The sequence below is a fragment of the Erinaceus europaeus genome, chromosome 8, assembly GCF_950295315.1.
Source record: "Erinaceus europaeus chromosome 8, mEriEur2.1, whole genome shotgun sequence".
NCBI lineage: Eukaryota > Metazoa > Chordata > Mammalia > Eulipotyphla > Erinaceidae > Erinaceus > Erinaceus europaeus.
The window spans coordinates 107,806,985-107,879,073 of record NC_080169.1 but is presented as its reverse complement, the minus strand read 5'-3'; the positions used below and the strand labels follow the sequence as shown (position 1 = coordinate 107,879,073).

Sequence of the window (72,089 nt, the reverse complement as noted above, 5' to 3'; positions counted from 1 at the left end):
GAGAGGAATCTGTCAGAGGTCCAAGACCAGAGTACCTATGGGAAAATCCAAGGATACCTCAACTAGGACTACAGGTCGAGAGGTGGCCTGGTACTGGCCAAAACAGCCATCACTAAGTGAGTCAGTCTCTGCTTTCCCCCCAGAATTTGTAGTCCCTTCTTTTTTTGATGAGTTTAGATTTTTCTCCCATTTGTTAAAGTGGTGTGTGTCATTTGTTGTATCCAAATTGATACTAGGTTTGTGAAGTCTGGTCTCAAGTTAGGGAAGAAATAAACCTAGGATTTTAGTGGGGTCTAGATTAACCTCGAGTGTTTTTGTTGTTACTGCTGCTGCTTGTTTACATTTACTTGTTTGGTGATTCTAATAGCAATTAGTCTAAACCCTATAAAGCAGAGGTACCTCAGCAGCTCTAGGATCATATTCCATCTCTCCCATTGTGTTCCCAGACAGGAAACCAGGGCTTCTCAACCCCCAACTCCCTTGCATATGGACACACAGCATGGACTATACGCTGCCCTTCTGACCTAACTCTGCTCTCAGACTCTCTCTCACCTCCAACTTGGAACTTAGTATTTACACCATGCATAGCTATTACAGAGCATTATCAGGGCACAATAAAGAGTAGAGCTCCTTTTAGAAGCCTCGCGTGACGTCAACTAACTCCTAGCTTCACCTGTTCATGACACTGAATCTACCCCAGGACACATAATCTAAAGGAGAACTTGAGAGACAAAAGAAGAGACATGGGATTGCTGAATCTTCTACTCAGCAGTAGGCTTTGTGTGGTGTCAATAGCATTTAGCATTGCATTGTCCTTACCCTACTTGAAAAATGTGTCAGGGACCAGAGGCTCCTGCACCCCCGTAGGGCCTGTGCCTTGTCATGCATACAAGCAGGTTTGAAACCTGGAACGACAAGGAGATATTATGGTACCAGAAAAAGCTCTGATGATGGGCTATCTTTCCTTCTCTTTGTAGAGTAGGAAAATCACGCACGGATGAGACCACTGTAATTGCTATTTCTGCCCCCCACCCCCCAACCTGGAATACTTTTCCCCACTTCTTCTTATCCATGCCTCAACTCAAAATATTCCAATCTCAGAAGACTTCCTTTGACTTCTGTGGAATGTACTTTAACTCAGATGTATTCTAACTTGTCTTTATCAACCATGGTAAGAATTCTGAGTGAGGTGGGTGTTGGGCGGTAGGTAACACAGTGGGTTAAGCGCACATGGCACTAAGCACAAGGACCAGTGGAAGGATCCTGGTTCGAGCTCCTGGCTCCCCACGTACAAGAGTCACTTCACAGACGGTGAAGCAGGTCTGCAGATGTCTATCTTTTTCTCCCCCCTCTGTCTTCCCCACCTCTCTCCATTTCTCTCTGTCCTAACAACGATAACATCAATAACAACAACAATAATAAATACAACAACAATAAAAAACAAGGGCAACAAAAGTAAAAATAAAGAAAATATATTAAAAACAAAGAATTCTGACTGAGCTGCTGAGTGCCACCTGACTCTGCAATCAGTGACTATATAAAAACCAGGATGTCATCTGCTATTTTTATGAAGCAAACATTGGCCCCAGCCAGGTGCCACAGAAAATCAAACACAGGGACCAGGGACTAGCTCACCTGGTAGGGCACATGTCTTGGGATGTATGCAAAGCCATGGAAAAGAATCCTCTTTCAATATGGGATGATCTCATAGGCAGAAGTTGAAAAACAAGATCAGAAGAGAAAACACTAAGCAGAACTTGGAATGGAGTTGGTGTATTGCACCAAAGTAAAAGACTGTGGAGTGGGGGGGGGGGGGCAGTTTCAGGTCCTGGAACATAATGGCAGAGACCTGGTTATGTTATGTGGAAAACTGAGAAATGTTATTTATGTACAAACTATTGTATTTACTGTCAACTGTAAAACATTAATTCCCCAGAAATAAATAAATAAATAAATAAATAAATAAATAAATAAATAAATAATCTTTCTCAAAAAGAGAAAGACTTCTATCGTCTTTTGAATGTGCAATGGGGGGGGGGGGGTGCACCCGGTAGTTAAGTGCACGACCCGCACAAAGACCCATGCAAGGATTCAGGTTGGAGCCCCTGCTCCCAACCCTCAGGGTGCTGGCCTCATGAGTGGTGAAGTAGGCCTGCAGGTGTCCATTTCTCTTTCTCCCTCTCTATCTCCCTCTCCACCCTCAGTTTTCCTCTGTCCCATTCAATAAAATGGAAAAAATGATCACCAGGAACAGTGGATTCTTAGTGCCTGCATCAAGCCCCAGCAATAACCCTGGAGGCCTAAATAAATAAATAAACAGTAATGGAGGATGGAGCAGTGCTCAAGAATCAACTCCATTCCCTTCTTTCAGGAGCTGTTTCCTTTGTAACAAAACACTACTCAGCTCTGACTTATGGTGGTGCTGGGGGTTGAGCTTGGGACCTGGATGCCTCAGGCCTGAAAGTATTTTGCATAACCATTATACTATATCCCATGCCCTCAGGGACGTTTATCTAGATAGAAGATGGATAATGGAACTGGATCCAAGAAGGAAGTTTTGAGGCATGCAAATTGGGGGCCTCAGGCTGTCAGTCATCTCTTCCCACCTCCTGAACCACAGTCTCCATTATCATGCTGATGAATCTTCTGTGAATTTCTTTTAATCTCATTATTTCTCTTTGTTTTATTTTATTTTATTTTATTATTTTATTTTGCTAGGGACTGATGGCTTATGGTACAGTTATTGACATATGGATACAGTCCTCATTTCCCTTGACAGGTGTCAGAAAAACACTTTCAACCCCACTTACTCCTTTCCCTCCATTATTTTAAAGGCCAAGGCAAGCAGGAACTGAATAGCATGTATGAATATTTGATTATTGTCTTTTTAAAAAATGACTTTTATTTTTTTAATATTTTATTTTTCTTATATTTGATCTGGCAGAGAGAAATTGAGAGGGAAGAGGGAAGGGGGGGGGGCTGAGAATTTCAACATGAAGCTAACCTTCTGTAGGTGGGGACCAAGGGCTTGAACTTGAATCCTTGTGCACGGTAGCATGTACACTCACCCAATGTGACACATCCTGGTCCTGACTGTCTTTTTAGCTTCCAAGTTCTGTTTTAGCATATTAACTTTTCTTTACAAAATAGCCTCATAAGCTGAGAGTTAGTATTATAATTTTACTATTATTATCATTTTAGGTCACCTCCTATATCTGGTGGTCCTATCCCACTGGGGTCATGGCTTTGGTTCCTAAAGACCCCATCCTGCAGCCTTCTGTCTAAAATCTTTGTCAGTTGGCTGGTAGATATTTTGGAAGCCATCCCAAATCTTAAGTCATCTCCTTCAACATTTGATTTAAGTCAGCTCCCCCGTAACATAGTCACAGTTACTATACTTTCTAAGAACAAATTTTTCTTATATTTCTGTCTTATAGATACCTATCAGTATTTTTTTTCTTTTTTAACTTTATTATTTTTTTATTTATAAAAAGGAACACTGACAAAACCATAGGATAAGAGGGCTACAACTCCACACAATTCCCACCATCAAAACTCCATGTCCCATCTCCTCCCTTGATAGCTTTCCTAGTCTTTAACCCTCTATGTAGGAGTACGGACCCAGGATCATTGTGGGATGCAGAAAGTGGAAGGTCTGGCTTCTGTAATTGCTTCCCTGCTGAACATGGGCCTTGACAGGTTGATTCATACGCCCAGCCTGCCTCTCTCTTTCCCTAGTGGGGCAAGGTTGTTCTGGGGAATCAGAGCTCCAGGACACATTGATGGGGTTGTCTGTCTAGGAAAGTCTGGTTGGCATCATGGTAGAATCTGGAACCTGATGGCTGAAAAGAGAGTTAACATAGAAAACCAAACAAATTATTGATTAATCATGAACCTAAAGGCTGGAATAGTGCAGATGAATAGTTGGGGGGGGGGGTTTTCCTTTCTATAGATAGCTAGTAGGCATATTTCAGTTATATTTCAAAGGGCCTGTGGCTATACTAGTTTTTGTTTGTTTGTTTTCTTTTTTTTTTTTTTCTGAGCCTGAAATCTGATATGCAGGTGGATCCAAGTTATTGCCTGGGGAGATGATGTCATGGCTGGAAAAAAGACCAGAAAGCTGGATCAGGGAAAAGAGTAGCTCCCAAATATGGGAATGGTGTATAAATATTGTTGACTGTATTTTTTTTATATTGTTATATTATATTACAGAATTAAATGTCGACAGGGGTTTGAATCCACAGCATTCCCACCACCAGAGTTCTGAATCTTCACTCTCCCCACTGCAATCTACCACTGTCCCCCTAAAGTTTTAGACATGGGCCAACCATCTTCTCTACAACTATATGTCCACATTTATACACAGTTACCCCTCCTTTTTCTGATTCACTCCTCTCTTTCCCTCTAAGCCACTTAAGACATCATAACTACCTCCATATGTCCCTCTCCTTTTCCTTCTCTCTCTGGGTGCTGATGGAGCTGGAGTTCAAAGTCCTCTTATCTTCATCCTATCACTTCTCCCCCGCTGGCAGTATGGATCAAGGTTGGTTATGGGAAGCAGAAGGCAGGAGCTCTGGATTCTGTAGCTGCTTTTCCACTGAGCATAGGGGTTGACAGGTTGATCCATACCCCCAGAGTGTTTCTATCTTTCCCTAGTGGACCAGAGCTCTGGAGCTTCGAGGGCCCAGGATACATGGGTGAGGTTGTCTGCCCAGAGAAGTTGGGGTGGAGTCGTGGTAGCATCTGTAACTTGGTGTGTGGAAGGTGGCATGACCTAAGCTGAGACAAGATGGTTAATGTACAGGAACCAGAAAGTAGGATCATAGTAGATGAGATTAGGGATTTTAGGATAGAAAAAAGCTAGGAGAACCATTTTAGGCATGTTCCTGGGGGCATACATCTATAGTAGTTTTGCTTGAGTTTGGTAGTTATCCTGAGGTTAGATAAGAATATTGTGTCTGAGAGACTGGTATCAGAGTGGAGGAAAGGGCCAGAAAGTTGGATTAGGGAAGGAATAGTTCCCATTCTTATATAAAAAAAAAATTCTGTGGCTAAAGTTAACTATTACCTCCAGCCAGCCACCTGCTCCAGGGCCCATATGTAAATGCATATTTAATTTTAGTGCCAGATCCTGTGTAACCTCTAAGTCCCTATTGGTTTGAGCTTATAGCTCATGGTCACATCTGAGGAACACTGCAGGCTACACTCATTTCAGAACCAGTCTTTTTCAAGTGGCAGGGTAGGATACCCCCACCCTCCCTTCAGAGACTGGGGCTATCGCTACCATCATAAAGATGGTAGAGCCAAGGTCCTGAAAGGGCCCACAAGACGCTGTTCCTTATGGAAGTGACCAGTGGTAGTGGAGAGAGGGACCCTTCAGAGGTCATCATATGGGTATGGGAGTCCAAGGATTCCCTAACTAGGGCCCCAGATGATCAGACACTGATTTGCAGATGCTGCAATGATTCCATCCTGAATTCTATAGCAGATGACCTCATCAGTGTATCCTGGAACCTCACCTCTCCAGAGCCCTAACCCACTAGGGAAAGATAGAAATAAGCTAGGGCTATGGATTGACCTGCCAATGCCCATGTCCAGCAGAGAAGCAATCATAGAAGTTAAAACTCCTACCTTTTGCACTTCAAAAAAATTTTTGGTCCATACCCCCAGAGCAGGAGAATATTAGGGAAGGTGACTGGGATCTGAATTCCAATTCTATCAGGACCCAGAGAGAGAAGAGGAAAAAAAAGAAACACATTTGAAATTAGTAACAGGTATAGGTGTGATTTAAAAAGAAAGAAAAGGCAGGACTATAGAAAAAATGGACAAAAATATAGATAGATAGATAGATAGATAGATAAGATAGATTAGATTGATCGATAGATTAGATAGATAATAGATAAATAAGATAGATTAGATAGGTAGATAGATAGATAGATAGATAGATAGATATAGAAATAATAGTTAACTCATATCTGTGACCTTGGGAGAACCACCACAGATTCCAATGGAGGGAATGGGGACACAGGACTCTGGTCATTCTGCTATTTTTTAATTTTGCAAGTTACTAATAAAAAATAGAAAAAATAAAAATAAAATAAAAAATGAAGTAGATACTGATTTGTTATATAGCTCTTTCTTCAGTTTGTACATGTTCCAATTACCTCCTACCATACACATTTTAGCATACCTGAATCCAAAAGCCAGGGATGAGGAAGATTAACCTTATCTAATCTTTATCTACATATATCTATATATCACCCTTTTCTACACTTTAAAATTACACAGTATGTGTCAGCTACAGAAATCTGGAAACAAATAATTAAAACCCTTCTCTGAAAATCCACTTACCAATGCATGCCTACAGCTTTCTACTTTCCAGCCTCTTTGATTAGAACAACAAATTTACAGGGTACCTTATCTGCCTTCCATATGTCATTATGATATCACATGAGACCATTTTGCTAAATGATTCATTCCTATGAATATGAATCACTAACCTTATGTCTTCTTCTATCACTTCCTTTACTAAGTAGTCCTAGTCTCTAAACCAATGGCATCTATTTAAAGCTTTTATTCTAGTAATCTCTTTTTTCTGACAGCAATGTCTGTATTAGTTAAGATTGGCTCAGTGTACCCCTCCTACCCTATGGTTTTGTTAATTAATCCTTTCTTTAATAATAAATAAAAATAAAAAAATAAAAAAAAAAAACAGGTCAGATCTGAAAGGTGACTTGGCATTTCAACAAGCCTCACAGCACACCAGAGCCTGCCCTTGAGGGGACTTCAGACAAAGACCACGACAGGACATATTGTCTCAGCAACCCGCACACCAAAGTGGGCAGGAAAAAAAAAAAAAAAAAAAAAAAAAAGATTGGCTCAGTGTTGCTGCAGTAATAAACATTGAAATCTCAGTGGCTTAAAAGAAGAAAACCTTAATTTTTATTCCTACTACATAATCATTATGGAATGGTAGCGAGCTCTGCTCATTCTAGTCATTAAGGAACACAGGCTGACTGTGTAGCAACCGTCTTGCTGGCTGCTAGAGCAGAGGGAACAAATTACTCGGAAGGGTCTTGCGTTGGCAAGCTTAGCAGTGACTCATATTACTTCTGCTCATAACTAATAGGCCAAACTTAGTTACATGACATTATTCAACCACAGGGAAGCCAGGAAGAGCAACTCTCTCTTGCCTGTAGGATGGCAGACACAAGGAAATATTCATTGAACATCATGAATACCTATCAAAATGGGTAAATGAAAAAATAAAGAAAATATTTGTGATAATCCATGTGTTGAGAGAGAAATATGGACTCTGTGATAGACACAGCCAAAGGAAATATTTAAAGCTGATGGTCTTGGATGCCTCTCTGAAGAGGTGGCATTTGCATGGAGACCTCAAAGCTCAGAAGAAGTGAAAAAGAATTAAAAGAACATTCTAGACAGTTAACAACAAGCATAATACCCTAGGATAGAGTGGACTAGCTTTTTTTCCTAAAACTGACAGCAGGAGGTCTATGAAACCAAAAAGCAATAGAGTTGGAGGGTTGGGTCTTGGGAAAAGTTGGGAGATAGGAGACACTATTAAGGTCAAAGGGTACTGAAGGCCAGAGAAAATAATTAATATTTTACCCTATGTGCAACAGGTAGGCATAAAAGAAATTAGGAAAGGAAGTGCATGCTTGATTTATATATTTGTCAATTATTTTTTAAAAATAACTCTGGCTACATGGGAAAGGAGTGAGAATGGACAGAGTAGCTGAAGCAACACATGTACAGTGACAGTGTCCAGGAAAGGATGGAGCTGAATATGTATGGGAGGGAGGGGAAGATAATCAGTAATACAAAAAAGCAAGGAGAGAGAGAGAGAGAGAAAACACTTTTTAATAACCAGAGCACTGCTCAGATCTGGTTTATGGTGGTGATGGAGGCTGAACCTGGGGCTTTGGAGATTCAGGCATGACAATCTCTTTGCATAACCATTATGCTATCTCCTCTGCCCTGTGTGGAGAGGGAGAGAGAGAGAGAGAGACTGAGACTACAGCATGGAAGCTTCTTCAATATGATGGGACCATGAGAGCCAGGTTTAAACCTGGGCCACATACATTGATGTGTGAACCTCTAACAAAATAACAGAAGGTTATTGGTAAGTGAAAATGTGTCCATTAAGGGCTAATAGAGAATTGAAAGTTGAGAAGAGGAAGTTCATTTTAGAAACTCAAAACATATTACAAGGAAGGATCCAGATATGGATTTCTCTTCCCTCCGCTTCTCTTCTCTTCCCTTCAGGCAAGCTAAGTTTCACACATACATTATTTCACAGCTTCTGGATGATTTTTTCATTCATTGAGAGAGAGAGAGGCCATAGCAGGCAGCCATGTACCTCCCAAGTGATGCAGTGATGCCAGGGCTGGAACATGACCCCAATCACATTGTAAAGCAGGTGACTTACCCAGTGATGTATGTTTCCAGTCTCTCAAGGAATTCTTGTAGATATAAAAAGAATAAAGTGAGATAATAGTTCGATGAAGGATTCACAAGATAAAAAATGGTCAGGTTGAGTATTCACATGCTGAAAGCAGGTAAAAGTTCTCTGTTGTTTTTTTTTTTTCAAGCACAGTATTTTCATTCTTGTTGGCTTCTTAAAAACTTGGTGGTGCAAAAGCCAAATGAAATCATCTTCAACATGAACTCATCTTCACCTATACAATCACAGAATAACTAAATGTGACATATATGCAAGCTGAGAGTGTTGGTTCTGTGAAGAGGTGGTATGTGGAATTTCCTTGCACTTTGTGCAAAAGAACTCGAACATGGTGAACTGTGACACAGTAACTGCTGACCTCCAAAGGTACACAGAAGAATAAACTATTCCTGAGTTCCCAGAAGAATAGAATTAAGGGGTAGATAAGGGAAAGAAAAATCTCCTTGTATGTCTCAATGTATACAAAACTACATACCAGAAGATATACCATCAGGTTTAAAAAAAAAAAAAAGTATGTGTAATAGCTTCCCCTCAAGAGCATTTGACAATGTATAAAATCTCAACACCCGGACTCCAGAGCTGTGCTCTCAAAGCAATTGTGTCCCTAGGCTTCAGTGCTCAGCTTGATTCTTTACTAAACCCTTTTTTCTCCATTTTTTTCCCCTTTTGTTGCCCTTGTTGTAGCTTCGTTGTGGTTATTATTATTGCCCTTGTTGACGCAATTCGTTGTTGGATAGGACAGAGAGAAATGGAGAGAGGAGGGGAAGACAGAGAAGGGGAGAGAAAGATAGACACCTGCAGATCTGCTTCACCGCCTGTGAAGCGACTCCCCTGCAGGTGGGGAGCTGGGGGCTCAAACCGGGATCCTTACACCGGTCCCTGCGCTTTGCGCCACATGCGCTTAACCCATTGCGCCACTGCCCGACCCCCACTAAACTCTTATAAATTCTGAGTTTGTCTATTTTTCAATTGATCATGGTTTGGTATCATCTAAGGAGTCAGATCTAGTTTAAAGAGGGTGGTTATATGACTGTTCCCTGTGGTAATTTTCTTCAACTATATTTCAGAATGACTGCATGGTATTGTAAATGACATCTAATTAAAATTACTTGTCAAGGCAAATGATAAGGAGTCGAAGCAAGGCGTTTATTCTTTTGCAAAATGGTGTGCAGTCAACAGTGGCAGTCAGGTAGCGGGGCGCCCTCATTCTTCTCCCTTCTTTATACCTGATGCAGACCTGTCTTCTCCACTTTGGGGCTGGGCTTCAAAGTTCACAATCTCCCGCTGTCTAAATAAGAAAAGGAAGAGTCTGGGGTCTCCATTGGAAGATTAGTGAGCACTGCAAATAACTATTATCTGACCTAAAGAGTACATAACTCCTGACTACAGGTGGCTATAGATATTTAAAAATAGTTTTTTGTATTGAACGGTTGTTCCACTCATTTTCCTTTGAAGAGAAGACCTAACCACCTCTTACAGTATCATATTTCTTTTATTCTTTTTTATTTTTACATATTTATTTTCCCTTTTATTGCCCTTGTTTTTTTATTGTTGTTATAGTTAATATTGTTATTACTGATGTCGTCATCGTTGGATAGGACAGAGAGACATGGAGAAAGGAGGGGAAGACGGGGGGGGGGGGGGGGAGAGAAAGATAGACACCTGCAGACCTACTTCACTGCTTGTGAAGCGACTCCCCTGCAGGTGGGGAGGGAGCCGGGGGCTCGAACAGGGATCCTTATGCTGGTCCTTGCACTTTGCGCCATGTGCACTTAACCTGCTGCGCTACAACCCGACTCCCCAGTATCATATTTCACAAAGAACTTCCTGTTGGGTTGACTCAGAGAGGCTGGTAAAAGCAGAATTAGTTATGACTGCTGTTCTCAAAGATAAACAAAATGACACAATAATTAAAGTGGTCAGGGCAGGTTTGCTTTTTTTTAAATTTTATCAGTAATGACTACTGAAATAGGGTAAAAAGTCCAGCAGTGAACTGAGCTCAACTTCCATTCAAACAGAGATAGATGAGAGTTTTTTTTCTTTTTTTGGGGGGTGAGCATATAGGGTGGGAGAAAATGGGGTCTCAAGAGAATCAGGGAAGCAAAGATTTAAGAAAGGGTTAATCAGAAGAAATGTAATTTGACTAACTTTATCTGCTGGCTGGTAGTGATCTTAATTAGGATTCCTCCTTCCCACAGAGATGTGAAGATAGAGGCCTGATCTCTTGGGCCTTAGCTAAAACAAAGGGGGGGGGAGCAGGGGGAGGCAGCCTTGAGTTTTCTCAAGCAAGTACATGAGACTGGGGTTTATTTTGGAGATAATTGTTGAAGGGCAGCTTAAGGAAAGCAACACCCCTCCTCCTGCATTCTGCAGGAACCCAGGAAAAGGGACCAGAGGCAGGAACCAGAAGCATGTCTGTGCCAGCACTCCCTCCCTACCTGATGGTAAAGGCCATACAATGCAGATGGAAGCAAGTGCAAGCATCTGAAGACAAAGTGAAGCACATCCTCTGAGGGTCCCACCTTTCCTCTGAAGGAACTATAAAGCTTGGAGTGTTGTTTTCGACGGGTTATGTTGTTTTCGCCGGGCTGGCTTCACAGGCGGGCAACAGACGACCAGGGACTCATGGCTGGGTTGTATGCAGTATCTCTTTATTCATGCAGGACACAGCACAATCTAAGCCGAGCTAAACTAAACTCAAGGTAAAGTACTACTAAAACTCACAATGCTGTCTTTATATATACTTGCCAAGTAAGGTGGAAACAGGATGTGACATAGAGAGGGTGGAGAGAAAAGTGACTGGTGAAAATCAGAGTGTGACAAAGAGGGGGCAGATTAGGCGAGAATCATATCACTGAACCACAAATGCCCTGGAGGGAGGGTCGAACTTGTTAACAGTAGTTATGTAAATAGAATGAAGTGGTTATGTAAATAGAATAGTGTTAAGCAGGGGGGATTTAAACCAAATGAAACAGAAGGGGTCTCATGCATACCAACATTGGAGGACCAGGGTGCATGAAGACTTCGTTCATGTCTCTTCGTTGACATGCCTACATGGCTTGTATTTTTTTCTGTTCTTTCCTTACTTGCTCCCTGAAAAAATGGCTGCTTCTCTTGTGATTCTTCCATGTAGAAATTAGTCTAGAATCCCACAGGATGGAACCAGGGAACGACCCCAATCAACTGCTCTATCTTCCTCTTTCATTATGATCTTCATTAGTTAGGAACTCGTTAGCATTTTGCCAAGTCTTTGTAGACCCAGTTGAGGCCTAGCTGAGACAAAGACTCTGAGGAGCCTGAATAAGTTTCATCAAGGAGAGAATAATTGTTACTATGTTTCAGGATTTAAAGATGAAGTGAGTGTTAATATCATTCACAGAGATTAGAGAGTTTAGGTAACTCCTAGACTCTAGTTTTAGAATCTATAGGAAAGAACATTCTACTTACACATGATAATTTTGAGACATTTAAATGGGTAAGGAGTTAAATATAATAATGATACATGGAGGGGAAGCTGAGCCACAACTACATATCAAGAACTGCAGCACAATATCACTCAAGGCTCATACAAGTGAAAGTAGAAGTTAAAGAGCTATTAATTCTGGCTCCAGGTTTTACATTATAAATTCCTGCTTGAGATATTTCTGCACAGATATCTTCCTTTGGAATTCAGATTTGCACTTTTAATTGTTTGAATGTAAAATTAGCAGAATATCAATGTAACTCAAATATTTTTTATTTAAATAAAATAGGAGTTTTTTTTCCACCTACTCATTTATTTACTAATGAAAGGTGGGCACCAGAATGTCACTCTGGCACGTGCAATGCTGGGGATCAAACTCAGGGCCTCAGGTTTTAAAATTCAATGCTTTAACTGGTGTTCACCACAACAGATTTTTATTTTTAAATGTAAACCATCTCCATTCACTATTTCCAAATGATAGCATTTACGTATTTTGAATTAAATTTCTTGATTTAACTATTGTTAACTATTAGCACACAGAAAAGTGAATAGAGATGTTAAGTAACTTAGCCAAACTATTAGAAAACCAGTAAAGGTCAAGTCCTGTATTCAAAATTCAGCAATCTAGTTCTAGTGTATGAGTTATGAACACTCTACATGGCAGAGATAGTAAATTAGTTTGGATTATTTGTGTAATGAGTAATGAATAATAAACTATATACAATTATTTCAAAAAGAGTTTTTTTAATTGAATCTATGTTTGTGAGTGTATGTACATGTCATTAAGGTTAAACCACAACTCAGTTGGAGGCTTGGCCCAAGGATTTATGGTCAAATCCTACAAAGAAAGGAACTGGTTTCACTAGAATGATTCTGAAGCTTCCAAAAAATAAATAAACATAAAATTCCAAAAACACAAATCTTATGGGACAATTAAATTTGCTCTGCCCCATCGCATCAAACTGAACTTCTAGTTCTGGGCATCATTCACGAGTCAGAGAGATGAGTAAACATTTCTCCATTACAAACGTTTGTCCTCCACAGAGCATTAAATTAACACTAAGAGGGCAGTTTGCTTTTGTCCATCTTTTCCCCCTATATTAGTTCACAGTATTCTGGCATGTGTTAGCCCTAGAGATGCTTATGCTTGTTTGTGGGGATGTCAAGTAAAGAGGGAGAAACGGAAGCTCAAAAAAGTTAAAAAAAAAAAAAAAAAGGGAAAAGGAAGGAGTGAAAGGAGAATGAGGAAGAAGGGTGGAGGTAAGAAATTCATATTAAACACTTCTACTAAGCATTTTTTTCTCCAAGCATCTCGATAGTTTTAAAATTCAACTATCACTGTATTATAACATCACACAGGCTTCAGGTAGGAATCACTGAAAATTAGCACATGTGTTCCCTCTGCCTGCTTAGACACTTTCTAGAAGACGAACTTTTCAAGTTTTGACTTTTTAAGGATTTTTATTCTTCCACTGATAGTATGCAGAAATGTCCTGCTAGCACTTGAAATGCTCTCTTTTAAATTTTTATTTTATGGGGGGGGGGGGCTTGGAGTGATGGTTCACAGAGTTGTTGACACAGAGATACAATGTCTCCTCTCCTATGGCAAGTGTCTATAGAACACTCTCACCCCCAACTTTGGTCCTGTCCCTCCATCATGCACCAGGACCCTGATCAGGTTCTCTTCACCCCCTCCCACCCCTTCCCCGCCTAGATATCTTTGTTGTGAGGCCGTACACCACAACTAACCCAAGTTTCACCCTGAATTCTCACTAACTCACCTTCCACTCTCTGGAGTGTGAGAACCAAACCCCATCACTCATCCCCCCCACCCCGGCCCCACCCCGGCCCCACCCACTTCCTTCCCCAACCCCGCGGGCCAGGGGTGCTGCGCCTGCGCACTCAGGACTCTCGCGCAGCGGACAGCAGGGAGTGGGGGCGAACGCAAAGCGGAGTGCCAAAGGGAAGAGGAAGAGGAAGTTGGGGGCGGGCCTTCACGGGGCGTGAACCGGAAGTGCAAGCCGTCCAGCTTCTCTTCTCGGCTAGGCTGAATCTGTTCTGCTGGGCCCGCTAGAGAACTTTTTAAAAAATTTTTTTCTTCCCCTCCCGCCCCAACGGTCGCCGTGGCCAACAATTGCCTCGCCCGCCTGGCAGCCTCCCCCGCGTCGCCTTCTCCTCCTCCCCGGCTGCGCGCGGCCTGTCTGTCCTCTCCCTCCGGCCCGGCGGGATTCGCTTGCTGCCTCCGCCGCCACCGCCTCCTCTTCTCCAGCCCGGCCGACCTCGCCGCCCCGCTGCAGTGATGTGCGACAAGGAGTTCATGTGGGCCCTGAAGAACGGGGACCTGGACGAGGTGAAGGACTACGTGGCCAAGGTGAGCAGGGCTGAGCGGAGGTGGGATGGAGAGGAGGCGCTGGGGGCTGGTGGGTGCTGGGCTAGTGGGTGCTAGGTTGATGGGGTGCTGGGCTAGTGCGTGTTGGGCTGATGGGGTGCTGGGCTGGTGGGTGCGAGTCTGATGGGTGCTGGGCTGGTGGGTGCGAGTCTGATGGGTGCTGGGCTGGTGGGTGCGAGACTGATGGGTGCTGGGCTGGTGGGTGCTGGGCTGGTGCTGGGCTGGCAGGGGCTGGGTGGAGGTGGGCGATCGAGAAACCTGGGGGACGGAGGGGGATGGGAGCCTCTGAACAGAGACCCTCAGGTCCAGGCCAGAGGGTCGCCATGTGTGGTCAGATCACTGCTTGGTTATAATCTTCCTGATCTCTTGGGAGAGAGGAGGAGTGGTCCCTGTTTTACGAGGACTGACTTAAATCTGTCTTTGATTCATTTATCTCCCTTCCCACTTGCCCACTGTTGAATGAAGTAACCCTGATTGATTAACATCAGAAGAATGGGCGCATTTGACTTTGGGTCTGGTGTGGATGGTTAACCGTGGGATCACCCCCCCCCCACACACACACACACACACACGCCAAACAAAAAAGAGTACTGAAAATAGCAGTGGTTGAAATTCTGAAACTTGGTATCACTTCACTGAGAGGTCTCGACTTTGGGTGTGGCCCCTTCCCCGCCCCCCAGTAGCAACAAATACATATTTTGTTTCAAGTTGGTGAGGTTGTCAGTTTTAGCATCTGGCAGCAGGTTTTTTGTTTTTTTTTTTCCTTGAGATAACAAGCCTGTTATCTTTAGTTGACTTCAAGTTTTGCCTTTGATTCCATCAGATGTGCATGTGTTTTAAATAGTAATGCAATTGAGTTACCATCTCTATTTTTTTTGGGGGGCGGAGGGAGTAAAATGATGATGAAGAAAGTTCGTCTCAAACCTAAACCCAGTTGTAAAACCGAATCCACACAGTGGTGGAATGGAAAACTTAGCACTACAAGCTGGTCTGCTTTTGGACCCTGACACTGTGCCTTTTTGTACTTATGTTCTTTAAATATGGTGATGACCTATATAAAAAAATGTTTTACCCCCCAAACGAAAGTATCAATTTATGACAGCCCTGGCGCCTGTCTTGCCTCTAAAAAGTTTTACTTTATGACATAAATATGGACAGCATCTTGCTGTCCACATAAATGTGGACATCATCTTCTCAAAGTTGGAAGGCCCAATCTGGGTTTTAGTTCTTCAAAGGACATAGAACTTATGGTTTGTGTTCTCTCTCTCTCTCTCTGTCTGTCTGTCTGTCTCTGTCTCTCTCCCCTCTTCCCTCTCTCTTTAATCTGTGTTGGCAGAAGCAGAGTTTCTTAAAACTTGCAAACTTGTGTAAAGCAAGTTGCTAATTCTTTTTATTCTGACACTTGAGGATTTTTGCTTGCAGACTGTCTGTTCAGTTGTTGCTTGCAGTGGACTTTAGGACACCATTTATTATCTGCTCAGCTAGTAGTAGCTTGGATCCTAACTGACTGGATGTGTCACTGTGAGATTAAAAGAAAGACAGTACTTGGGCCACTTCATTCTGCTACGCTTTCCACTGGTGGGACACTGAAGTACTCTGAAAGTGTGATTTTTTTTTTTTCCTTCTGTCTTGGTTGAACGTAGGTTATTTAATATGTTTATAGCACAAAAAGTTGATTAAAGTACTAACTGAACTTACAACTACATAAACACAAATTAGTCCTTTGTTAGCTCCATTTTATAGATTATTAAGATAATAGGCTCTTAAAAGAAATCCAGTTACAGACATAGTAAATGGTGAAGCCATCCTTGTGTTTAGTTTGATTTTGTTTTTTCTTTATTACTACCAGACAACCTACTCATTAATAACTATTAAAAGACACAGGAGAGGAAGACACTAGACTTTTGAAGAAAAGGAAATATTGAGAACTCTAGTGTATCCAAAAAAAAAAAAAGTTTAACTATCATGTAACTCTGTGAGCAATTGACTGAACTTTTTCCTTCTCAGTTGTTTATTGAACAGCTTGAATATCTTAGAATAACTTTTGCTTATTAATAAAAATGAACAAAAGCCAAAGCAGCCAAAATACTAGCATGCCAGTTTTCACTGACTGAGCTCCTTTGTTAAGCCTACTCACACCATCAAGTCCTTACAGCACTTTCTTTTATTCAGCAACCATTTTTCTTGCTTACTCATGGACTCACCTTATCCATCCTCCAGTTTATGCACACTCATAACTTTCTGACTTTATGTAATGGACATTTATCTGAGTAAATATGTACAAAGAAAGTACATAAGGAAGCATTTGAGTTTCTCTAGTTTCCCTTCTATAGGATAAATCTTTAAAATAGTCTTCTCTATAGTCTTGTGAAGATCTCACATGTTGTTACATACAAGAATGTGCCTGTAAGGTGAAATAGTTTAGTATAAAAAAGTTACTACTTAAAGATGTATTTGTATTTTTCTACCTGCTTCTAATCCCTCTATGAAAATCAGAAGTTTGGACAAATAAGAATTATGGGTCTGTGGCAAGTTCTTGAATTCCCAAAAGTTAGTTCCAAAGTCTCCAACCAATGAAAATTATATGTTTCTAAGTGGAAAATGCAGCATATGAAGAAAACATTAAGTTTTTCTGTATTCAAGGTTTATAACATAAAAACATAAGAAACAGTTTGACTTCCTGACTCACCTAAGATCATTTTTAAAATTTTTTATTTTTTAATTTTATTTATTTATTTTGGGTAGAGACAAATTGAGAGGAAGGGGGAGCTGAAGAGGGATAGAGAAAGAGGGACACTTGCAAGCACTGCTGCACCATTCATGTCGCTTCCCCCTTTGCAAGTGAGAACCTGAGGCTTGGCCCCAGATCCTTGCAGTTGTGATAGACACACTCAACTATGTGCACCACCACCTGGCCCCCAAAACCATATTTTAAAGATTTATTTGAGAAAGAGAGTCAGAGCATTGCTCTGACATGGTGTTGCCAGGGTTTTAACTAAGTACTTCATGCCTCTAAGTGCTGTACTCTGCTATTGAACTACTTACTTCCCAGACCACAACGGCAGGTTTAATTAATTCATCCATTTTTAGTGGATATTTTCAGGTACCCAGCACTGTAATTGCCCTGGCTGTCATGACAGTAAGTTGGGTGCAATGTTCAGGAAACTCAGTCATCTATATTATTAAGCAGGCCTATGTGAAAATGCTTTCATATTTTTAATTCCTGTTGAAAACAAGTGAAAACCACAAAGTAAGCTGTTCATGAGATACTAGTTATTCTTAGCCCCATTCTCAATCTGTCTGCTTCCTCTAGGTGACATGATGTTTACCTGCATCTTCCATTTCTGCCTGTATGTTAATTGCTTCAAATTGAAGTTAATTTAGCCTCACCAGACTGCCTAAGGGATTGTTCTGTTCTGATAATTTCAAGTTGAGTTCATTGTTTTCTTCTTCTCAAAAACTGTTTCTATTCCTGGTGTCTGCAGTTTGACCTAATGACCCAACCATTTGCTCAAAGTAGACATAAGGATGACGTGTTTTTCATATTTCTGAGTGTTATCAAGACTATCTTTTTGGTCTTTCATTCATTTATCCCTTAGTCTCCATTCTACTACTATAGATGATTTACTGGTTAGTTTTTCAGCTTTAACTGTCTCTCGCTTCTTGGACAGCTTATTCACCTTAGTTGGAGGGATCCCCAAAATGTGAATCAGAGTATGTTCTCTTTTTCCAACCAACTTCCTTTATTGCTCTTAAAAGTATAAACTAATGTTTTAATTTGTCATTATGAATTTAAAGTTCATCTTTGGTTTGGCCTACCCTAGGCCATTGGGCATCTGGTTCGTGCCTATCATTCCAAACTCATCACTCTACAATATTCTGCTTCTGACGACCCTGCTCAGTTACTTTTCCAAAGGGGGAAAACTGTTCATTTATTAATGAGGATAAGAGAGTCATGACTCCAGCATATGTAGTGCTGGGGGTGAGACCGGACTGCACACGTGTAGGGCCCAAACACCATCACTGCCACCTTTCTGGCCCAGTACTGCCATACTGTTGCTTGAAACTCTTTACATGTCGTGTTGGAAAGGATTTGCTCACATCAGTCCCTAACCCCCAGCTGCCTATTTATCCTCTTAGATTAAATATCACTTCTTTCAGGGGAAAAAAAAAAAAACCAAAACATTGTGACTTGAAGGGAAGTGCTGCTGCTTTTAATTTTCTACTTAGCAGATTGCTGTGATTTCGTTTACATGCCTGCCATTAATTTGACTCTGTACCTCTGAAGGGTAGATACTGACTTCTTTTTCATCTTTGTATCTCTTAGTATAGTATTAAGAAATTCCATAAATCCTTTTTGAAAATTATTTTATTTATTCAGTGATAGAGATACAGAGAGAGAGAGGGAGAGGGTGAGCACACGAGTATGAGTGAGATACCAGAATACTGCTCAGCTCTGGCTTGTGGTATTGAGGGTTGAACCTGAGACCTCATAGCTTCAGGCATGGAAAAGTAAGAAACTCTTCATTGGTTATCTAGTAATAATCACTGACAGGATATTATATTGTCAAGTACTGGAAAATACTACCTAAGCTTTTTAGCTAAGTTTTCATTTGCTTTTACTGCAGGGTTTCAGTAGATATTACTTCGATTTTAATGATTAGGCAGTTTAAGCTTAGAGGAGTTAAATAATTTAACAAAAGAAAATTAGGCCCATGGGGATATAACCCAGAGCTTTCTCAGTTTACAGCCATTTTTTTTTTTTTTTTCTTTTTTCTGTATCTGCCTGAAATGGCTCTGTTTTTTTGGTTTTTTTTTTTTAGTCACTATAAGGGCCTGGTGGTGGCACACCTAGGAGAGCACATAGGTTACCATGTTTAAAGACCCAGGTTTAAGCAGGGGCAGGAGTGTTTTCATAAGCAGTAGAGCAGTATAGCAGGTATCTTTCCTTTTTCTGCCTCACCCTCTACCAAAAAGAAAAATGGTGGGGGTGGGGAGCCCTCCAGGAGCAGTGGAGTCAGTGTGCAGGCACTGAGCCCTGCCAGTAACCCTGCTGGCAAAAACTAAAATAAAGATAAGTGATTTAAAAGAAGAGGAATCAGCATGATAAGAAAGTAAGAAAGGGTTTTGCAAAAGACAGGCACAGTAGGTTAGCTCTAAATAAAGACATACAAAAATGGGTGCTTGTTGATGAGATGGCTCTCCTTATAGAGGCAAACACATTAACTACCATGCTCAGGACCACGACTGGAGCCCCCAGCCACCATAAGGGAGCGAGCACCTCCCACCCAGTTTCAATGTCCCTAAAGGGACTGACATGATAGTTTTTGGATTATTAGATTCAGTTTATAATTAGGATCTCATATGATACCTCTCCAAAAGCCAAAATGTCTTAGGACATTTGCTTTAGGAAGAAACGGAAATAATTATGAAGTTTTGAGATTTCTACTTCCTCCTTCAAAATGACTGAAATGGTATATACAGGTATAATTTAGTTTACATGTAGTAATAGCTCCCGAGCTGTAGTGAATCCCATTTTAGATCTTAGACAGAAGGACTGAGACAAACATTAAAGTAACTTTCCCAAAGTCATAAAACTTGAGTGGTGAAGAAACCAATTCTAACTCTTGGACTTCAAAGCTCCTAGCCATAAGTGCAGTTCAGCACCCCATTGATTTCATTTCTTGGTAGTGTTAGAAAAACTCGGGTACCATATTCATTATGCAGGTGGTGAAAATAATTACAGCAGAATGTTTGTTGTTCATTGAGAAAATGCCGACTTGAACTCTTCAGTTGACTTTGAGGATTCACCTTAGGAAAGAGTATATACAAGTTGTCATCAATTAAGTGGCCCCATATACTCTCAACAGGACTGGTAATATGTACTCTCTTGTTTACATGTGCTTCTGTTTCACCTACTGTGAAATACTATACATCAGGTCTCCAACTTCTCTTTCTCTGTGGTTTCCTTTCCCTCTCCAGCCCCATTCTAATTACACCTGCCTCTGGCAGTCCCATAGGCTTGAGAAGCAGCAGTGGTGCACCCTGACAGAAGATAGAATCTCTCAAGCCACAAAAAAACATCAGCATCTAGTATTTGGAAATTGCAAGGCCTATTGCTAGTTGAGATCAATTTTCACATTCCTAAGAAACAGTTGAGGAGAGGTTCAATACATTCAATACATCTTATATTTACTGGTTTTATTTTCTTTTTAAAAACTGTGACTTAATTTTTAGAACATCAGTTTTATTTCATACAAGATAGAAAGTTTCATGTGAGAGAAGGAAAGAAGCCAGGACACTATTCAAGAACATGTGTTGCTGGGGATTGAACCAAGAACCTCATTCATGCAAGTGTAAACCATCTGATTCTTTTTTTTTTTTTTTATTCCCTTTTGTTGCCCTTGTTGTTTTATTGCTGTAGTTATTATTGATGTCGTTGTTGTTGGATAGGACAGAGAGAAATGGAGAGAGGAGGGAAAGACAGAGAGGGGGAGAGAAAGACAGACACCTGCAGACCTGCTTCACCGCCTGTGAAGGGACCTGCCTGCAGGTGGGGAGCCGGGGGCTCAAACCGGGATCCTGACGCCGGTCCTTGAGCTTAGCGCCACCTGCGCTTAACCCGCTGCGCTACAGCCCGACTCCCTTTTTTTTTTTTTTTTTTTAATTATCTTTATTTACTGGATAGAGACAGCCAGAAATCAAGAGGGGAGAGGTGATAGAAGGGGGGGGAATGGGAGTCGGTGGTAGTGCAGCGGATTAAGGGCATGTGGCGCAAAGCTCAAGGGCCGGCTTAAGAATCCTGTTTCAAGCCCCCAGCTCCCCACCTGTAGGAGAGTAGTTTCACAGGTAGTGAAGCAGGTCTGCAGATGTTTGTCTTTCTCTCCCCCTCTGTCTTCCCCTCCTCTCTCCATTTCTCTCTGTCCTAACAACGACATCAGTAACAATGAAAAACAACAAGGGCAACGAAAGGAAAAATAAATAAATAAATATTTAAAAAAAAAGAAAGGGGGAGAGAGAGAAGAGAGAGAACACAGACCCTTGTGCATTGTAACATGTGTGCTCAACCAGACCTACCACTTTACCCCCTGATCTGATCCTTAAAAAAATAAAATGACGGGGAAGCAATTACAGAAGCCAGACCTCCCACCTTCTGCAACCCACAACGACCTTGGGTCCATGCTCCCAGAGGGATAGAGAATGGGAAAGCTATTGGGGAGGGGGTGGGAGATGGAGATTGGGAAGCGGGAAGTGTGTGGAGTTGTAACCCCCCCATCCTATGATTTTTGTTAATGTCTCCTTTCTTAAATAAATTAATTAAAAATGAAATAAAATGACACTGTTATGCTTTTTCTCTAGCAGGACTGATGACCCAGTCAGAAAGTAAAATTATCAACTTATATGAGATATTGGTCCCTTCTAAAAAATGCCCCCCTCCCCATGGTGTGTCCGCTTAACCAGGTGGTGGCACATCTGGTTAAGCGGACACATTAAGTGCACAAGAACCCAGGTCCAAGTCCTTGGTCTCCACCTGTAGGTCTGCAGATACTCTCTGTTTCCTTCTCTGTCTCCTTCCCTTTCAATTTCTCTCTGCCTCTATCCAATAATATATGTGTGTGTATATATATCTATATACACATATATAGATATATACATATATACATCTCTATATATAGATATACATATATATAATATATATATGTTAAAGATTTTATTTATTTGTGAAGAATGATAGGAAGAGAAAAAGAACCAGATATCATTCTGATACATGTGCTGCCAGGGATTGAACTCAGGACCTTGGGCTTGAGAGTCCAAAGCTTGATCACTGTGCCACCTCCTGGACTACAATAAATAAATGTATTTTTAAATGCTCGGTAGGAATCATAGACTCAGGCATGAAATCCCACCAAAACCCTTGGTAGCACACACACACACAAAGATTATTTTTTATCATAATAAAGTAATGATTTTAATTATAAGAATAATGTATATCATTTTTTAAATTATCTTTATTAATTTATTGGATAGAGACAGTCAGAAATCAAGAGGGAAGGGGAAGATAAGAGAGGGAGAGAGATGCCTGCTGCACTACTTCACCACTTACAAAGCTTTCCCCCTGCAGGTGGGGACCAGGGGCTCAAGCCTGGGTCCTTGCACATTGTAACATGTGTGCTCAACCAGGTGCACCACCACCTGTCCCCGTTTATCATTTAAAAGATAAAGCTGTATTGAAAAATAATAAGGTCAAACAAATTTCCTGATGGCTTTTTCCTTTAAGTATGAAATTTAATAGGTTTCTTTCACAGTTCCCCTTTCTAAATTGTACAGTTTTCCACTTTACTGATGACAATAATTTGTGTTCTGTGATAAAGTTTGTCCCCAGCTTTCTTTTTTCTTTCTGTTTTGTTGTTGCTTTTGCTTTTCTTTATTTAATAGGACTGAGAGAAATTGAGAGTCAACACTACTTTACCACTTAGGAAGCTTCTTTAACTTGATAGGACAGAGATAAATTGAGAGGAAAGTGGGGGATAGAAAAGGAGAGAGAAAAAGAAAGCACTGCTTCAATAGTTGTGAAGCTTCCTACCTCAGGCGGGGATGAGGACTTGAACCCTGGTATTTGTACATGAGAATGTGTGTACACAGCAGAGTGTGCCAATGCCCAGCCCCTCTCCACTTCTTCTAGCGTTTGCCCTTCTTCCGTGGCCAGTCAATAGCGTCAGGTTGAAAGCTGTCAGGAGCTGCTTGTTCCTGGCTTTGAAAGTGACTGGGATCCATGTGGATTCAGTCGGCTAGGAAGGATCGTCAGTTTCCCCAATGAATGGGTACTCACGGGATGCACCACGAGGAGGTCGATCCAATGCATCCCCCCTCTCCACTTATTTTTACAATTAACTTTTTAAAAAATTTTTTATTTATAAAAAGGAAACATTGACTAAACCATAGGATAACAGGGTTACAACTTCATACAATTCCCACCACCAGATCTCTGTATCCCATTCCCTCCCCTGATAGCTTTCCTATTCTTTAACCCTCTGTTAAAGTATGGACCCAGTGTCATTGTGGGATGCAGAAGGTGGAAGGTCTGTCTTCTGTAATTGCTTCCCTGCTGAACATGGGTGTTGACATCCATACTCCCAGCCTGTCTCTCTCTTTCTGTAGTGGGGAAGGGCTCTGGGAAGCGAGCTCCAGGACACATTGGTGGTGGTGTCTGTCCAGGGAAGTCTGTTCAGCATCATGCAAGCATCTAGAACCTGGTGGTTGAAATAATTAACTCTTTAATTGTTTCCTTAGTACCTTAAAAAATTGATACTATTCTTATCTTCCTGTTGAGTTTCACCAGGCTAAGACTCGCTGTGGTAACATGGAACTGATAATGTGCTTATATCAGCAGCAATGGCATTGTGAGACTTTCATTTTTTGATAATTGAATAGGTGAGAAAAAGTGATTATTGCTTCAATTTACATTTCCTAGTGAGGAAATCGAGTAACTTATCAGAACTGTTAACATTTGTAGTCTTTCTCCTGGATTTCTTATTCCTACCTTTGGTTTAATTTTCTAATAGTAGTTGGTCTGTTTCTTATGGATTTATATGAGCTGTTGATAAATTAAGGATTTTCCACTTTTTTATGATGTGTTTTAAAAGTATTTTTATAGTTGTCTTTTGAATTCACTTTTTTTGTTGTTACTTTTAAATCATTTTTCTGAAGGCTGGTGGTGGAACGTATGAAGAATGAAGACTTGGGTTTAAGCTTTTGGTCCTCACTTGTGTGGGGGGGGCAGAAGCATCATGAGTGACAGCAGTGCTAAAGACATTTCCTTCTCTCTCTAATTGAATAAAACATTTTCATGTGGTTCACCAGATATTTCTCTTCCTTTTTTGACTTTTTGTGTCCTGATTGTAGAGACCCCCCCTTTTTTTTCCCCTGTAAAGTAATAAATAAATTCTTTTAGAAATTATTTTTCACCTACTGCATTCTAGGTCCTTTTATTTGTTTTGAAGTAAGACATTTAGTTAAAATTATATTCCATGAGATATATACTGTATTTATATATTTTTATTCTTCACTTTTAATTGTGATATGAAAATGAACCTAGGGGCAGAGTGGTGGGACACCATATTGAGTACACACATTACAGTACACAAGGACCCAGGTTCAAGACCCCCCCAACCCCCTCCCTATTCCCTCCTACAGGAACCCTCCTCCAAACAGTGAAGGAGTGCTGCAGGTATCTTCATCTACCTCTCTGTCTTCCCCTTCCTTCTCAATTTTTCTGTCTTTAGACAAAAAAATAAATTAAATGAAATAAAAAAGAAAAGAAAATGAATCTATAATTTGAATATATACTTGAAGGTTTCAAGGTTAAGAATTCCAGAGACACAAATACATAGACATTTGTAAACTAGTAAGAACACAGGACTCGGGGTTAGAGGAGATAATATAATGGCTATGCAAAAAAAAGGTTTGCATGGCTGAGATTCTGAGGTCCCAGGTTCAGTTCCTAACACTGAACCTGCTGAAAACTCATTAGGTAAAGGTCCTGAATGTCTAGTTTTTCCCTAGCTCTGAAGCAAAGGAGGTTGACTAAATCCTAAATTTACTTGTAAGCTATTTTATGAATGCTTTTATCGGGAGCAATAATGGTTGGCACGTATTAGAACTCAACAACACACAAGAGAAAGTGGGCAGCATTAATACTTACTTGTAACAAGACTATTGGGGACATTGACTCAGTGACATAGAATATACAAAATCTGATAGTTGCACTGAATTCAACTATCAGTCAGGTGTCCTGTATTAATTTACATGCTGTGCTACGAAATGGTCACACAAATGCTAATTTAGTCTACTTTTTTAAAGTAGCTTTTGAGGACACTGGTTTCTTATGACAGTACAGTATGTACTTAGGCCTTAGAACTCAGTTACAGCAACCTGTACATATCTTGGAGATCAAAGGAAGAGAATTACTGGTCTCTTCTCACCTGGAGAAAGGCCTAAACAATGTTCTCTGCAGGAGTCAAATGACCATTTCATCTGGAAATAGCGTAGAGAATGTCCCACCTGAATGTTTACTTATGCTGTGTTCTAGATGCCTGTAAGAAGTACTGGATCTTCTAAATCTCCCCACCAAACCATGCTTTTGAAATGTGCATAACATTTTTGCCATTAGGGACAGGAAGTCTGAAACTATTAAAATAGATACCTGTATATATGTTTTTAATTCATATTAAAACCACCTCTTGTCCTAGAGGTGGGAGATAGATTTTAAAGTGGAGAAAACCTAGTGAAAGGAAAAGTGAGAACCTAGAAAAAAGAAATACTAGCCTGCAGTCTTGCTGACCTACTTTAGATTATTGATGCCAGATAGAACCCTTCAGATCCCAGTGATCCTTTAAAGGATTTTTCTTCCCTCCTCAACATGTATAACTTGCTGTCTTCTGTCTCCATCTTCCAGAAGCTGTGCTTGATATGAAGTAGTAACCGCAGCTCACCAGAAGAAAATTTATTCTCCATTGGAAATTATGTCCCTGGAGTACAGATATGAAGTCAGTATAACAGTGAAGATGGTGATGTAATAGCCAGCATTTATATTAGACTATTTGCTGAGTGTTTTGATAGAAAACAGACACCAGGAAAGATTGGTTTCATAGATGACAAAAATGTGACTTGAAGAAATTCAAGTAACTTGCCCAGGAGGACTAAGCTAGTAAATGACACACTCATTAACTAATGTTATACTGAAAATATTGGGGAGTAGAGTAAGCATTGAGAATTTGGTTAAATGAACTCTTAATGTTGAATTTTAGAAAACTAATAAAACATTTGAATTTGAAGATTTTGAGGTTAATTTCTTTTGGAGATGAGTAGATGATAAATATATTAATATATATATATATATTAATATTTATTTATTGGATAGAGACAGCCAGAAATTGAGGAAGTAGGGGGAGATAGAGAAAGAGAGAGAGAGACAGACACCTGCAACACTGCTTCACCATTCACAGAACTTTCCCTCTTCAAATGGAGACTGGGGGCTTGAACCCAGATCCTTGCACATTATAACAAGTGCACTCAACTGAGTGCACCACCACTCGGCCCCAAGTAGATGATATTTCTGTATGTTTGAGAGGTTTCCAGATATTTTAAATTTGTGAAAATTAGCATTACCTTTTAGTTGACATGATGAGTTATCAGGATTAGTATATTTATTTTTTTGTTACTGCTTCAGTACTTTAGCAAAATTGTTTTTAATGTTTACTGTAAAGCAGAAGAACTGTGACAGACATTTTAAAAATGATACAATTTATATCAACTTTTAATCATCTCATAGAGACTTGTGTTTCTACGGCCAATTTTGGCTCTACCCATAAGCAATGATCTTAAGGTTTATATTTTTACATCAAGTAATAGCCTTAATATTTTTAACCTTTATTTTCAAAATAGTCTGTAATTCTGATATTCAGTTCTTGGCCCAGTCAGTAACTTTGGACAATTAAGTAGTGTGTATTTTTGTAGAATTTTTTTTCCTTGTTTTTTTTTTTTTTTTTGTTCTGCTTCTGTGTGCTAAAACTTTGTTATTTTTCACTTTATAATTGCACTGGAATCTGAGAATAGATTCTTTGAGGTTCTCAACTTTGGAATGTATTGTTTTCTTCAGTCCATTATAGTTTTGTCACCATACTGGAAGGTGTTGTTTGCATAGAGTCCAAAGTTTGATGTATACTGAGCCAGTCTCATTAATTATTAATGATCTTGCTATAGGTCTAGCTGCCAAAGAAGAGACTATTGTGGTAGCCCTTGCTTCAGTCCTATTTTTGTCAGTTATTTTCTTGCTATTCTTCAGATACAAAATTCTTGGATAGCTTACACATTTTTTAAATGTCAAGTAGACATCTCCCATTTGCTCATTTTTTGCTTGATTTATGTTTTCAGATTAATGCACCTTATTTCTTTCCAGTGTTTTATGGCTCTTATATTTTATAGATTGCTTTGTTCCTAGGTGTGCCTGTCAACTGCAGTTTCTAGTTGTACTTTTCTTGCTTTTCACTTTATTTTTTCACATCTTTGTTATTTATTCACATATTTTCATAACTGATCACTTTGCACCTTCTGCTTTTTAACCTTTGTATTGACATTGTTAAAACTTATTTTTATTTTGCTGGTCTTTTTGACAGTAGGGATTTTTGTTGTTGTTGTTTTGTTGTTATTGTTTGTTGTTGCTTTTCCTACTTTCTCTTCCATGACTTGAAATGTGTCCATCTTTTTTTAGGCAGACCTACTAAGATAAATTTGTGACAGAAAAAAAAGTGTTTGGGTATTTGTTTTTAATCTGTCTTGCTAGATCATTGAAGAAGCGGTGGACTTCGGTTTTAATTTGCAAAACAAAAATCTGTTGGTGCAGCTATAGATTACATGGTCATGTTTTAAGGAAACAATGATATTCATAGAATAATCTTACTCTCTAAAGATGTCTACTAGGAAATTGTACTTATCCTCTGAAACTATATGACTATATGTATAAGCTTCTGAATTGTGAAATTACACATTGTTTACTTAGCATAGTTATTTCTCCACATCAACAATATAGATTTTGGACAGGTTACTTCTCTGTGCCTCCATTTTTTTATACAAGAATAGTACTGTTCACCTCCTAAAGCTCATGTGATAAAATTCAATGAGTTCAACCTGAAAAATACTTGTGAACGGTGCCTGACACTTGGTAAATATTCATGGAATATAAATTTTTCATTTTAAGTGATATCTGTGTAGTATTTTATGAAAGACATGAAAAGCCTCCTGTGCAGTTTTTAGTTGTGAATGTATTACTTGGTAAGACCCTTTGACAAGACCTAGTAGAGTTTTTATGTCCTCATGTACTTCTGTTTTATATAAACACATGGCTGTATATACTTACTAGATGTCTGAAGTTATTTTTTACATCTACAAGTAGTCTTTGACTGTGTTTACTTAAGTAAAGGTTTACTTGATTTTACTTTTTATCGTTCATTCTTCTGTGCCATAACTCCCCATTCTTGTATTCTACTGTTGAGTTAAACTTTTATTTCATCAGAGCACCACTTTTTTTTCTTCCCCCCTCCCCTTTTTTCTCTCTCTCTTTTTTTTTTTAACGAGAGCACTACTCAGCTCTGACTTATGGTGGTACAGGAGATTCAACCTGGGATTCTAGAGCCTCAGGTATGAGAGTCTCTTTTTCATTTTCTTTTCTTTCTTTTTTATTAAATAGGACAGATAGAGAGAAATTGAAAGGGAAGGGAGAATTAAAACAGAGAAGTAGAGACACCTGCAGACCTGCTTCACAACTCATGAAGCTTCCCCCCGCAGGCAAGGTATGAGAGTCTTTGCATAACCACTATGTACCAATTCTTAGTGCTATAGATCTCTACAAAGACCTTTGAGACCTTTCCTTTAATATATATACATTTATTTATTTATTATTGGGTAGAGACAGAGAGAAATTGAGAGGAGAGGGGAGAAGGGGGAAAGAGACAGAGACAACTGCAGATCTGTTCCACCACTTGTGAAGCTTTCTCCCTGCAGGTGGAGACCAGAGACCTGAACTCGGGTCCTAGCACACTGTAATATGAGCACTTAACAGATGCGCCACCACCTAGGCCTGAGACCTTTTCAAGAGGTCAAAACTATTTTCGCAATATGTGTAAACTGCTCTATTATGATGAAGTTTTCACTGATGGTACAAAAGCATAGATGGGGGAAACTGTTGTGTGAATTAGAATAGTCACACTCAATTGTATGGTTAGTAGTCCTTGTGAGCTTCAGACCTAACAATATACCAGTTTCATTTTAGAATGCCCTTGAGGAAGCACATTCATTTAATCTATGATGGAGTGGACTTTTTCATTAAACATTGCTGCTTTTGTTTCTTTGGCATCACCAAAAGTATTGTGTATTTTCAATTTCACTGCACTGGGCCAGTCTTCAGTAGAGAGAGAGAGAGAGAAAGAGAGAGACAACACAACACCAGTGCTTGCCCCATGATGATATGCAAAGCTATACAAAAGACTTCCATGCCTGAGATTCCATGGTTCCAGGTTCCATCCCAACATTATTGGAAGTCAGAGTTAAGGAGTACTCGTGAAAAAAAAGTCTCATTTTATGCTAACATGTATTGTTTCTGTTGCCTCCAAAATTAGCATTTACTCACTCCTGTGATTATTTCCTTAACTAGTGTTTGGATGTTGACCTCATTATTTTGTGCTTCAACCTTTGGGGAGCTTTTAGCTGGATTCTTGTCCTGGTTCATTTCTCCAATATTTCTTCTTGTTAGTTTAATTATTTTATGTGGTATGTTATAAGGTCCCTATCTCAGCACTTTTCGAATTTGATCATGATTGCCTGGATTGACTTGTGTCTAAGTAAGGTAATTAAAGGGTTCACAGTTGTGGAAATTGACAGTATTTCAATAGTATTTTAATCCCTGAATTGGAGCTCAATGGCTTAAAAGCCTCTTGTTCTTTTTCTTCCCTGTAGGCTATGGAAGCCTAAGGGCTTTTAAACTATAAGGTTTATTAGCTTAATCACTCACTCCTGACTAAGATAAAGCAGGGTGGGGGAGAGATAGCACATTGGTTATGCAAAGAGACTCACAGACCCACTGCTAGGCCACTGAGGTATAGATCTTCTCCTGAGTTTCCTTATTAGTTCTCTGTCCCCTGGTGTCAGCACAGGGCCTCCCCACCGCTGCTCCAGATTCTGAGGGCAGTAGCAATGGAGACTCACATTTAGTCAGTCTTAGGGATGTCCTTTCCTTCCTTCAGCCATCTTTTTGTTGGTGAAACAGACTGGAGGTGGTGTCTCAATTGGTGAACTGCTGGATTGTTACCAGCCACTTAATCTCTCCCTAGCCTCCTCTCTGTCCACAAGCCACACATGTTTGCACTCACTGGTGATTTGGTGGATTCCTGAAGTCGTTCTAGTCCTGTCTTGTTGCAGTTCCAGGTGATCTCCTTTGGTATTCCTAGTTGACCCTGAAGAGGAGAGAAGCACAGCTGCTGATGCTCTGTAGCCCCGCCTCCAGAAGTCTCCAAAATTAGTATTTAAAAGGTTTTAAATTTCTATTTCTGATTTGACAGATACCCATTTATAGCCTATATAAGTCACTAAAAACTTTAGGATCCTGAGATCAACATGTTCAGTGCATGAGCATTAGAAATTCTGAGCTAAGTTCTGAGTTATTTCTCTCTTCTCCTCAGCCTTAAGGGCACATGAGTGGGTGGCATATTTGCTGATTCACGGATACTCAGTGTAGCCATTCCACAAGTATTGATTTGTTTTGTACAGAATGCAGAAGTCATGCCTCATTTTCTTCAAAGAGATTCTCAGCCTCTACCTATACCTCTAACATTTGGAAGCCTCACATTAGTATTAGTAACTCTCCTCAGACTATTCGACCTGATTCAAGCCGAGAGCTTCTCTTTTAATCTTTAAGGCAAGTTGCAAAGTTTTATTAGAGGCAGAGGTCTATTGAACTTAGAAGTTCTATCATTACACTTGTTGTACGGATCATGGGTTTTTATATACTTTTTTTTTTTTTTCCCAATCTTAAACACTGAAAATTTCCTTTTCTTTCTTCCCTTTTCCACTTCTTCCAGTGTGGTGAGGGCCTGATTTGATGATCCTGGCAGAGTCGCAGACTGCTATGCAGGTGAACTAACTATTCTAGCAGCCTGAACATCTAAGCTTCTTCTCTTTATTAGACCTTTCTTGATATGAGTAATGTTACCGAACTTTACCGACTTGTGCAGATTTTAGCTTGGTGACTGTGGTTGTAATTACTCTGCTATTTTTAATATTAAATTTTAATACTGCTTTCTAAGCCTGTATAAGTTTGTTCACTTTTTATTTGCCATTTTTTAAAACATTTTTATTTCATAGAAACTGTACTCTGGATACCATTTGATCAGTTTGTAGGTGCTTTCTAAAATTGTGTTTAAGTTTTTATATAGTATTCTCTTTCTTTTGATACATTAGTTTTTATACACCCCATTTTTTTTCTGTTATTTAACATAAAACTGTCGAGATTCCAGCTCAGTGAACAGGTAGGGTGTGATGATTGTTTTTGACCCTAACACCTGGAGTGTGCACTAGAATAATTCTGTTTTTCTCTTGGCTGGTGTGTGAGTATAAACTAGTCCTAATACACTACATGAAAACACTAACCACAGGTAGGAATACGTTAGATTACTTTGTGGCTCAATCCCCAGTCCGCATCCGAGGTAGTTGATCCTTTGTGTATTGATTAGTAAACGGTGGATCTCATTTTTTTCCCTCTGGGGACAGATTCTGCAGTGAAAAAGACTGGGAGTTGGGGGGTGGCAGGGAGGAATTTTCTCTCCTCACTCACTATCTCTTGAGATTCAGAATAACTGCTGGCTTTCGTCACTGAAATGCAAAAATGAAGGAGAAAAGTAATTTCTCCAGTCAGTCCTTGAAAGCTCATTAAATTCTTGCTACCATCTACTGACTAGTTTTGAGTTGCTAGAAAGTGTGTGCTAACTGGGCACTTCACCAGCCTTAATTTTTCAAAAGTCAGATTTTGTTCATAAGAAGAATAGAATGGTGCTGCAATAGTCTTTGCTGCCATGGTGATGTGAAATTGGTCACAAGGGTGTGCACTGTGGCTAGTGAATATACAAGTAGCTGGCTAATAAGCTTGGTTTCTGCATTCTTTTAAGTTACCTTCCCATTTTATCAGAAGTTGGAAGTATACATGTGTGTGTGTGTGTGTGTGTGAATATCTTAGTTTTGTATATTCAGTTTTGTTTTGTTTTTCTCCCAGTTTTGGATTGAAAAAAATTTCAGGCATTCAGATGAAGTCAGAGCTATATTTAAGGGCTGGGCTAGATAATATAATGGTTATGCAAAAAGACTCTCATTGCCTGAGGCTCCAAAGTCCCAGGTTCAATCCTTTGCACCACCATGATCCAGAGCTAAGTAGTGCTCTGGTAAAAATAAAATATAATAATAATAAATTTTTTTAAAAAGAGCTATATTTAAGTGTCAGCATTAAGCATTGTGTTTTATTGGTTTAAATTTAGTGTTTCCAGTCCATCATTTAAAAACATGAAATATATGAAGAATAAGAAAGATAATCTTTGTCTTAAAGAAAACCGTGCTGGACTCAGTCCACTCTTTCTCCTTTTAGTTTTATTAGTCCCCTCAGGCTGAACTAGATAGCTTTTGTTTATTGCCAAAGTGAGCTTATAGCTGTCTTATAACTTTATCCTGTGGTATGACTTAATCATACAACATTACAAATGATTCATTATTGCTACTATAAAATATATAGTATATGAGTATATGGTAGTCTACAAACTCCTTTTGAGGAATGATTCCTTCTTCATCCCTATATCAGATGCTTAACAATACCCAAAACTTCAAACTTCATAAGCTGGCTATATAAACTGTACAGTGGTTTACAAACGAATAAATAGCTAAATTGATATCTTTGAGAAAATAATAAAATAAACCATCTAACACCTACAGTGGCATAGAATACTAAGAACAATTTGAAAAGGAAATTAAACCAGATTAGCTGTAATTTCATTCTATTGTTACTCGTAGAAAAACAATAGGCTTTTGATCATAAGACAAGAGCTGTGAAAGGACTCAGAGGTAGATTGAGAGCATGCCTTAATGACCCCTGAGGCTCTGGTTCAACCCCCAGCACCACATGAGAGCAGTGACTGATATCAGACAGGGCATGGACAGTTCCATGGACAGTGGAGTAATGCTTTGGTGCCCCCCATTCTCTTTCCTTCACAGAAGTCTGTAATACGACTTCTTCTCTAACTTTCAAAATAGAAAAGAAAAATGATCCACCAAACTAGAAAAATATTCCTTTGCTATTCTATTAAGTAATCAACTCAATGCTGTTAGCTTAGTGCTGTATATTCAATTTTAAGGAGTATTTTTAAATTTTTTTTTCTTGATGAATCATATCTAATTTATCTAACTTTAATATTCTGTATTAAAGGATTTCTCCTCTTAATTTTAGTGAGAAGTAATGATTTACAGGACCATGCAGTTAGGGATTCTCTGTCACAGGTGAGACTAATACTGGGTTCTCAGAAAGGTCATGATGGGTGTTTGCATAGAAAAATACGCCATGACTTTTCCAACAGCCCAATAGCACACATCCTACCAAACCAAAAGTTGGACATTGCAGGTGTGTCATAGGCTAAGCTATTGTCCTTTGTTGTGGAAGCTTGTCTGTGATGCAAGCCCCCTTCCTTTTTTTTTGTTTTAATTGATTTAATAATGATTGACAAGACCGTAGGATAAGGGGGGTACAATTCCTCATAATTCCCACCATCAGAGTTGCGTATCCCATCCCTTCCATTGGAAGCTTTCCTATTCTTTATCCCTCTGGGAGATTGAACCCAGGATCATTATGGGGTGCAGAAGGTGGGAGGTCTGGCTTCTGTAATTGCTTTCCCGCTGAACATGGGTGTTGGGAGGTTGATCCATACTTCTACCCTGTGTCTCTCTTTCCTTAGTGGAGCAGGAATCTGGGGAGGTGGGGTTCCAGGGCACACTGGTGAGGTTGTCTGCCCAGGGAAGTCAGGGTGGTGTCATGGTAGCATCTGCAACTTGGTGGCAAGCCCCCTTTTTTTGCAGCATGTTCCATGTATGTTGTCTGTGTACTTGTGGATGCAAAGGAAAAGATAGACAGCTACTTCATCCTCAAGTAAGTTTTCTGGGAAAAATAGATCTTATAGGGTAAGTGGAATTCAGGTAGATGAGGGTATGGGGGCTGTAGAGTGACCACATTAAGTAAAGGAAACAACAGAAGTTTTTCAGAGAGGGCTTTGGGGTCCTGGTGCACACTGGTAGAAATGGACCCAAGTTGGGGATGAGTGTCCTACAGCCACTTATCAAGGGGAGATGAGAAATTGTACCCAGGTGTCAGCAGCTGTACTATAAACCATTAAAACCAGTAAAATTATTTTTTAATATATATGTACTCCCTTTTATTGCCCTTGTTTTATTATAGTTATTTTTATTGTTGTTGCCATTAGATAGGGCAGAGAGAAATGGAGAGAGGAGGGGAAGACAGAGAGGGGGAGAGAAAAATAGACACCTGCAGACCTGCTTCACTGCCTGTGAAGTGACTCCCCTGCAGGTGGAGAGCCGGGGCTTGAACCAGGATCCTTACACTGGTCCTTGCACTTTACACCACGTGTGCTTAACCTGCTACTGCCCGACTCCCGTAAAATTACTTTTTAAGAAGAGACAAGGAGTAGTAGTCTCTCAGAAGTAGAGAAATGAGAGAAAGAGCTACAATGGGAAGGTAATGTTGAGTTGAAAATGACCTGTTATAACAAGAACTCACTTTTTTGTTTCAAGCCAGTAGGTTTATTACAGTCTTTTGCAAGAAGAAGCCAATGCAATAGAATATACTTCTATACTTCAGTAGTAATGTTCCATGCCATTACAAATCTGTCATAAGGAATTAGAACATGGGAGAACTCAAGGGTGTGGGTGACATTCAGTTGTCAGCCGTCACTTCTTGCAAACTATTTTAGTACCAGGTATTCTATTCTGCTAATTTAAACAGTGATACTGACCATATAAACTGAAATGACTAGTTCCACTTTTCCAGATATATTTAATGAAAAGAATTTTCTATTCATCAAATGGAGCAGTTGAAAAATTTTGTGTGTGAGGAAGTAAGATGATTTTTATTATTCTTTGGGAACATTGATTACGTTTGTTAGACTGTTGAAGAATATAGGAAGCCAGTACTTGAGGCCTCTAATACTGTTAACAATAACAGTTGGCATTTATTTATTGAGTGCTCAGTATATGGTAGCCGCCTTATGTGATTTCAGTGAAGCTTCAGAACTCTTTGTTTTTGGTACTGTCCAGATCACTGTCTCCTGCATTTCTCCTTGCCCTGTGACCATTCCATACACTACAGTTAGTAATGAACTTCTTTAGGCATATCCTTTCACTACTCATTTGTAGGCATCAAATCAGTAAACACCTTAATGAATACTGTTACTTCTTGATTTAACATTTTATAATGTGCAGTCATAATCAGCACAAGTCACTGAGATTTAATGTTTGACCATGTTTGGTATTGTGATGGAATAAAAGATAAGATCCCTAACCCCTAAGGACCCTCAGAATCTAATTAGCAATAAAAGATAAAAAGATATGAAATATTAAATTGCAATAAGATAAATCGCTAATTAATTAAATGAATAATCATTCCTTCATTGGAGCGTCTCTGTATTTATCTATTTGTATGTTTGCTTCCCAAGAAGGAAACAAATACTTTTATTCAGACCCAGGTTTTCCTATTTTATATCAAGCAAGTAGCATAGTGTCTAACTATAATAGGTTCAGCACATACTTGTTGAATTAAATTCAATTACAGTGTTTTTAGATACAAACTTTCTTCAACTTTTAAAATCCATGCCTACTTTATTAGTAAAACAAAGTCAAAGTAATATATTTAAAAGAGAAAAATATTTAACTTTAATCTCAACCAAAACAAAAAGTTATTTGTGGTGCAGTGTTTCAGGTGATGGTAAAAGATTGGACAGGGAGATGAAATTGGATATAGCAAGTACAGATAACATTTTTGGAAAGTTTAGCCATGAAAAGAAAGAGAGAGAACAGTTACTAAAAGATAATAACAAACCTTAGGGGAGATTTTTGGAAGTTTACTACATAGCACTTTTAGTCCCATGTAGCTGCTTCTTGAGTAACAGGGTATAAAAGGAGCGAGCTTTCTATCAGCACTAGTGGTGGAGGATCCAAAACCCAAGTAGTTTTTTTCTTTGAGACTCCCTTAACTTTATCCTCTTAGCCTCTTAACCTCTTAACCTCTGCCTTCACCCCCATCCTACTTAAAATAGTTTGTTAGCATCTTATTTTTGATAATAGCCATTCTAGTAGATAAAGGGTGATAACTTTTGTGGTCTTAATCTTCATTTTTAACCCTTTTTTTTACTGAAGTACAGTTGAAATGCAGCACACTGCAGGTGTTTAAAGTACTGAAAAAGAAAAAGTAAAGGAAGGGTTAAACAATTACAGGTTTTGATATAATCACAATCCCCATTCTCCCCACATACCGCTTCACAGTCCCTCACTCCTGCAGTGCTGCCAGTCCTCAGTGAAAGAAATGACTTTAGGGGCCCCTACAGGCTTAAGTTCATTTTGCCATACTACCCTCCCTCACCCATCACCAAGACTGTTGCTGGCTTCTGTTAAGTGTTTGCATAGTACTGTACTCCTTTCTCCCCTAGCAGTTACATTCTGCAGTTGTTTACTGCGGGGCTTGGCAGGTGGCTCAGCCTGTACAACACAGTATTACCATGTGCAAGGGCCCAGGTGGGAGTTCAAGTCCATCACGGAGGAGCGCCTGTGGGGAAGGGGGCAGCTTCATTAATACTGGATATGTGCTGCAGGTGTCTCTTTCAAACCAGGGTGAGGTGGGGCAGCAAGAGGCAGATAGATTCTGCTGGAGTTGTGCAGGCACGGAGCCATAGTGATAACCCTAGTGGCAAGAAAGAAATTGAGTATTTTAGTAGCATCTGCCTCTTGGACTAGATGGTAGCCTTAATAAAATCAGAAGCTGCCTGATTTTTTTTTTTTTTTCTTTCTATTTTGTTTGACAGGACAGAGAGAAATTGAGAGGGCAGTAAAGGGAAGTTAGGGAGAGGTAAAGAAAGACACCTGCAGACCAGCTTCATGGCTCATAAAGTGAACCCCCTGCAGTGGGGAGCCCTGCGCTTGAACTTGGGTCCCTGTGCATGGTGATATGTACAGCTCGCAGCTGTCTGATTTTACATCCTATTCTAGCCTCTGTGCACAGTGTCTGCCAAACAGTATAACTTCAGTAACATTGAATGAGTGAAACAAATTCATAATAGCTGATGATGTCTGTTTCCATCAGAACAGTTGCTGCTTTCTTTGTGGAGTTCAAATAGGTGTCATAATCTGCATGAAATCTTAGTATTTAAACTCATCAGTCCTATGTGACCACATCTAGATATTCTGCTGGCTGAACTCCTTAAAAACTGAGCACAGGGGCCAGGTGGTGGTGCATCTGCACATCACAGTGCACAAGGACCCAGGTTCAAGCCTGCAGGGGGAAAGCTGCATGAGTGGTGAAGCCAGGCTGCAGGTGTCTCTTTGTCTCTCTCCCTCTCTACCTCCCCCTTCCCTCTCAATTTTCTCTATCTCTATCCAATAATAAATAAAACAAAGTTTAAAAAAAAAAAAAACTGAGCGCCATGATGTGTTTCATTACATTTAGCATTACTGTGTATTGGCTAGTCATGGTTTGTATTTCTGTCACACTATATGTTCACTGTTGGGCAGAATTTCATTTGAATTTTTGGGGTGCTTTCACTTTATAAAAGTGATTGTTTCATAAAAATTTTAGTGTTTTGAGAAGGTAACTGGTCCCTCACTTTCTTAATCTTCCTCCCACCTAAATTTTGCTTTCGTTGGCTTATCTTAAAAGGGAGAAGATGTCAACCGGACATTGGAAGGTGGAAGGAAACCTCTTCATTATGCAGCAGATTGTGGACAGCTTGAAATCCTGGAATTTCTGCTGCTGAAAGGAGCAGATATTAATGTATGTAATGAATATTGTCATCTTACAAAAATCCCGGTTGTTTTAGGTGATAGTTTTCAATGAATAGTCATTGTGGACAGCATTATCTTACATTGTTTTAAAAAGTCTGAGATCAGACCAAATTTCTTAGAACCTTTTAAAAATATAGTTGATATGTGCACGTGTGCATTGTTGTGTTGTTGCCAGGGCTTCACCTCTCCAGGCTGACTTTTCCAGATAGAATGGTGGAAGGGAGGGGTTGCTGGGCACTTGTGCACAAGGCCAAGTTCAAGCTCTTAGGCCCCACCTGCAGATGGAATCTTTATGAGTGGAAGCTGCGGGTCTCCCCCCTCCCCTTCAGCTTCTCTGTCCTATTAAATAAAAAAAGGAAAGGCAGGAAGGAAAGAAAAGTAGTAGGTAGATGCCGGGCTAGTTTCACGGGTGGGAGAGAGACAACCAGGAACTCATGGCTGAGCAGGAACGCAATCCAGTATATCTATTGATCAGAGAAAAATCTGCCTTTATACCTTCCGAGGCAGAAGTGGCAGGCCGGCAAAAGGAACTGGGTAGGTGAGTGGGTGCAGAGAAGGAAAAGAGCACGGAATTCCATCTAACCAGTGGGGATCAAACCAGTGCCCTGCAGGCAGGGCAGGTCTCCAGCTGTTGTGAAGGTTCTAACCAATGAGGATTAAACCAATACCCTGCAGGCAGAGCGGGTCTCAGGTAAAGCAGTGATTATATAAATAGACCACAGCATCAAGCAATGCAAGGGAACCTGGTGTGATGACCAGCACGGATAGAAACAGAAGGGGTCTTAGAAGCAGAATTAGCCAAAGGAGAAATGATGACCAACAGGTAGATGGTAGGTAGGTAGGTGGGTAGGTGAGTAGCTGGGTAGGTAGAGGGAAAGACACCACAGCACAGAAGTTCCCCTCAGTGTACACACAGCAAAGCTGTCACCCCCCCCCCCCCCAAGGTGAGCTATTTCACCCACCCTACAGTTGGGGAATTTTTAAAAATAAGAGCTGACTGACTTTTTTTAAATTGTAAAATAGAGGCTTACATTATTTCCCTTTAGCCATTGCCTTTCAGGCTCTGAAGCAGCACTTTGAGCTCAGTCTGCAGGTTGTGAATGACTGTCACCCAGTGGCACATAGAACTCTGCAGTCAGTATGACATCTCTGTATTCATGTGATACATCTAAGCTGAACTAGTGGGCAGAGGTCAGTCAGCAAATGGCTGGACAGGAGAGGACATCTGATTCTTGCTTTTCATAGCTTCTGCATTTCAGAGTTTTGGGGAAATATTTAAGTAGCCATGATAGTAAACGGGGTGGACTTTTCACAATTCAAAGGACACCATGTCATCTGGTCACCAGTTATAGCAGTTTTAGATTTTTCATTGTCTGTGTTCTGCCCCCACCCTCATCTTCCCTTCCTGATTTCATTGCCATTTCATAATAGTGGGGATTCATTCTTGAGAGGTTAAATAACTCAGTCGCTCCGTAAGTAGTAGAGATTGCCGAGATGTGAGCTCAGTCATAAATCCTGCTCCCTCTCCTTCACTAGTAGTGCCCTCAAAGACAAACTACTTGTGTGGTTGGGACTCTGATCGCTCTCTAGATTTTGTCTAGAAATGAGTGGCTCTGTGAAGTGGTTATGTATAATGTATAGGAAAGCACACAGGTAAACACTTGTTCATAGGGGTTTCCGAGTTCAATATATAGAGATGAGAACAGATAAGATGGTTGACCTCTTGACTTCTTATTTCATAGGCTCCAGATAAACATCACATCACCCCTCTGCTGTCTGCTGTCTATGAAGGTCATGTTTCCTGTGTGAAATTGCTTCTGTCAAAGGTGAGGTTCATTGCCAGTGTTTACTGAATACTCCATTGTTGTGTGGATGTCTAAGCTTAGCTTTGGGTTAACCTGTCTAAATTCTGTGTAGCATCAGGGACAGAAAATGAGGCACATTTTTATGTTATTCGAAGTAGTAGTTGGTGTACAAGCTATTACCATACCAATTTATGATGGGTAAGAAGCTTGGGCACAGCTACCTTCATCGGAACAACTTGCTCTGTTCCGATGGTTTTCTGAATTCTAAGTATTGAATACCTAGTGACGTAGAAAATACATTCATATGGTGTAGGGAGGGTCCTGGTTCAAGCCCCCAGCCCCCCACCTGCAGGGGGGTCACTTCACAGGTGGTGAAGCAGGTCTGCAGGTGTCTATTTTTCTCTCTCCTTCTCTGTCTTCCCCTCCTCTCTCCATTTCTCTCTGTCCTATCCAACAATGATGACAACAATCACAACAACAATAACTACAATAAAAAAGAAAATCAAGGACAACAAAAGGGGAAAATTTTTTAAAAAGAAAATACCATCATGAATTATGAGCTGGTACGTTTTCAGACTGGCACCAAGCTATCATTGGCAGCTCACGGTAAGGGCTCTCCAGGTCATGTGGTTTCTTGACACGACTGAGATTGTGGTAAATTTAGAGTGTTCCAGTGTTTTGTTTTTGCTGCTACAAGCTCCAAGGTAAGATTTGGTGTCTAGCCTCCTGGTCAGTTGGAATCAGCCTAACAAGGTGGAACATGGAAGCTTTTCCTTACATTAAGGCACCAGTGTGAATCATGAGCATTTCATGCTCATGATTCCCCTTTCACGGCCATACTCTGCAAAAAGCACTGCATAGTATTTCATTGGGGATTTATTTTATTGTTATCTTTATTTATTTATTGGATAGAGACAGCCAGAAATCGAGAGGGAATGGGGTGATAGAGAAGGTGAGAGATAGAGAGACACCTGCAGCCCTGCTTCATCACTTGTGAAGCTTTCCCTTTATAAGTGGGGAACGAGGACTTGAACCCGGGTCCTTGCGCATTGTAACGTGTGTGCTCAACCAGGTACACCACCATCTGGCCCCTCATTTGGGATTTTAAGACAAACCATCTAAGAAACTAGAAAAAGAAAAAAAACGGGATGAAATGAGCAAATGTTTAAATCATTTTGTCACTGCTTGACACAGAGTAGGTATTCAGCAAATACATATATATATATATATATATATATATATATATATATATATATATATATATGGTTGGAGAGGGCCAGCTTTAAGAAGAGTTGGTGAAAATTTGGAAATGTAGTACATTACTCTAATAATTTAATTTAATAATTTAATAATTTATTGACACTTTTTTTTAAAGGATACTGATCTGAAGGATATTAATTCAGGTCATCTTAAACTAGGGTGTTTTAAAATGCAGTATGCATCTGGGTGTGGTGGTTGCTCTTTGTTGGGGTGGGGGTGTCTAGATCAGTAACTATGAGACTGATGAATTCATCAAAAGCCAAAGAAATGGAAATATTATTCATGCCATTGTAAGTGGATCCCTAATCTGTGATGGGATATGCTTATAAAGATTCCAGTCCCTGTCTTTATTCTTTTGGCCCTCTCTGCTCATGAGAAGATTTAAAAGTACCTCTGTGAGAACAGTGGAGTAGTTTCACTCCTGCAGGGTGATTTTTTTGCTTACTGCATGTAGAATCAATTCCAACGTTGATTTGCAGCTCATGCAATATTTGTATGATATTTTATTAGAGCTCTCTGTATTACAAACAGCTGAGCCCGGTTCAGGCTGACTCAGTTCATAGCTGAGGCATAGCATGACCATGGATTTTAACCACAGATCACAATCGAACTTACTTTGTGTCTCAGCTCCCTTCCTTTGTGAACTTTAATTCCTGTGACGTCAGGCTCTCTGCTATGCATATAGTAAAAGAAATTGTTGACATTATTGTGTTGTATAGTTGAGGGTTGCTGAGAGACTAGATCTTGTGACAAGAACTTTAACATTATATGAGCCAGTGAGTGTTAGCCTATTTGACAATCATTTCACAGTATCTCAAACCACTATGTTGTCACTTTAGACTAATACAATGCTATGTCAGTTATGTCTCAAGTAAGAAGTTTGCAAGTCAGAACAGAAACAAACAAAATGAATGTTTTCTCCCACCACCCCACTACCCCCTACCCTTTTTTTTTCTTTCTCCATCTTCCTTGACCTTTCCTATTCAGCCAGAGGTTTTGTTCTCTGAAAATAAAGACCTTGTAAAAATCTCCATGAGATGATTTTAGCTTAGGGCTCAGGTCATTTATTAAATGAGATGCCCTTAGGAATCTTTTCTTTTTGCCGTATCTCAAATTATAGCTCAGAACTTTTTGGTAGGCCTCTTTGTTTTCCTAGGACAAACAAAATAAGAATGTTGTTATTATTCTAAAGAAACCCCAAATGGTTGTCCTGTATGCTTTATTCCCAAACACCGTGTTCCAGGTCATAAGATTCCATTGTTAAAGAATCTTCTGACTCAGCTTACATTTGTATTAGACACTAATTTATTATCCTGGAACGGTCCCTACATACTGTGTTGCTAAATTACTGGCTGTAAGTTAAGTGCATCAATAAGAAACACATTAAGCCCAACAGAAAAGACTAAGAACCATATGCAAGAAATTACTGTGTGAACATATTTAAACATGTTAAATATAATGCAAATACTAAGTTTTTCTTGTTTTTTTAAACATAAATAGTAGCTTATTATATGGAAAGGGGACATCAAAATTTCGGGTACTTTCACCACATCCAGAATATGAGAGGAACAATATTAAAACTCAAAAGAAGAGCGTAGGGAAAGGAAGCAGAACAGGAGAAAATGCAGACTCAAGAAGCATCCTAGCAAATTTTGTAGGAAATAAGAGGAGTAAAGCCCAAGTCAGAGTAGCAAAAAACAGACATCAGTAATTAAGTAGTAGCAAATGAACAGGACAGTAGCAGTCTGTCTAGAAAAGTCAATCCCAGTAGATTTTGTTTTTTAACAAAGCAGAAATAGTTTCTGGAGATGCAAGTCATTTTGATTTGCAATTATCTCAGCTGAATCTGGTTTCTGGTTTGCTCTAAAAATCTTAGCAGAACATTTTGGAAGGATGGAATACTTAAGAGATATTATAAAGATGTCCTGTACTTAAGACCTCACCATGCATTTCTAATGGGTAAAGTCTGATCGACTTTGCAGACCATATATCTTTGGCACAACTTTGCCATTGTTACTCTACTATAATTAACTGGGCAGAAGCAGACTGGTGTAGTTTCACTTGAGTACATGCTACCGAAACAAGCATCAAATATCGGAGCCATAGTTTGCTACTGTGGCTTGTGATAGTTTGGAATTTATAGTGTGCTTCACTTTAAAACTAACCCCCAGTGGTAAGGTGAATGGAGAGACACCACAGAACTGCTCTATCATCCATGACACTCTCTCTCGTACCCAGGTTCCTCCCACGTGTTGCCAGGATTTTGCACGTGGTAATGTGTGTGCCCCACTAGGTAGTTGTCTCTCAGCCTGGATAATAACAGATTTAAAAGACTTCGGATAGCTTTGCTCCCTAATCCTAACAAGCCCCATATTTTTTTTTAAGATTATTTTTTAAATATTTATTTATTCCTTTTTGTTGCCCATGTTGTTTTATTGTTGTAGTTGTTGTTGTTATTGATGTCATTGTTATATAGGATAGAGAGAAATGAAGAGAGGAGGGGAAGACGGGGAGAGAAAGAGAGACACCTGCAGACCTGCTTCACCACCTGTGAAGCTACACCCCTGCAGGTGGGGAGCCAGGGGCTCGAACTGGGATCCTTACGTTGGTCCTTGTGTTTTATGCCACATGCGCTTAACCCACTACACTACCGCCTGACTCCCATTTCTAAATAATCAACTGTAGATAGAGTATTTTGGAGGAACAGAGAAGATTTAAATGTTTATATCTGTCGCAACTTTTTAATTTTATTTATAAGATTAGGCAGAAATTGTCTATTTAATTTTTGTTGGTTACATAAAACTGATTTAAATTTTGCATTTTATATCATGATTTAAATGTTTAATTGCTGGTATTGCATTCAGCAGCAGATCACCTCAAAGAGGTTATAAACTCAAAACTCCTGGCTCCAACTTTGAGATTGACACCTTATATAAAATGTGTCATGATGACCCTTAAAGATGTTGAGTTTACTAGAATTTAGACACATGGATGTTAAGTCATTTACTCTAGGGTGTTTTCATATTTCATTTCTCACTTAGCACACGTAGCTATTTTAAAGGACCACTGGATCTCTTATGTGAACAGTTACATCAAATAATTAAATCGGACAAGTTGTATCCCAGCATGTGAGAAGCAAAATGTCGTAAGTTGAAAATTGCAGGAAAGCTTGAAAACATTGTAGTCACTCTTTTTTTTTCTTAGATTACAAAAATAAAGGGGCAGTAAATTTAATTTTAATATAAAGTTGTTAGAGATAGCTAGCAGACTAAACTATCTGAAAGAGAAAAGTTCTAAAGTGTCGTTAAAGTTCGGGCTGGCTTCAGCAGGCCGGGCTAGCTTCACGGCGGTGAACAGAGACTGGAGGACACACGGCTGGGCCGAGAAGCTGTATTTCTTTATTCACGAACAACGATTCATAAACTAACCCAAACTAGTCACCACACAGATCTCTCCTGCATCCTTCTCCTCACGCGGCCGCGCCAAGAACTCTGGAACTCTGTAGGGGTTCCTGGGGCAGGAAGAAGGGCGTCCGCGAAACTAGCAAGGGCCAAACCACCATCTCCTAGAGGTGGGGGGAAGGGGACAAACCAATATGAAGAATAGGAACATATTCCCCCTTTTCTTTTTAACTAAATGACCACAGTATCGGGTGTGGGATGAAAAGAAACCTATATCGTACAGGCATTTTCAAAAAATAAACTGGCGCAAATATGGAGGAACATGTAAGCGGGCAACAAGAACCAGTGTGCTGCGAAGGGAAAGCCTGAGGGGGACCTTTTTTTGCCTCTGGGGGGCGTTACTTGCCTCAACGGGCACTTTTTTTTTCTCTGTGGGCATTACCTAGCATGGGGGTGGGGATATGGCCTAGAGTCACAAGGCAGCTGGCTGCAGTCAGTCTTTGAGAACCCCAGCAGTATAAAGGGAAGCTGCTAGTTTTGTGCAAAGTGTCCAAGGGTGTACCAGTGAGTCCGATAGAAGTGCCAGTCCAAAGCAGATGTCCACAGAAGAATGCCAAGGGGTGAATGTTGTATGAGGAAGGTCAGCTGTTGGAATTCCGCTTTTCTGTAGAGAGCTTGACAGCTGCAACTTATTTACTATGAAACAAAACTTGTAGCAGGTTAGAAGTTTACCACAATTGATAATTCTATTACAATTGGAAGTCCCTTCCAGCACGATTCTAAGGCTATTCAAAGTTCAAACAATAAAATGTGGAAAGGCAAACATGAACCATAGAAAGAAAAAAGCCTCAGGCATGAGAATCATTAGCATAACCATAGCAACCTAACATTTCTCATTGAGAAGGAATTTGAGACTTTTACATATCAACAACGTCTTTTTAACCTTTTGTTACACCCATTCAAGATGGAGACACACCCTAGGTGTGCACAGGTTTTTTTTTTTAGACCAACTTAGTTAAAATATATTGATATTTAACTAATTTTTACCTCAGACTTTAAATGTAAGTTAATTTTATCTTTATGAGAATTACGTTGAAAACCTTTTTCATTTAACTTTACCTAGTAAGAATTTAGCCTTAAAGTTACATTTTTAACCTTAAAGTTAATGTTACCAAACTTTAAACACACACATACACATGGTCTTTAATACACAAGGAGAGAAACTTTTGTTACAAAGACATGTCATTTTAAACACGAATTTAGATCTGTACTGTCTTAGTTGTTGGGGGGGGGGGGTTCACCATCCGCGCAGCTCCACTTCTAGGAATTGTAGGTTGCGATCTCTGGACGAATCTCTGCGTATTCTAGCTCTTCTGACTTCAGAGCCGAGTTGAGGATCTCAGCCAGGGGGCCCAGTTTCGGCAGGGAGCCCACGGTCTCCGAGTGGTCTGGGATCTGCCCAGACTTCATAGCAGGAGGCCAGGCGGGCCAGCCGTGCAGAAGGCGCGTGCCGAGGTGTGCGGCCATGAGAGGCTGCTGCTTTGCCTGCCATGTCTGGTGCCCTGCTCTCAGCGGCCCTCAGCGGCCGAGCAGCGTGGGAGGAGCCCGCACCACGCGGCGGAAAGCCGGCTCATGCGGGCTGGCATTGGGCGGAAACCACAGAGTGGTCCAGAGATAAATGTTCCAGAAACAGTCTCGTGAAGAAAGGGCAGAGGCCTTTGGAGATCTCTTCACAAGCAGAAGAGAAGGCCATAGTGTATAGGTAGCCAAATTTTCTTCACTTATCTGAGAGATGCGCATGTCAGGTCCATGTGGGTGCCATTTGTCATTTAAGTTCGGGCTGGCTTCAGCAGGCCGGGCTAGCTTCGCGGCGGTGGGGGACACACGGCTGGGCCGGGAAGCTATATTTCTTTATTCACGAACAACGATTCATAAACTAACCCAAACTAATCACCACACAGATCTCTCCTGCATCCTTCTCTTGCGGCCCCGCCAAGAACTCTGGAACTCTGTAGGGGTTCCTGGGGTGGGGAGAAGGGCGCCCGCGAAACTAGCAAGGGCCAAACCACCATCTCCTAGAGGTGGGGGGAAGGGGACCAAGGCAATATGAAGAATACCAACACTAAAGGAGCTTTGCTTTCTTGTTTTCCTATCTTTCTCTGCTTCAAGCTGTGTCAAAAAGACTATCTCTTTAGGAAGTCCACTATAACCATAGCAAAGCAAAATATCCATGATATTTTGGGCAACATCAACTTTTGTAACTCACAGCTATTTGAAACCACTTGAAGTTAACTACTTCTGGTTTGTTGTGTAGATTAAATAAGTGGTGTGTAGAACAGTGGTTTACCTAGCGTCCTTTTTTAAAAAAAATAATAAAAAGGAAGTCAAAGTGTTTAGTGCCTTATTTACAGTTGCTACTTGTATTATTAATTTTTTTAAAGTCTGTTAAATTATAGAAAACTGGGAGTCGGGCGGTAGCTCAGCGGGTTAGGCGCACATGGCACAAAGTGCAAGGATCCCGGTTCGAGCCCCCGGCTCCCCACCTGCAGGGGAGTCGCTTCACAAGCAGTGAAGCAGGTCTGCAGGTGTCTTATCTTTCTCTCCCCCTCTCTGTCTTCCCTTCCTCTCTCCATTTCTCTCTGTCCTATCCAACAACAAGAACATCAAGGGCAACAAAAGGGAATGAAAAGAAGAAAGAAAGAAATTATAGAAAACTGTCTTGGGTGATAAAGTCCATGATTTTGCTCAGTGTGTTACCTGTATTTTTTTTTTTTCAAATAAAGCAACCAGTTGGTAAACTTGAATACTACCCATCTCAACTAACAGCACTGTCAAATCCCCACAGACGTGCCTGTCATACAGATACAGTCAAGTGTGTATGATAGAAGAGCTGGGAGATTGACATTTAAAAGTATGTATGGGGGGGGGGGGAGAACCAGAGCATCACTCCGGTATTAAGGAAATTTTACCATTTTGATAGTATGGATAGATCTAAAGGGCATTAAAACAAATGAAATAACTGAGACAAATACTATATGGTATCACATGTGGAAGCTTGGGTAAATGATAGAAAAAGAGGAAGGGGCAGAAGGAGAAAAGAGATCAGATTTGTAGTGTGCAAAGGAGGAGAGTGTGGAAGGGGGAGTTGTAAGTTGGTGATCAAAGGGAACAGACTTCAGTTAGAAGATGAAGTATTTTGTCTACTGTACAGTATGATACACAGTGTATCTGAGTAAATCCGAAGAGTCCCCCCTCAGTGTTTCCTTTTTATTATCTCGACCTAAGAAGATGGGTGTTAGCTGAAGCTCCTGTAGTAGACACAGAAGATCTCAATCTACGAAGTACCTCACCCTCACCATATATTTAAATCCAAGCATCATCTGTTGACCTTAAACAGTGATGTATGGCAATTGTTTCTCAGCAAAAAAGGGCTAGTGGGGTACCTCCAAAGGCTTAAAGTCCAGGACTGAGTCTCTGGCTTTGCTGTGTGGTTAATGGGCGCCAAGCCTTTCTCCATCTTGGTCCTTAGTCCTCGGGGTCATTATGACTGCTGATCCCTTAGGCACTGTGGTATTTTGAGCAGAGAGAAGGTGCAGAGTTAAGGATTCTCTTCTCCTGGGGCTATGGAAAGGGAAAGCCCTCTGTGGGAGAGCCACATCACTTGTAAGTTTAAGGGGGCTTGAAAATTTGGTTTGTTTACATTCTCTCCAGAGAGGAATCAGAGACATGTTGCTCTGGATGTTGGCAGAGACAAGCTATTCTTTGTGCCCTACAGTATGACCAGCCGTGTGCATCTGGAAAAAGCCAACTGCCTGGGGAAGTCCAAAATAGATTTCACAGAAAATGTAGCAGTTGAATAAAAGTTAATAAGATGGTTAAAGGGAAACAATAAGTCATTTCTTTGTTCTTTACTTTTTAAGAGTCTTCATGGGACACTTCAGAGCAGCTGAAAGGAAGTATACTATAGCCAGTAGTTTGTGTTTGATTCAAAAACGTAAAACCTTGACTGTTCAGAGAGCCAGGCAGTGGTACACCTGGTTAAGCACACACACTACAGTGTGCAAAGACCCAGGTTCAAGCCCTTGGTCCCCACCTGTAGGGGGAAAACTTGGAGTGGTGAAGTAGGGCTGCAGATGTTTCTCTGTCTCCCCCCTCTCTTCTCAATTTCTCTGTCTCTAATAAAAATAAATTAAAAAAAAATTTACTTAAAAAACTATTTGTATTTGGGGCCTGAGGAATTAGCATACTGGTTATGCAAAACTCTTTCATGCTTGAGGCTCCAAAGTTCCCTGCTTCAGTCCCCAGCACTTCCACAAGAGCAGTACTCTGACCTCTGTATATATTTGTCTTTATCTCTTGTCATTAAAACAAATAAACATTAAAATTTTTTATTTTCAAGATAATGGTTATGTTCTAGGTTGTGAAACAGTGTCTAGTGCCATGTATACCAATGCATTGTGTATGCATATACCCCAGTGTTAGTATTTAAAGTTTTTCATTGAAACAAAGCTGTTTAGTAACTTGATCATTTTATCTGTAATCAGTATCTTCAGAAGCCTTTTACCAAGATGTCAAATAACATCTTTACAACTGTTACTTAGTCTTTTTGAACATATTACAAACATGTTAAGTAGAATCAAGTTAGGTGAAGAAATAAAGGTAACTATTAAGATGAAACTAGAATGTAATCTTTTTAGCTATAGCATAAGTCATTCTTCTCTGAGGTAAGAGAGAGCATGTCTTAAATTTTTTTTTAACATTTCCTATATTCTACAGCTTATCAAATAGTAAATTACTTACAGTAGACTTGGAGAATATGAAATTGTCTTTATCACCTTACGGCTTGACTCCCTGGAACCAAAGAGGGCCTGTCTGTCTGCTGGGACCATTTGGCTTAGCCAGAGCATCCTCTTCCTCTGTGAGAAAACTATCACCTAGATCATTTGCTAAATATAGAGATGAGCCCAGTCTTGATTTCTATCAAATGTTAGACTGAAGTCTTCAATGTTGAAATCACCTGAAAATTAAATAGGTCATATAGTGAGCTATGGACTTGTTCGCTGACAGTGCTTTCTTGACTTCACAGTAATGTACTTTTCAGTGGCAGACTTCAGAGAGAACAGGGCTGTAGGCACCACCGTTCTAAACTCCAAACTACATTGCAAAGCTCTAGTAATCAAAATAGTTGATGTTAAATTAAGAAGACTAATCATTGGAACAGAACAAGAGAGCCCAGAATTAAATGCACACAAATGTTATTTACAAAAAGTTGCTTATAGTCATACATATATGATAAAAAAAAATACAGTGGGAAATGGATAGTATTTTTAGTAAGTGATAGTAGTACATAAATTGGTGAGCCATGTGGAAAGAATGAAAATGGACCAGTATCTTACACCACACCTGAAAATTAACTCAAAACACATTAGACACCTGAATTTGCGAGACTCCGAGACAAAAGCACAAGGACTCTGACATGTCTTAGCGGTGATTTTTTTTTTTTTTTCCTCCTGAGGATTTGACATCAAAAGCTCAGCTTGGCTATAGCAAACTTAAAAAAGAAGAAAGAAAACAAACCTTCTATAAAGCAAAGAATAACAACAAAATAAAAAAGCAACCTACAAACAGTAAAGAGATACCTGATAAAAGGTATCTAGTTTAGTACCCAGAATGTATATGAAGGATATAAACAGTTCAGTAAGGGGAAAAAAATCAATTCAAAACTGAATGTGAGTGGACATTTTCCCAAAGAGGACATACAGATGAACAGGCACATAGACAGACACTCAGCCGCTCACAGAAATGTGCCTCAAACTCTTAATGAAGTATCACTTCACACCTATTAAAATGGCCTCTCTCAGAAATGGAATAAACAGTTCTGGTGAAGATGTGGAGAAAATGGAAATCTTGTCAACTGTTGGTGGAGCTATAAATTGGCACAACTAATAAGGAAAGCAGTATGGAGATTGCTCAGGAAATTAAAGATTACCTTATGTTCTAGCAGCTCCACATCTGCATATATATATCCAAAGGAAAGAAAATCACCTTCTCACGCACACACAAAAAAGATCTTTGCAGGGGCCGGGCAGTGACAGACCTGGTTGAATGCACATATTACCACGCTAAAGGGACCCATTTGAGCCTCCTGTTCCCCACCTGGGGGTGGGTGGGGAGCCTTCACAAGCAGCGAAGCAGGTCTAGGGGTATCTGTCTCCCTCTCAGTCTCCCCTTCTTATCAAATAAATAGAAAAAAAAGTGGGACCCCAGTGGTAATCCTGGTGGCAATAAAAAAGGAAAAAAAAAGTCTGCATTCCCATGTTGTTGCAGCCTTACTTCTAATAGTCAAAACATATAAAGAGTCTCCAAGAACTGAGAAATGAACTTGGAAGATGGGAATTGCTGTATAGTTCAGAAGGTCTGCTTTTACTTTATTAAATTAATTGCAAAACATTTTGCCCTTTTCAGTCCTATTATAAATGAGCCGTTTTACTGATTTCATTTTTCAATTTTGATTATTGAACCTTTCACATTATGAAAAGCTCTTTGTCTCTAGCAATATTTATCTTAAAAGTTTCTTTTATTTAATATATGTAGTTGTTCTAGTTCTTTACTAGTTGCTCAGTTGTTTTTTAAAATGCACATATATGCATGGGGCCGGGCAGTTAGTGCACCAGGTTAAGCGCACATGCCGCCAAGCGCAAGACCCAGCATAAGAATCCCAGTTCGAGCCTTGGCTCTCCACTTGCAGGGGGGTCACTTCACAAGTAGTGAAGCAGGTCTGCGGGTGTCTCTCTCAGCCCATCTGTCGTCCCCTCCCTATCCAACAGCAACGACAGCAATAACAACAACAGCGATAAACAACAAGGGCAACAAAAGGGAAAAAATAGCCTCCAGGAGCAGTGGATTCATAGTGCAGCCACCGAGCCACAGCAGTAACCCTAAAGGCTGAAGAAAGAAAGAAGAAAAAAAAGCATATGCATGTTTAGAGCAAAAGGCAGAAACACCAAGAAGCTATTGTTAGTGGCACATGGCCTACAGAACTAGTTTTGTGTTTTTCTGCGTATTTTGAGTTCAGTAATGAGTTTGTATTACAATTATGGAGAAAAGAATAATTCATGCAATTTTTTAATCTTGAATTTATTATTGTTGCAAGTAGAAGAAATTGACTCTAATAACTAAAACAATTTTTTTTTTGTAAGATAGTAAATTAGTCGTGGAATCAGGCAAGCTGGAAAACCACACTCACAAGAGACTGGCAGCCACAGACATTGTCTTGTGTGAGTGCAGAAATTTTTTGGTTGTCTTTTTTGGGATGATAACACAGGAGTACATGAGCTCTAACTTCTTGTTCTCTTTCTCTCTCTCTCTCTTGATCTATATCAAAATTCAGAATTCAGAAGTGAGTGCCGTACTTAAGTTAAATAAAATCCATGACACTTGGCAAGAAAAATACATGATGCCTTCAGTTGTAGATTCCCCCAAATAAAAGTAGAATGCTGTTACTAGAGAAGATAGCAAACAAACTCTGGCGGCTATGAAAGCAGCCAGTGTTCACTACAGTATTTAACTTTTCATCAATACGGAACATAGCTTACAGTGCTAGCCATAAAGCAGCAGTCATACAATGAAGAAGAATTGTTAGAAACATGATTCCAGTTATTAGGACTTAAGTCTGTATTGCAGAGCTTTACACATTAAAGTTCTCAAACTCATTTGTCGGAGTTTCATATGTTCCAGGAAACAGTTAAAGTCCACTAAAAAATGAGGAAATAGCAATTATTATAGTCATTGAGGAGGATTTTGTGGTAATTTTACATTCCTAGACTGTCATCTTCTCTTTCCTGCCTACCTCACTTACATGTGTGGACTCATCAGGACTCAACTGAAGCGTTACCTCATCTGGGAAGACTTTCTCCCTTGTACCCTACACATCACATCTGACTTACACGGGCCACTAATCCTGAGCTTAACACTGTTATTTACTCATCTTCGTGTCTTGTCGTTGGTTGTTACTGGTGTTGCCAGAATGACAGACTTTATTGTTTTTCTCTGGTTCTCCAGCCCCTTGTTCAAAGTCTACACATCAGACATTCAGTACCTACTTGTTAAGTGGTTGAATGGATTTGCCAGAGATCAGGAGTGAGGCATTCTGTATGGAGTCCTTGAGTAGAAAAGAATGTAATTATGTACTATACCTGTAGTATATTTCGGGAAAGTAAGATGAATGGGAAAAGAGACTAGTGAGTTTGACTAGAGTTGATCTGGAAAGAACCACTCATGTCAAGTTTAGACCTTTCTAGACATTGAGAACAGAAGAATGAATGAGAGTTGGCAGAGGGAGAAAGGAAACTGAAGACTATCTGGTAAATAACTGCTGGTGGGGACTGAAGCTAAAAAAAAAAAAAAAGTCTTCAGGTGCTAGAATATTGCTATTTCTTTTTTAAATTTTTTTTATTATCTTTATTTATTGGATAGAGATAGCCAAAAATTGAGAGGGAAAGGGGTGATAGAGAGGGAGAGAGACCTGTAGCACTGTTTCACCACTCATGAAGCTTTCCCCTTGCAGGTGGGGACTGGGGGCTTGAATCTGGGTCCTTGTGTACTGTAATGTGTGTGCTCAACCAGGTGTGCCACCACCCAGCCTGAATATTGCTATTTCTAAGCGCTGAAGAGGTCCAGACTTGGTTTAGGAGAAAATTCATCTACCAAACAGGCCCATTTCTAGATACTGAGGACAGTCACTAATAAATGATTCTAGCTCCCATGGATCTTTCATTTGAGCAAAGTTAGATAAAAATCAGAAAATGTGACACTAAGGTATACATGTAAGCATAATAACATATCCATGTTCTTAAGGAATCTTATCTAAAACAAAAAGCTTGCCAACTCTGGATATTTAGAGATAACATACAGTATATGCTGCAAAAATGTAAGGAAGAAAAAAATAAAATGATTTTGTTACAGAAATAGTCTCTCAGCAAAAGCGATCTCCCCCCCCCCCTTTGTTTTATAGTGTGCATGTGTGTGATCCTTTTAAAAGCTTACTTGGGTACATATATAATGGCATAAATAAAAGTCAGTTGTTGCTTGTGTTGTTGGCAAGCTTCTAATTTGTAGTGCTGAGAAATCAGCATTTTTAGGGACCCAGTGGTGGCATGCCTGGTTGAGCGTACACATTACAGTGTGCTAGGACCCAAGTTCAAGTCCCTGGTCTCTACCAGCAGTGGGAAAGCTTCATGACTAATGAAGCAGGTCTTCAGATATCTCTCTCCCTCTTTATATCCCCTTACCCTCTCAGTTTATCTCTGTTCTATCAAATATAAAAAATAAAAATGAAAAAAAGTCAAAATATTCTATTAGAAAAAGAAATCAGCATTTTTTACAACTTGACCCTTGCAGACTCTTTGGGCTCTTTTTCCTCTATAGGATGAACTCCACCAGTAAAGGGCGTTTTAATTCCCTTTGTAAACCTTAGCTTATGCCTCTGCTTCTCTAACTTGTGGGCTCATTTGGTGATAAATGACTCTTTTCCTCTTCTCCAGGGTGCTGACAAGACTGTGAAAGGCCCAGATGGACTAACTGCCTTTGAAGCCACTGACAACCAGGCAATCAAAGCTCTTCTGCAGTGATGGACAGATGGGCTGACAGCTCTAGAAGAATGACTCTCCTGTGGCCTCACACTGCTGCCTGTCTGTCTGTCACTCTCTACTTGCCAGCTTCTTCAGCTAAAATACTTCTAGAGGGGTGAGGGGAGAGAAAAATTCATAACCAATCAAACTACCAGAAAAAGAAAAAAAAATGTTTTGGAGGAGAGGGCAAACAAACCCATGATCAGGCTTTTACTGGGATTCCTGATCCAATCAGCCTCTTTTCCGTTTCTCTTAATAGTAAAATACATAGCTTCTACCCAAGAGAGAACAAAGACTAAATAGACCAGGAATATTTGACCTTTTTAGCTCCTTACCTAACATAAACTAGATTGTGTCAAGGGTCTGATTATATACAAAGACCAACTACACGTATTAGGTAGCCCTGACTGTGCAGGCAGTCGGGGGGCTACTGCAATGTAAACTTAGGGTGCTGAGATAAGCAATTAGCTCTAGCCTTCTGCCTTAAGATGCACTCTGTTGGGGATCTCCTGGCTAAGATCTACGAGCGCTGCTTGTGGTTGGTGACCAAATCTTCCCTCTGTGACTTCCAGCTTTATAGGAAAATCTCTGTTAAATTGAGGAGGGGCACACCCCCACATGGCTGGATGACTGAACTTTGGATTTCCTCTCCCCTGTCACACGAATTTCATGGGTCTTTAGATAAAAAATGACCAGTTTTATTTATTTAAAGAAACCTTAGAATTTTGATAGTCTAGAGGAGAAATCATTCCAGTATGCTTTTTTTTTTTTCTCCTCTAGACCTGGACATTTATATAATATTGAAACACTTTGAGACTTCTGCTGGTAGTAAAAGGAGATTTTAAAATAGAGACATAGCCATAAACCTGGTAATCATGTAAAGAGAGAGCAGTTGTCTTGTACCTGCAGATCGTCTTCACTTGCCTTTTGAATAGATTGGCCTCCGTTTTATTTGGAGAGTCAGGGAACATTCTTTGGAATGCCTCTCTCAAACCCATCTCTGATGCTGATTACTTATTGCACCAAAGCTGTCACTGGGGTAAGATTTACTCTTCACAAATTTAACCCCATCCCTTCAAAACTGTTGTCCCTAGGTTTCTCTGAGTTATGAATAGGCTTCTGCTGAACATATGCCAGCCCACCTGCATAATAGATGCTTGTTTCTTTTCTCAGCCATGCATTGCATAAAGAATGACCTCTTCATATTCTGTGTTCTTAAAATACAGGACCCAAAAACAGTGTTGTTACGACCTGCAGAAAATATTTAAACACACTGTCAAACATTTGTTTCCTGAGCAGGACAGCTAATTAAGACATGTAACTTCAAATTTGCTACCTTGCATTTAAAAAATATTTTCTTTAACTTGTCAGCCATATAAAATAACTCAAAATGTTAGGGTTTTTCTTTAGTTAAATCATGCAATAATTGAATGTACCTCAAATTTTTAGTGGTGGGGGGGCAAGGGTAGTTTAGGGACTTACATTCAGTTATGGAAAATAATTGATTTTTTTAGGCAATGTATAATTCTACAGCAGGGTTAAACTAGTATCAAATAATAGTCAGCCTGGCTAATAACAAATCTTACTATTCAGTTGCTGATTGGTGTGTGTATGTGTGTGTGTGTGTGTGTGTGTGTTGCCCCATGAAAATTTTTTTTCTAATAATCCTGTGACTTTTTCACTTAGAACTAGCATAGTCTTGTAACCTTCCTGCATAAAACAATCACAAAAATGATGGTCTAAATACTCTGGAATATTTAGCTAAGTCTGCTGCCATCAGAGTGGGATTAGAAGTCAGTAATCGGTACCTTCTAGCATTACTTAGCTGTGAGGCGGAGCCATCCTCACTGGAGATAGAGGGCACTCTATCAGGCTGTGACTCTCAGTGTAGTAGCAGGGTGTTTCCATATCTTTGGGTTCACCTCTTAACATAATACTATTAAAAGGCTCGGATTCTTCCCTCCTAACAGTGTCTTTACCTTTACTTTCAAAGTGTGTTGTAGTTGGCTACTGAAGAGAGTGCATTGTCCTATCAGACCTAGAATTCATCTGCTTTCTACACTCACTGGTCTAGAAACCATGTGACTCTGTACAGTTTATCCTTCATTCCTTGTAATGCAGTGGAGGCTACTTTGCCTTCCCTCTTCTTTCTCAGCCATGAAGCAATTGCTTAAGAAAATCACATAGACATAGAATATAGACTAACCAAGATGGTTGACAATTTCTTGTTTTTTAACTAGATTATTTATAAAGTATTTCTGAACCACTTGGCAGAAGCATTCACAACACTTACTGTTCATATTTTGAGTAAAGAAAGCTAAAATCATGTCTGCTTTTTGGTACTACATGCATTAGTGAAAGATTAAGTTCTCTTTTCCACTAACATCTCAGAAAAATTCTTTGCATGTTCTGTAGTTTTGTATTAAGTCAGTCATTCGTATGCACTATATCAAGTAACAAAACCACTGGTTTAGTTATTTATAGTTGGTGTACTAACAAATTTCCCCATCAGCTTCGACTGCTATCTGTAGACTTTTAATTCAAATACAGCATTGGAGTTTACCCAGATAGTTCTCCTGTATACTGCTCCCCTTCTGAACTAAGAAGGGGTGGGTGAGGGCAGTGTGTGGGCGCTGCCAACAAGTGGACCTTTCTTTTATTAATTTCTTCCTCCTAACAATTAATTTAAAATCCATAAGCTCCTGATTTTTACCCAAAACTTCAACTGAGCTGCTCTTTGTCCCCATGCAATATTGAATGCTCAGCTGTGTACAGAAGAAGCTGGCGAGAGTGCCCTCCGAACATAAGCAATTGCAGTGTATTGCATGCAGATTTTTAACAAATTTAAATTGTCCTGATTCTATTTTGTAAATGGAGAAACAATCATATCTTTCTAAGCAGTATTGGAGGAAGACTAGTGCTTTGTGCATTTTGATATATTTGAGTTCATTTTTTTCCAAATGTGATACTTTTGACACAAATGGATTTCTCACATTATCCTAGATTATGTACATCTGAATGCTAAATAATACTGTGTTTAAGTTTTGTGTTGCAAGAACAAATGGAATAAACTTGAATTGTGCTACAGCTCATGTGTCAACAGCATCTCTGCCTGGTTACTGCCCCCTTTCTTCTCTAGTCTTCTCTCTGAAGACTAGACTTCTAATCCACCTAAAAGTTCCCCATCCTTTCTAGAAAAAAATAACAGTAATGGGGAGGAAAGCCATTCCAATCAAATGGAAGTCTTAATTGAAGTTAATTGCTGCAAAAGGGGAACATTTGGTGACAGTTTTCTGATACAGATAGTTTCTTTTAATGTTTTTGATCCTCCTGACTGACAGGACCGAAGTTATCCTTGAGCATCCAGGTCTTAGCAGGTGTCAGAGGAAACTAGGCTGCAGTAACCCACGTTGAGCCTCTCGTGTTCATTTCAAGTGTTGTACGTCCTTTTGAGGCTCACATACTCCAAGTTCACTTGGACAAGAGCACAACTTTCAAGACAAATGTTCTGATTTAGCATGAAATGACTTTAAATTTCAAAGTTCAGCAAAGCTATATAAAACCGGTTATATCTGCTGCATTCTTGTCAGTACTGTGAGTTTACTGCATCATTCACATTTGAAATAGTTCTTTAATGTTAGAGAAAATATATACGTATAAAGGCAAAAATACAACTAAGGCTCTCTGAGAACTTTAATATTGCCGACTAAAGTATAAATGTGGGGTAGCATGTGTGAATGTAGGTGGGAGAAAATTTATAAAGTAATGAAGTTCTTATTTTAAGAATGAAGGCCTATGCAAGTGTTCAAATCTGGTTTAAAGAGAACTTAGCCTTCACATAATCAAGGGAGAGCAGACCACAGTAGATCAGTAGCGGAGCTTTGAGTGTGTTGCTTAGAGAACCACTGTCACAGGACTGTTGCTGAGGACTTATTCTGATGCAGTCTCCGCCCCCAGGTTTTTCTATGCCCCGCTAAATCCTAGAGTGCCCCCTTTCAACCAATCCTGGCCCTACACGTCACCCCTGGTTGTCGCCCAATAAAAAACCCCCTCACCCCTCCCCTCTCTCTCTCTGGGCTCTTGGCTCTCTCTCTGAGGTCTCGCTCCCTGCTCCTCCCCCCCCCCCCCCCCCCCCCCCCGTGGTCGGCCATTGCAGGCTGGCTCCACGTGGTCTAAAACAAACCTCCCCCCCATCCTATAATAAAGATTTGTGTACCCCTTTGCTCTAGAGGTCAGCTCTCTTCTCCGTGGTGCAGCCCGACACCAGACCGCCGCAACAACACAGGACTGTCACACACACACCATATATCAGACTGCTTTTTTTTTTTTTCTGCCAATAACAATTATTCCCAATATGTACCTGCATTAGCAACATCCCTATGACCAGAGAACTTAATAGCAAAGCCCAGCCCAAGCTTACAGAATCTTACTCTAGGGATAGGCCAACAATCTGAGTTATAATGTTGACATTTATGGTCCAATGTACAAGAGCAAAAAAGAAATGGTCAAAAAGTCTGTAAATCAGATTGTCATCAAATGTGGCTTTCTAGAAAGTAAATGGCAACTTTTAACAAAACGAGCAAAGTCCTAACGAGCTGTGGATAAGCAAGGAAATTGAACAAGAACTAAAAATCGTATCCTAGGTGAAAGAAAGTAGGTTAAGAATAGAACACTGCTCCAAAGATTCTTAAGGTGTTTTTCCAGAGGTGACCCACTAAGTTGCTGTGGACAGTTCTTGTAGCCCACCACAGTCCAGGGTTCCAGTCCCTCGTTGCTGAATCGCTGAGGCTCAAGCCCTTCCCGCATCTTTTGCCTGAATTCGGAAGAGAGGCGAGGGGATCAGGCAAGGAATTCAAGTCTCCACAGGTCACTGGGATCACTCCACTCCATGTGTCTCTCCTAGTTTCTTCCTATTGTTCCTGGAGCAGAAAAAAGGCCACTGAGAGGCCTCTCCGGTCTCATTCCCACATTGGTGCTATGCATATTGATTCTCGCAGTGAGTCCACCCCTGGCTCAGAAACTACCTTTGTGTCAACTACTCGTTTTCTCTTTCATACCTGCTACCTGCCTCAGATATACAACCCACCAGCTATAGGATGTTTTTTCCTCACTGAAAATTAATGATAGAGAATAAAACTGAGTATCTTTAAAAGACACATCATCAGGGCTGGGCGGTAAAGCAGCAGGTTACACGCACATAGTGTAAATTTCAATGACCAGCGTAAGGATCCCGGTTCGAGTGTGTCATGTTTAAAGGAGGAACAGACCAACAGAGGTAAGATAATCTCCATAGCCAGTTAAAAGCTTCTGAACGGTAACATTACTATCTGTCCAATTTGAGAGCCTGGCTAAGTGCATGTATTACAAGGCTCAAGCCCCCAGTCCCCACCTGCAAAGGGGAAAGCTTCACAAGTGGGGAAGCAATGCTGCAGCTGTCTCTCCCTCTCCATCATCCCCTCCCTCTCAGTTTCTCTCTGGCCTATCAAATAAAGTTTTTTTTTTTTTTTTTAAAAAGGGGGTGGGGACTCGGCAGTAGAGCAGCTGGTTAAGCACAAGTGCCTCAAAGAACAAGGACCGATGTAAGGATCCCTGTTTGAACTGCCAGCTCCCCACCTGCAGGGGGGTCACTTCACAGGTGGTGAAGCAGGTCTGCAGGTGTCTGTCTCTCCCCGTCTTCCCCTCCTCTCTCCATTTCTCTCTGTCCTATCCAACAATGATGACATCAATAACAATAATAACTACAACAATAAAACAAGGCCAACAAAAAAGGGAAAATAAATACTTAAAAAGAAAAACTTAAAAATCTGCCTGATTTTAGCACCCATGTTCTTCCATGTTCTCACTCAGCTAGTCAAAACCAGTGTTCAGAACCTGGCACCATTTGCAGGATCTCCAGAGGAGACTGCTGCTGTGTGGCTTTTTTGTGCTTGTTTGCTTTCCAACAGTAGTTCTCCAGAAGCTATTTATTTTGCATAACTGAAATCTTAGAACCTTTACTAAACACTTCCTGTTTTCTCCTTCCCCTAACCCTTGACACCATCCACCATCCCACTCCGTTTCTATAAGTTGAACTGTTTTCGACTCCACATGCAAGTGGAGTTTCAGACCTTCTGTGTCTCCTTTGCTTCACTCGGCTTAATGTGTCCAAGGCACTTGTGCGTTGTTCCAAGCGGCAGGATTTCTCCCTTTCAAGGCTGAATAATGTTGCCATCAGGATATAGTTATTATATAGAGAGCTTTCTTGATTAATTTGCATATATGTGGACAGATCAGTCGGTCACTCCCATATCCTGACTATTGAGAATGATGCTGCTGTGAACATGGGAGTGCTGAGACCCTTTTGAGATCTACATCTCATCTCTTTTGGCTGTATACCCAGAAATGGAATTGCTACCCCCAATGATAATGGTATTTCTGTAGGAGCCTGCCTATTATTTTCTATAGTGGTCGCACACCAATTTACATTCCACCAATAAAATGCAAGGACATGCTTTCTCTACTTCCTTGCCAACAGTGTCCTTTGTGGAGTTTTTTTTGTTTTGGAGGGGATTTTTTTTTTTTTTCTTCAAAATAGTCCGTTGTTGCTGCTGTTGTTGTTTTCACTGCTCTGGGCTTTTTCAGGTAGAAAAGGAAGAAGTGATAACACAGAACCAAAGCTTTCTTTAGTGTGGTGGGGGCTAGACTTAAAGATGGGTTGCACACATGGCTAAGCAGACTTCCTCCCTGGTGAGCCATGCTGTTAGTCCCATAATAGCCATTCCAACAGGTCTTAGATAATCCCTCTTCTTTCTCCTCTCTCCCCTTCTCCCTTCCCCTCTATTCCTCTCCTTTCTTCTCTTCTCTCCTCTTTCCTCTCCTCTTCTCTTCCCACCCCCTATTTTGATTTGCATTTTCCTGATAACTAGCTAGCACTGAAACCTTTTATTTTTACCTGTTGGCCCTCTACATGGTAAAAGCCTTCAATTATAGGATCCAAAAGGCTCACTCATTGTTTGGAAAATCCAATAACAAAAGACTCTAGGGCTATCTCAGTTCATCATGGATGTAAAGAAAGGAGGTGGTGAGAACCACAGATCTCTACATCGGGGTCAAAGACAGGTCACTTAGAGCCATTGTAACGTGTTGAAGCACCAATGTAAATAGAGCAGCAAACTAAACGCCTTGTCTAGCCACCCTAGCTAGCAACTCCTCTGTCCTCAGCAGTGGCAGCCACAAGGCTAACCCCTTCAGCCATTTATTCAACAGGCTCTGAGTGTCAAAATATATGAGAGGCACCACAGGTACAAAAGTAAGTACTACTGCTATGCTTCCTGCCCAAAATGGGCTTACATCTCAAGAGGAGAGGAAAACAAACAAACAAACAAAGTCTACTGAATAAGATTAGTACAAGTCTGGGCTGGATGGTGGCACACCCAACTGAGTGCACACATTACCGTGCACAAGAAACCAGGCTCTCAACCCGCAGGAGGGACTCCAGGAGCTGTGAAGCAGGGCTGCAGGTGTCTATTTCCCTCTCCCCTCTCAATTTCTCTGTCTTTGCAAATAAAATGGGGAGGGGAGGGAATGGCCACCAGGAGCAGTAGATTCATAGTGCAAGCACCAAGCCCTAGCAACAACCCTGGTATCAATATATATATAAATGTTTAGCCCCACCATGTGATAGATAGGAACCATCCACTAGCCTGATGCCTGTGCATTGTGTCTTAGAGATGATCTCCTCATTCATAAAAGGGGCCAACACATATGCCTCTCATGGTATCTGTGCATTTGAATGGAGCCTCTTGGTCTCAGGACATCTAAACTCCTTTTTCCACACTGCAGTGTATGGGGGTGTGTAACACAGGTACAGCTAAGACACAAGAGCAAGTGAGGACAGTGGAGGGCAGCAGCGTGGAGACTGGGGTGAATACGGATCAGGCTGCCAACGGTGTCACCAGGCATATGCTCATGGCCTTCCCTGGCTAGGAGGACAAGGGGAGAACAAATGCTCCCAGCTCACCTCTGGTCACCTGTGCACTATATGAGTTCATGAATCAAGCACCAGCAGGAGGACTTTGTGGTGCTGCAGAGGTCTGTCTCTAACTAGATCACCCTAACAGACCTGACAGGAGCTAGAGGCTGGTTGTCTCTGTAGGAAGCCATCAGTACTGCCAGGTCCAGGAAGAAGGAGACCAGCATATCATTTGCTCTACAAAATAGTACTGTGGTCCCCCAGGCCTTAGCACTCTGAGAAGAGCCTGTCTCCTACTATCTCCTCCACACACTGAGCACAAGTACATTGAACATTGACTCAGAAGCTCTTTCTTTCTCCTTCCTTTGCAGTGTGAGTACACCCTGACATAAATCATGCAGCTCATCTTGCTGCAGTCACTGTGAGCTTAAGACTTGCTTTGTGAGATTATCAGCGACTCTTTTCAAACTGATAATGATGAGCACGCGCACACACACACACACACACACACACACACCACCATTTTGAGTCTGGACATCTGCTACCCAGTTACCACTGGCAGCAAAACTGCTCACTCAGGAGGTATTGCAGTGGTTGGCTGTTGCCAAGATTGAAAAAGGGGTTCTTATCTGAGGGTAAACAAACCAAATTCAGGAGTCAGGAAGTAACTCATCTGGTGGAGTGCATACCTTAGTAAGTATGAGGCCCCTGCTTCAAATCCCAGCACATGAAACCATCACAACACCAGGCAGAACTCCCAGGTGTGGAGCACTGTTGTAGGTTCTCTCCCTCTCTCTCCCACTCCATCTCCATCTTACCGCCCCCCACTTTCTCTCTCTCTTGTTTTTAATTGTATTTATATTTTATTATTTACTACTGGATAAAGATAGAAATTGACAGGAGAGCAGGAAATATAGAGGGAAAGATACAGAGATACCTGCAGCCCTGCTTCACCACTTGTGAAGTTTTCCCCTTGCAGGTGGGGACAAGAGTCTTAAACCCAGGTCCTTGTACACTGTAATGTGTGTGCTTAACCAGGTGCACCACTGCCTGGCTGCCAGGCTTGCGTCATGGGAGAGAGACCAGGAACTCGTGGCAGCATGGTAATATAATTCTTTATTCAGTCGGGAGCTCCGGAGTCGGGTGTGAGCACAGCAGATTAAGCCACATGGTGCCAAACCGCAATGGCCGCCTCCTTCTCTGCACGCCAACCCTTCTCCAGGTTGGGATGTGGGAGAGAAAAGAGAAGAGGAAGAGAGTGAAACCAGGGCCTTATAGTGTAAAGTGGGCTTTATAGGGTAAAACCGGAAGTGGCAAGTCGGGAACGGAGATGGCTGGGAAAGGGGGTGGAGAAAAGAAAGAGCAGGAAGGTAGAAAGCTTCCGTAGCAATGGTTGCTAGGGTTTTAGCTGGCGGGATTAATGTACCCTACAGGCAGGACGGGTCTCCAGGTAGAAAGAAGATAGATCAGGCAAAACAATGACTATGTAAATAGGCCATAGTGTTAGCAATGGAGGATGAAGCAGGGAGCCTGCCCGACACCTGGCCCTTTCTCTTTCTCTCTCCATAAAAATAAATAAATAGATAAATAACAACAACAAAAAAAGTTGGCCCAGAAAGAGTGAAATCACTTATGTGTGAGGCCACAGTGCCAAAATAAATAATAATAACAGTAATGGTAATGAGGAGGAGACATGTTTTGGTTTGTGACCCAAGTGGGCTTTTTTTAAGTCTAAACTACCTAATTAAAGAAAGGGCATGACTTAAAAGGAATTCCTAAGACTTCTGGGCTAGCAAACTTCATTTGATTGAATGTTTCATTTTTTTTTTCTGAGACCCTTACAATATCTGTATGAGAACTGTGACTTATCATGGCTAATGTGGCTTAACATGTCTGCTGAATTATGGAGTGTTGAACAAAGGGAAATGTCTTTTATTTTAATTCTTCTCTTGCCACAGTTGTCGTTTTCGACGGGTTAGGTTGTTTTCACCGGGCTGGCTTCACGGGCAGGTAACAGACGACCAGGGACTCATAGTTGAGCTGTAGGCAGTATCTCTTTATTCATGCAGGACGCAGCACAATCTAAGCCGAGCTGAGCTAAACTAAAGGTAAAGTACTCTAAAACTCACAATGCTGTCTTTATATATACTTGCCAAGTAGGGTGGAAACAGGGTGTGACATAGAGAGGGTGGAGAGAAAAGTGACTGGTGACAATCAGAGTGTGACAAGGAGGGGGGGTGGAGCAAAAACATATCATGAAACAGTGGGGATTGAACCAATGCCCTGGAGGGAGGTACTTGTTAACAGCAGTTATATAAATAGAATGAAGTGGTTATGTAAATAGAATAGTGTTAAGCAGGGGGGATTTAAACCAAATGAAACAGAAAGGGTCTCATGCATACCAACAATTCCCCCTTTCTTTTTAACTAATGGCCATTGTGGGGTGAACAGAAACGTATATCGTACAGGCGTTTTCAAAATAACTGGCATAAGACATGGAAAACAAAATAGGCGAACAGCAATAACCAGTGTGATGCCAAGTGGAGCTTTTCTTGCCTCAAAGGGCAAGGCCTAGCAGGCGAAAGGGCATTTCTTGCCTCTGGGAACGCTTCATGCCTCTGTGGGCATCTCTTGCCTCTTGGGGCGCTTCATGCCTCTGTGGGAATAACCTAATAAGGAGGGGGAGTTTTCTGCCTCTGGGACAGAGCCTGCAGGCAAGGGGACATGGTCTATAAAGTCTCAAGGCAATTGGCTGAAGTTAGTCTTTGAGAAACACAGCTGTGTGTACCAGTAAGTCCGATGGAGGTGTCAGTCCAAAGTAGCTGACCACAGAAGAAAATGCCGGAGGATGAAACGCTGCACGTCTGTCTCGATGGGGAATGTTGGCCACCAGAATTCTGCTTTTCTGTAGAGAGTGAGCTTTCAAGTCTGTGAATCTGTTTCTTCAGGTCGTGCCAGGTCACATTATTGGTTTCCGGGGGCGATGTCAGAGAACAGGGGTCCAAATGGATTTCCGGGAATTCCATTTGAGTAGATGCTTTTTCATGTGAAGACTTGACAGCTGAAATTCACTTACTTGTCAAACAAAACTTGTAGCAGATTAGAAGTTTACTATCATTGATAACTCCATTATAATTGGAAGTCCTTTCTAGTATCATTTCAAGGTTGTTAAAACACTTTAAACTCAATAAAATGTGGAAAGGTAAACAGAAGAACCACGGTTAAAAGCCTTAGGCATGAGAATAATTAACATAATCATTGCACTATCTGCCCCACCCATAACTCATACAGTTTTCAGGATTAAACGTTTCAGATTCATGTCAAGACGTAAAAGAGAAATCATAGGAGGGAAAAAACAATTTTTGAATTGTTTCTGGATGTCTCTAGAAATCATGGCTGCGTCCAGCATTTTTTTTTTAAGTCAATGTCAAACAAAAATTCAGTCATTCAAATCATTCTCTTATGAAACGCAACTTGAACCAGATTATCAAGATCTCACCATGTAGGATTAAGAATCCCCGGAGGGCGACCTAGTTCAAGAAGCTCCTCGAAATTCCATTTAGGGTGCTTCGGACTGTTCCTGCTGGATTGCTTCAGGCACCCATTTTTAAAAGTGTCTTCCCATCGAAGAAAGAATCCAATCAGGAGAGCAGAACTAACCACGTGTCTCCATACCTGGGAACTGCCAGGGTACTGGAGAATGCTCTTCAAATTAGAGTAGTCCTTCTCCATGGGGAACATTCGAGAAGAAGTCCAGAAAGTCCCAGGGGAAATCCCCATGCATATCCCAAGTTCTATGATCACAGTCATAAAGAACCAAATTGTGGCCCGGAGCAAAATGTAGTCCTTTTCCTCAGGAAACATGGGAGAGGGAATCCAGAAAGTCCAAGGAGAAATCTCCGTGCATCTCCCAGGCTCTATGATCCCGGTCATAAGAAACCAAAGTTCCCAGTCAGGGAACCGAAATGTGGCCCAGAGTAAAATGTTCCAGAGACAGACTAACTGTCTCATGATGAAACAGTAGAGGCTTTGGCAAACCTCTTCGTAAGTAAAAGAGAAGACCATAGTGCATAGGTAGGCAAAGTCTTCACTTATCTGGGAGTTGCGCAGGTCTGGTCCCACGTTGTTGCGCCATATATCGTTTTCGACGGGTTAGGTTGTTTTCACCGGGCTGGCTTCACGGGCAGGTAACAGACGACCAGGGACTCATAGTTGAGCTGTAGGCAGTATCTCTTTATTCATGCAGGACGCAGCACAATCTAAGCCGAGCTGAGCTAAACTAAAGGTAAAGTACTCTAAAACTCACAATGCTGTCTTTATATATACTTGCCAAGTAGGGTGGAAACAGGGTGTGACATAGAGAGGGTGGAGAGAAAAGTGACTGGTGACAATCAGAGTGTGACAAGGAGGGGGGGTGGAGCAAAAACATATCATGAAACAGTGGGGATTGAACCAATGCCCTGGAGGGAGGTACTTGTTAACAGCGGTTATATAAATAGAATGAAGTGGTTATGTAAATAGAATAGTGTTAAGCAGGGGGGATTTAAACCAAATGAAACAGAAAGGGTCTCATGCATACCAACAACAGTTATTTACTTGGGCTAGAGACTGCTTTGTATTTTCTGTCATGGTTTAAGATAGGATTATGTAGGGGGGCTGGACAGTGGCACACCAATTAAGTGCACATAATTTCATGCATAAGGACCAGGGTTCAAGTCCCCCACCTGCAGGGGAAACACTTTAGAAGCAGTGAAGCAGGTCTGCAGCTGTCTATCTTTCTCCCTCCCTCTCTACCTTCCCTCCTCTCAATTTCTGTCCTGTCAAATAAAGAAGGAAAAAAAAAAAAAGACCACCAGGAGCATTAGAGTCATAGTGCTGGCACCGAGCGCCAGTAATAACCCTGGTTGCAATATATAAATAAATAAATAATAGGATTATCTTAGAGTTGGGCAATGTCATAAACCAACTTGACAGTCTCCCCTTCCTCCCCCCCCAAAAGTATATATATATGTATCTGCACATCCTCAGATCCCACTCTCTCTCAGAAGCTGTCATCTTCTTATTGAGAAGAAAGAAATGGTCGTTCTGTTCATGTAAGCCTGCAGGCTAATTATGTCAAAGGGGAGGGTGCAGAAGCAAATTCTAAATATAGGACGAGGGGCTGCTTGAGGTCGACCTCAAGTTGGCTGTAGCAGAGGAGCACTTCCCCTTTTCACCTGGTGTTGTCTTCTACACACATTGAGACACGCCAGCTGCTAGCGCACAGATGCACTTGCACGCTAGATGAACTTGGTCAGACTGATGCTCAAGGTTGACTGAGCTGAAATGCTCCCAGAAACAATTTTGACACCAGTAGCCCAGGTCCTCATAGCCCGTAAATCCAGCAACAACAACAATAGCAACAAATTGAATGGAAAGGTTCTTTGTGTAAATACCTAGGAGTGGTATTATTGAGGAAGGGGAACAGCTAACTGGGGACTTCCCCAGTCCCCTCCCACAGGGTCCATCATGGGACTTCTTGAGCGAATTGCAAGACAGAGGGGAGCTGGGTGGTGGCACAGCGGATTAAAGGCACATGGTGAGAAGCACAAGGACCGGTGTAAGGATCCAGTTGGAGTCCTGGGCTCTCTACCTGCAGGGAGGATGCTTCACAGGTGGTGAAGCAGGTCTGCAGGTGTCTATCTTTCTCTTCCCCTCTCTGTCTTCCCCTCCTCTCTCAACTTCTCTCTGTCCTGTCCAACAACAACAACAGCAATAACAACGATAACAAGGGCAACAAAAGGGGAAAAATAAAATATATGTAAAAGAATTGCAAGACAGACTCTGAGATCTATATGCAAATTCCAGACTCCTTTATTAAAGTTATGAGGTAGAAATCGTGCAGAAGTGAAGTTAAGGTGAAGAGAAAGCTCAGAGAGAGTGTGTCCCTGAGGGCCTGGAGAGGTTCCAAAAGGTCTCTCCCTCTCTGTGTGAGCATCCCTTCCTCTTAAAATTCATATATGTCACACCTGGGCCCACTTCCCATTGGCCTGCTGAAGTTGCCAGGTAGGGTTACCTCACTAAAACCCCTCCCACAGTGTGCACATGTATCCTTTGCGCTTTGGTTCCCATTTCCCATCTGTGTAGACATGGTGCAGCCAAGTGGCTGTGTTTCTAGAATCTCCCTGCCTATTCTCTGACCTCAACAGTATTGCTGGACCCCGGTGTATTTCCAAGTTTGTCTGGTTTGTTTTTTTTTATTATCGTTATTTATTTATTGGATAGAGACAGCCAGAAATCAAGAAGGAAGAGAGGGTGCTAGAGAGGGAGAGAAACAGAGTGACACCTGCAGCACTGCTTCACCATTCGCAACGCTTTCCCCCTACAGGTGGAGACCAGGGGCTTGAACCCGGGTCCTTGCGCATTGTAACGTGCGCTCAATCAGGTGTGCCACCACCTGACCCCCTCCAAGTTTATTTCTTTAAACTAGTTTGCTGTTTCAGTAGTGGAGGGTGGGAGAAGCACAGACCTTTTTTTTTTTAAGAGAGATGTCGTGCTGTGCTGCGGAGAAGAGAGAGAGGAGGTCCGGAGCGAAGAGGGAACACAAATCTTTATTTGCGCTGGCACCTCAGAGTTGGGTGAGAGAGAAGCAGGTTGGGCCACGTGGAGGTCGCAAAAATGGCCACCTCACGCAGCAACCTTCCCTGCCTCTAAACACCAAAGTGAAGGAGCCGGCAAGAGAGAAAGGTGTGGAAGAAGAAGGGCTTTTATGGGAGTAGCTCTCGTGAGAATGGGAAGGGGGAGGAGTAACCATAGCACCCCAGGATAGGATAATAACTCTCGTGAGAATGGGAAGAGGGAGGAGTAACCAAAGCACTTCAACTATGGCAGGAAAATAGACAATGACCTGAGGGCACAACATGGCAGAACAGGCTCCGAGAATGTTCCAACTCTCCGGGAACTAGCAATAGCCTGAGGGGACAACATGGCAGATGTGACTGCATCTGCACAATTTCCCAGCAGAGAAAGACAGATAAGGCAGAGAGAGTGTGTAAAAAAAAAAAAAAAAAAAAAAATTCACAGCACCAAAGTTTCTGTCAGTGCCATGGGGGCCAGGCTCGAACCCAAGTCAAGATGATAAAAAGCACCACACCACCCACGTCAGCTACTTCACCCACCCAGGACACAGGACTTTAGTGGGGGTGTGGAGACTAGCATGCACCAAGTTTGGGGAAGAAAATATTCCTGACATCTCATAATTCTGCAAAGCAAACAGAAAAAAATATGTGTAAAACAATCCTGAATCACTAATAAAAACATAATAAAGCAGATAAATTAGTCATTCTTACGGGAGAATCCTGCTTCCTCTCCTGATGATACTGAATGCATCTTATAAGTTCAATCAGGGAGACCCAGGCTTCCACAGACTGACTCAAATAGCGCCGAAGTCTCACAGCAGGTGAATCAGATTTAAACTTTTTTTAGTTCACAGTACAAAATGCTTGTGCTGGTGCGGAGATTCAAAGACAATGTGCTTTGACAAAGCAGCTGTGCTAGGATGCAAGTGATTGGTAGATAGGCACTTCCAGTGCCAACACGGGAGGGTTCACATCCAAAAATGTGGAGGTATAAACAAGAATACCCTGGAGACAAGAATTGTCATGCCTGGTAGGGAAATACAGCAAATGGTTATGCAAAAGGCCTTCATGCCTGAGGCTCTGGGGTCCCAGGTCTAACCACCACCACCACCATTACCAACACACACACAGCAGCAGCAGCAGCAGCCAGAGATGTGTAGTGCTCTAGTAAAAATAAATGAATAAAAGGTTGGGGTGACAGCATAATGGTTATGCAAAAGACTTTCATGACTGAGTCTCTGAGGTCCCAGTTTCAATCCCCAGCACCATCATAAGCCAGAGTTGAGTAGTGCTCTGTTCTGTGTGTGAATCTTTCTCTCTGTGTCTCTCTGTCATTAAAAATAAGTAATTTTTTTCCTTGAGCCCGACTGCTAACATGCAGGTGGGCAAAAGGTATTGCCTGGGGAGATAGTGTCAGAGTTGGAAATAGTAGCCATGGGCCCCTGGGAGTATACCTACAATACACTTCCTAGCTTTTTCCAAAATGGAGACCCCAAATCTCATCTTCTATATTCTTACCTTTAGGTTCCTGATTATTAAACAATTTGTTCTGCTTTATATCTTAATGCTTTTCAGCCACCATGACACCAACCTGGCATCCCTGGGCAGGTTCTCTCACCAATGTGTCTTAGAACCCCACCTCCCCAGAACCCTATATCACTAGGGAAAGAAAGAAACAGGCTGGGAGTATGGATCAACCTGTTAATACCCATGTCCAGCAGAGAAACAATTACAGAAGCCAGACCTTCCACCTTCTATAATCCATAATCTTTGGTCCATATTCCCAGAGGAATAAAGAATAGGGGAAGCATCCAATGGATGGATAGAATGGAGAACTCTGGTGGTGGGAAATGAGTGGAATTGTATCCCTCTTATCCTACCATCTTGTCAATTATTATTAAATCAGTAAAAAAGAAGTCAAAAAATTAAATTAAAAAAAAGAAAGGAAGAAAGAAAGAAAGAATTGCAGTCAACTAGATTATAGACTTCCTATATCACAAAGCCTAAGGGTCTCTGACCTCACTCTCTCACGAAAACAATCCCCATAAAAGACCTACCCAGCTTTCTTTTTCTTTTTTTTAATATTTATTTTATTTATTTATTCCCTTTTGTTGCCCTTGTTGTTTTATTGTTGTAGTTATTATTGTTGTTGTCATTGTTGGATAGGACAGAGAGAAATGGAGAGAGGAGGGGAAGACAGAGAGGAGGAGAGAAAGACAGACACCTGCAGACCTGCTTCACCGCCTGTGAAGCGACTCCTCTGCAGGTGGGGAGCCGGGGTTCAAACTGGGATCCTTATGCCAGTCCTTGTGCTTTGCGCCACCTGCGCTTAACCCGCTGCGCTACAGCCTGACTCCCCCTACCCTGCTTGCAACAAGTGAACTTCAGATGCACTGTTACAAACTCATCATTGGAGACACTAGGCACAACTAGAGGGATTCCTAACACATATGCTGAATGACAAAACAAGAAATAGCACCCCAAGTTCCAGGTCAGGGGCATAGGTAGTAAATTAAGGAGTGGACTGGCTCCCAAATTCACCCTTTAAATCTTGCATGAACTTGGCTAAGCAACACACGAGACAGATTTAAGCTAGATATGACTGAGTCAAAAGCATGTGTGTTTGGCCAAGCAGAAGAAAACACTGAATCTTGGTGTCCTGGTGTACTTGTTTTTTGTTTTCTGTTTTTTTAATTTTTTTACTTATAAAAAGGAAACATTGACAAAACCATAGGAAAAGAGGAGTACAGCTTCACACAATTCCCACATCCCATCCCCTCCCCTGATAGCTTTCCTATTCTTTAACCCTCTGGAAGTATGGACCCAAGATCATTGTGGGATGCAGAAGGTGGAAGGTCTGGCTTCTGTAATTGCTTCCCAGCTGAACATGGGTGTTGACAAGTCGATCCATACTCCCAGCCTGTCTCTCTCTTTCCCTAGTGGAGAAGGGATCTGGGGAAGCAGAGCTCCAAGGCACATTGGTGGGGCTGTCTGTCCAGGGATGTCTGGTCACATCCTGCTAGCATGTGGAACCTGGTGGCTGAAAAGAAAGTTAACATACAAAGCCAAACAAATTGTTGCCCAATCATGGACCTAAAAGCTGGAATAGTGCAGATGAGGTGTTGGGGGGGGGGGTCCTCCATTTTGTAGATAGCTAGTAGGCATTTTTTAGTTATATTTCAAAGGCCCTATAGCTATACTAGTGGGTTTTTTTTAATGTGTGTGTGTGTTTGTTTCTTTTTGGTTTTTGCCTGAGCACTATTGTCTGGGGAGATGACGTCATGGCTGGTAAAAGGGCTAGAAAGCTGGATCAGGGAAGAGAGTAGCTCCCTAATATTACTCCTCCGTCCAACACCCACAATCTTCCCCACCCACCCTGTAACATGACCTCCCTACCAAACGCAATGCTTATTAAAAGTAATTGAAGAGTCAGGGCAAGGATC

General features: G+C 40.9%; 1 protein-coding gene and 1 long non-coding RNA gene across 2 annotated transcripts; one reads left to right on the top strand and one right to left on the bottom strand.

The window, feature by feature from the left end:
• The first annotated feature begins 13,928 nt into the window (after positions 1–13,928).
• Positions 13,929–57,165, top strand: MTPN (myotrophin). The gene is made up of 4 exons (XM_007537001.3): positions 13,929–14,319; positions 37,859–37,972; positions 39,726–39,809; positions 53,992–57,165. Exons 1-4 carry the CDS (start codon positions 14,248–14,250, stop codon positions 54,076–54,078), a joined length of 357 nt encoding a protein of 118 aa, XP_007537063.1. The 5' UTR covers positions 13,929–14,247; the 3' UTR covers positions 54,079–57,165.
• LOC132539802 (uncharacterized) lies at positions 35,138–36,775 on the bottom strand. The gene is made up of 2 exons (XR_009551096.1): positions 36,643–36,775; positions 35,138–35,275 (listed from the first exon to the last, which is right to left on the bottom strand). It is a non-coding gene; the product is annotated as an uncharacterized LOC132539802 (long non-coding RNA).
• Positions 57,166–72,089: the final 14,924 nt, after the last annotated feature.

Coding starts and splice junctions, on each gene's coding strand:
- MTPN (XM_007537001.3), top strand. CDS start 14,248: ATGTGCGACAAGGAGTTCATGTGGGCCCTGAAGAACGGGGACCTGGAC. Junction 14,320..37,858: donor TGAAGGACTACGTGGCCAAG/GTGAGCAGGGCT, acceptor TTATCTTAAAAG/GGAGAAGATGTCAACCGGAC. Junction 39,810..53,991: donor TGAAATTGCTTCTGTCAAAG/GTGAGGTTCATT, acceptor CCTCTTCTCCAG/GGTGCTGACAAGACTGTGAA.